This window comes from Bidens hawaiensis, unplaced genomic scaffold (genome assembly GCF_021521415.1).
Source record: "Bidens hawaiensis isolate Kalapana, Puna unplaced genomic scaffold, B.hawaiensis_p1.1 tig00025979_1, whole genome shotgun sequence".
NCBI lineage: Eukaryota > Viridiplantae > Streptophyta > Magnoliopsida > Asterales > Asteraceae > Bidens > Bidens hawaiensis.
The window spans coordinates 196,505-268,593 of NW_027494174.1; the positions used below are offsets into that span (position 1 = coordinate 196,505).

Below are 72,089 nucleotides of genomic sequence, written 5' to 3' on the forward strand. Positions count from 1 at the left end.
AAACAATATAACAATTTTAAACAAAGGACAAAAGAGGCATCTAAATTAAAAACCCGAACATAATGAAAACCCATTTCATAACATGATATGATATGGGAAGATGTTAAAAAATCTTAGAAGCTCATGGTCTAAGTCTGTATCAAGAAGAGGGCGCACATGTCTAATTTTAATAAAATGTCTTTCGAAAAACAAACACACTTTAAACCTAAATGTTTGCGAGTGGTCTGCGTGACGTGGACAAAAGAGGTCAAGAAGACCTTTCTTGAAAAAAACAAACACCCCTGGAATAGCTAATAACCGTGTGATAACTTATGTTAGTTAGAGATGAGAGTCGTTGTAACGATTCCGGCAAAATCAGGTATACCCTAACCGGTATATACTATTTATGTGTTATTTAATAATGAATATATGAATTATAATGCGTTTATACGAGTATTTATGATTCACAGTACGGATTATACTCGATTATACAGTTAATCGTATTGGAAATACGACTAACTGATTAACGGTTATTGAAACCCGAACGAATCAAGGATTACATTATAGACGAGATATATGATATTTAGTGATGTTTACGAAGTATTAAAGCTTCGGGATAAGTGAATTAAAGCACAGAAAAAGAATTTTCGATTTAATGGTACGTCGGTACGTTAAACGAAACCTTTAATACCAAACCGAGCAAGAGACGATCGATCAAGCCGAAAAAGATGTGCAATTATTAATAATATGATGTTTTAAGTTAATAAAAGTCATGGTTTAAGTTTTTTAAAGTTTTAAAATTGGTTTTATATAAATTTCATTTTTAAGCCGAAAACGACCGTTTTAGCCTCGTTTTAAGTTAAATTAAACATTTAACCGAAAAACGAACTGAACCAGATTATCCAAAACATTATCCGGATTTCCAAAATCTAAATGAGTGGCTAGAAATGGAAAGGTGGGTCCCACCCCACCTCCCCTCTTTGGTCCGATCGGCTTGGGGGTATAACCCCTAGCCTTTGTTATTTTTTTTTTGTAAACAACATTTCAACATTCATCAATCCTCTCCACATTATGAACTAAAAACCTGGATTTGAAGCAAGAAAAGCAAGGTAAAAATCGAGTCATTTATGTTTTCATCTTCTTTTCTTGAGTTTATTTGCAAGAAAATGAGGTTCCAAGTAAAAAAGGGTGAAAACCCGAGATGGAAACCGATTCTTGCATGATCAAGTGATGTATACAGGTTATACAAGGTATCTTGGTCCAAGAAAGGAGTTAAACGAACCGAAAACGAATTTTTACGGTTTAAATCTTTGTTTTTAAATCATAACCGAACCCATGAAAGAAATGGCTTGATTGTGGGTGTAACTTGCTTGGTGTGGTGTTATTGTGCTTGTAGGTGTTGTATCTAGTTGTTAACAAAGGCTAGAAAGCAAGATCCTTGCGATTTGAAGCTAAAAACACAAGGTAGTTCGGTTTTTGTATGGTGTATGTGTTTTGGACAGATTGTGGTACATTTAGAGTTAGGCTACGAAATTTCACAGAGATGATCTACACATGAAAATATGAGATCTGTGAAAATTTGGTAATTTTTGGACAAAGGATGCATATTTGGTGAATTTAATGCTCGGTTTTGGCTAAAAATGGTGAAAAATATTTAAATATCATGATAAATTCTGGAAAATTCCAGATAAGCTTTTTATATCATGTAAAAGTCACACACAAAATTTTAGGTCAGTTGGAGAAGTCTAAGTAGGCTTTTCGGTTAAACGAGTTCTAGGGTTTTTCAAACTCGGTTTTAGTTAAAATGACATGTAAAAAGAGATTTTGGTTCTGGAAAAATTACAGGGGACCATGTGGATGGCAGGGGTCATCCAGAAAAAATTTGGGATTTTTCTAAGGTCGTTTGGTATTTACGACATATTTAGTGTTTAAATGATGTTTAAAAATAGATAAATAAATTTTAAAAATAAAAATTAATTCTGGAAATATTTTTATAAAATTCTCCACTGTCAAAAAGTGGTTTGTGCAAAATTTCAAGATACGAGATTAAACGGATAATTATTTGTACTAAAAAGAAAATAAAAACAAACTTTTAAAGTTTAAAACGCGTAAACCAGTAAAGTTCGCCTAAACGAGCTGACTGGTGTATAAAAACCCTAAAAATGAACTGTTTTCATATAACTGAGTTAAACAGGCAAAAATAAATCATCCGAAAATAATTCGGATGATTTGAGTAATTTTATCCGATTTAACAGTTTCCGGTACACTAAAGACGGAAACGGGTCCCGCGGCCAATCAGGGCGTCTAAACCGAGCTCTAATTTCACAACTTTAATTAAAATTATCAGTCAACAACTATTTTCGGGTCGTGTATGACCAAACTCATTTTTGGAACGTAAAAACGGATAACCGTGCTAGGCACGCAAAACGGGGAAAACGAACTAATAGTAATTTTAACTTTTGAACTCTAAATGATATCACAATCTGAGTCCGGAGAAGTGTTTCTGGGTTAACATTGCCCCCGGAACGGGTACAGTACTGGGTTAACAGTGTCCCCAGATGTACCGGTTAACACGGTTAAAGTTATATTAATAGTGATTGTATAGTAACGAACTTAGGGATCGTATTACAGATCCGGATTAGTAGCTGCGTACTGTGTTACCTACTTGCTTGCGAAATGTGAGTTTCACGAGCCCCTTTTTCTGAATTATTTTTAAATATTTTCTCGGGGCGGGAAGCATGTTACTATTAAAATGTTTAAGCACATACTGAACGCATGGATTTGCGTGTATTTATATATATTTTATTGTACGGGAATCGTACGGAAATGTACTAAGATGGTAATTGTCTGAGTTGCTAACATTGTAAGGCCCCGTAACATGGTGATTAGCTAAAAGCCGGTAGAGTGTGAATAGTACTATTGGTCTGACAAACCCAACTGGTCCGGCATGGATTTGCTGATGTTTCCCAGCCAGTTGCACATGTCTATTTTGTTGTTATTTATTTTTGCTATGTAATGTTAGGCATAGCGGTTTGGGGCAGGTTCGTGGGCGGAGTATGCCACGAGGTTGTATGTGGATAGTCAGAGGTTTCACTTGTGGGCTCAGCATAATTACATCGCTAATATATGATATTTATAATGATTTGTCACTGTTTATTTAAATTAGTGAAACTCACCAACTATTCGTAGTTGACCCGTTTTCTTTACATGCTTTCTAGGTACCCCCAAACTGGATTAATTGCTACATGCCTGACGATGCGTGTTTTTTTTGTGGAAGCTTAATGATCTTTTTTGTATTAAATATGTTAATGTAATGTCGGTAAAACTTATGTGCTAACGCCTAGACGGTAACTAAACTCGGAACAATGTAATATGGTGTAAATTAATGTAGTGGTGTTTTCTTTATAAGCAATGCTGTTGATATCAGACGTGTCTGTTGCATCCCGTTTACGTTTCCACTGCGGTTACGGGGTGTTACAGTCGTCATGCCATATGAACTATGTATTTTGTAATAATTGAGATGTGATAGTTTAGAAGTAGGCCATCCGTCGTTATAATCGATATCGGTTACCGATCTCCTTTGGGTTGGTTGTGTTTGACAGCCGAATTTAAATTTGATGCTTTGTCATGGTGTTATGACAATATAAATGGAGTTCTCTGATTATGCGGAGGAGATCTTTTAGATTTTAAGTTGGCGCTTATTATTTTGGCATTGCTATAGTTATTTCTCTAAATTAAATCTTGTAAGCATAAAACCATAAACTTGAGCCAGTTATAGTTCATTTTGTTTATTATTTTGGTATTAATTCTTGCATACCCACCGTGAAGCGCATGCTTAATGAATATGTACATCATTTTAAAGAATATTACCCATTTTCCCCTTTATATTTACATATATCACATACGTATATATCTATGCACCTTCTATTACAAAACAAAAGGTTTACCAATAAACTTTACACATGCCTTGTGATCATTTTCTTTTCTTTTTTAAAACGAAAAACAATTTCTACCACTCGAAGACACTAACAGAAGATGATACTCGAATTTCTATTGGTTTAAGCTTCAATTTCATGCTCTTGAGAAAGAGCAGTTACCAAATATGATTAAGATGTTATGATCCATTTAATGATGAATTTTAAACGGAGAATGAGATAATAAAGTTCATATAGGAGAAAATATGAGTTTGGACTGAACTTACTAAACACGATTAAGAGGCGATGCATGATGTGCTTAAAGAGCTTGTCTTCTTTGATTTATGTTTATGAAATTTGTGTATCAAGTTTGTTGATTCGGGATCTTGTTTGTCAATCATATGTTCTAAGGCGTGGACGTAAAAACTTTATGGAGTGTCTTCAATTGTAACATACAACAACAATGGTTGAAATTTCATTATTTTTGCATTTAAAAGTGTTGGTTAAAAGTTTAAAACTCACTGTATGAGTTGAAACTCACAGTTACTACTAACTAAACACACTTTACTTGGAATTTGATTCAAACATCAATCTTTAAATTAGAGTTAAAGAAAATATACTTGTCCAATCAATTTCTTAATTTGACTGTTGACCAAAAAGTTACAAGAAATACTAACATCTGTAAATAAAAAAGACCTGTGACGAAGCGGTACCATAACAAATCAAACTGCTACCGACCAAACCTCTATTATAGCCCGCAGCAACGCGCGGGCACTTCTGCTAGTTTATTTAATAGATATGTGTGCAAAGTATCCTAATTGAAAATATTCAATAAAATTTGACAAAATTGAATATTCTAAAATAGAGAATCCAACTCCTTAACGTCCTGTTCTTGAGTTTTTTTAAAGGAGGGAAAGGAAAGGAAAACTAAGGATAGTTAAAAAATGGGTGTTCTTGAGTTTTTTTAGGATGAAAAGGAAAAGAGTAGGAGGAGTTAGGAGGGATTAAATTAATGTATTTTCTCAATAAGCTATCCTCTCAAAAATGAGATGATTACTAAGGATAACTATTTTTTAACATAGTTATCATTTCTTTTCCTCTAATTTCCTTCCAACTCAATAACACACCTAATTAAAAAAAAATTTCCTCCATTCCCTTCCATTGTTTATCCTTCCCTCTCATTTCCTTTTATTTCCTTGGTTTAAAAAACTCAAAAACAAGACGTAAGTGTCTAGTTGATATTAATGTCTATTAAGTTAGTTACCCAAATTATAGTTTCTGGATTTCTTTAGTTTCATATTTCATGAATAACTTAATTTTTATTTTTAATTTTTTATGTTTTTACCGCATAAGTAGCCCTTTTGAATTTCTGACTCAACCCTATCAGTTAGTCTATTACTTTCATGTGTTTTTATTGTTGTATAGTGTTTAAAGAATACCATTGATTATTTGTTTGTGCTTTAGAAATTTCAAGATACCTAAAATATTTTCTTGTTTTGTGCTTTAAAAAATTCAAGATTCCTAAAATACTTTCTACCTTGGCTCAATTTCTAAGACGAGTACAAATGTAGTCTATAGGAGATTTCGTAATGATTATTATAGATGTGGGGCTATGAATGCTATCATGTCAGGTAATAATTCAACATATACGTAATGTAAACAATTAATAACAATGGTCAGCTGTAATTATCTACTTACTACTTTGTATTCTAAATATTTTATTTCATGATTCATACTGATAACCAGATTTGCCCTTTAAATTACCTTAATCAGGTATCGAGCTATTAATATGGATTGAATTGATAACTATCCATATTTGGGGACATGGATTGTAGGATTATTACTAAATCACGAACTCACGATATATAGATCTTAGGCATATACAATATGCATTAGAATATATTACGTAATTTTTTTTTGTTTTTTTTTTTTGAAATTTATTATTTTATTTTCTTATATTATTTATTTATTTTTATGATAGAGTTCTAATTCTACCTTGTGTAAGTGCATATTCCTTCCAAGTGCATACTTCTTCCATCATAGTTTCTAGTTTCTGAAAGTTACACTCATATACTAAGCTTCCTAGAGTAATTCCAACTTTGGTTAAAACTCATGTTGGGTTTCATTTGCGTGGTTGGTATGCTGAACCACAAATTCATTTAAGCCAGGTATATTGTAGTTTTAAGTATATCAGCCTTCCTTTTGTCGTACGCTTAGCACTTCCCTTTACTTTTCCATTTTCTTTATTTATTTACCCTTTCTTTACAAATTGTTACTAAATTTATTTATTCGGTCATTCTACGAGCACATGTGGAGATCCCAACAAATGTTGTATTTCGCTTATACAACTAATTATTTGATGATCGCGGAGCCGATAAGAATAATTATAATTGTAAAATACCTAGAAAGATTTAATACAAAAATGCATATTATTCTATCTTATTTGTATTTATCAAATTCTAGACACGTTAAAGCCTAGGTACTTTTGTCAAATACCTAATTCGCTGAAACTGATAGCTCTGATACCACTTTGTCACACCCGACTTAGGGCCTAGGCGTGTGACCTATAATGGGTACATGTTTTGTAAATATATCAGAGTTTAACGAAAGTCTTTAATTTATAATATTAATATATTTTTGAAACAACAATTAATTTGAAAACTTTTATAAATAATAATAATATATTTAATTTATTGGGAAAGCTTCTCGGATAATAAATACCCGAGTGTTTAATTTATAAACCACGTTTGATTTTACAAATCATATTGTTTACAATATTTTAATAATTTAAAACTGAGTCATCTCTACCTTGCGAGCGTCTATCTTCTTGAATGGTTCTAATTCCTTGCTACTTGTACTAATTTTATCTCTTGAAATGTTGGGGGGGGGGGGGGAATACGTCAGCGATAAGCTGGTGAATTGTTGACTCTAAAAACATTTTATAAATCTTTCTTTGACTGACAAGATAGTTTTCTTGAACGCACTCAGCAGAAACGTCTCTTATTTATGGGATTGTGCCACTGCCATACACACACAATTACGGTTCTCCGGGAACTGACGCCTTTTGGAGAACTTTTATTATGATCTCTCGTCTGCGGTCACGTAGCCTTGATTGATAGACTAAATTAATTATGTTTGGATCCAGACACATGTGTACTCGGTCTGAGTTGCTTTTATTTTCTATCTTGTATTTTAATAGGGATAACGTAATCCCATAAATCTTTATTTGATTGTCTTTGTTAAGATAAACAACCCGTTTATCTTGACTGAAAAAGGTTTAACGTATTCACTTGTGATTGTCTGTTCTGAATGATGTGGTGATCTTGTTTGAAAACCTTTGTAAATGAATGAATGATTGACCTTATCTGGATACTTGGAGTTAAACGCCTAATATTGAACGAGCAACACTTCTACTCTACATTGCGAATCAGGGTCATACCGTCAGAACTTTGAGATACAACAATGACTCGGGATGTTGGAGAACGGGAAACGAGGTAAGATATGAAAAGGCGACGATCCTTCGGCCCACAATATAACATGGGCCCACAATATAACATGTCAACGGATATGCGTCAAAGTCTTGTCAGAATGTATAACTCTTTAGCCGCACAAATCATTAGCGGCACACCAACGAGCGGCACACTCGTTGGTCTCTGCTACCACGTTAGTTCTACCTTCACCATTAAAACTCTCGAGGGGTTATAGAAAATTGACTATTTTCTTTCATGTGGTGAACTATTAATTTGATTCATGATTGAAGAAAAGGTCTCCTTCATATATACATGGAGGGGTGGCAACATGTTGCGTGTCATATATTCAATTTATGACAGGGGCTTTCTTGACGTGCATTTATGTGTCATAAGTATTCTTTAATGACACGCAATGCATGTCAAAAAAGACCTTTTTTCTAGTAGTGACATGTATTAATAAGTCTCCTTTATATATACATGGAGGGGTGGCAACATGTATTAATTTGACAATATCAAGCATCAACCCTACGTGTCATCTAACAATATTTGAAAGTTTAACTATTAACTATACACCTATATATGCCTATATATAATTTGCAATTATCTCTTGAACTTAGATGTAATTTATCATGTAAAGATATGTGTGTACATATATTTTAGATGACCGCTATATATATACAAACTAATTTTATTGTAACTAAAATTATGTGACTGTTTATTTTCAAATGATTTGTTAAAACAAAACTTCAACTTACTTAAAGAAACTTCAATATATTGTATATACATATAATATAAATTTTAAACAAACTAATGTATATATATATGTTCACGAGAGTTAAAATTTTATATAGGTAACTGTTTATTTATATTTAGTTTTCTAGTTGATGTTTTATTATGTACTTAGCTTAGATACTTATATCTAGAACGATCGTTTCTTCCGCTAAACGCTCAAATAAGAATATTCCGAATATAAACTAAAATAGTTTATTTATATATGGTAAACGGACAAACCGTATGTTTACACCACCTATTTATGTTGGCTGATTGATATACATCTATTTATACATCTCGAATACCGTGTAAAGTTTTGTTTATTTAATGTTTTGAGTTCGGTTTAGTTTATGTTTCGTTTATCTTTTATTAATTTAGGTTTTGAGTCAAGTATTATATGTTTATTGTGTTTTAAATCATTTGGTGTCTTGCATGCTAAGCTTTAATTCTTTCTATCATTTCATGCGAAGCTTATGTTCGTTTTGTTCATCAACGGTTACATGATTACTTCACTAAGAGTTTTGATTTGTATGCATGTAGATGGTGGTTTGAAGGTCAAGGAAAAGAAGGTCTAGAAGATTCTATGCATTACTTGGAGTTCAAGAAAGATATCTAAGATGATTAAGCAACAAATTACAAGCAAAAACTTGGAATGCATTCTAGAAGCACGGCACGCCGCGCGGCGCCTAGGTCTACTGACCAGCCCGTCTTTGCAAATCCAAGCCCAGTTCGCGTTATATAAACATCTCTTTATAACCTAGCCGATTCTAATCAAGTGGGCAGCCGATTTCCAAGGGTTTAAGCTAAAATTGAAGGTGTTTTGGAGGCTAGGAAGAAGGAGGATCATCAAGCTATTAGACGGGTGTTCAAGGGTCAACTATGACGGGTTTTCTCGGTCATTTTCTTAATATATTTAGCCAATTGAATGTCAACCTTCCGTTCGTAGAAGTCCTTTAGCATATGCCTAAGTATGCCAAATTTTTGAAAGACCTTTTTAAAAGAAAGGATAAGTTGGAGGAGCTGTCGACTGTGCCCCTAAATGGAGAGTGTTCTGCAGTAGTTCTCAATAGAGTTCCGGAGAAATTACCCGACCCCGGTGTTTTTACCATTCCATGCCTTTTCGGAAGTGATACGACGTGTCAAGCATTAGCCGATCTAGGAGCTAGTATAAACCTTATGCCATATTCTTTGTATGAAAAGCTAGACCTAGGAGAGCTCACCCCCACTCGTATGTTGTTGTCTTTAGCCGATCGTTCCGTTAAATATCCGAGGGGTGTCGTAGAGAATTTGCTCGTTAAGGTAGATAATTTGGTTTTCCCCGCTGATTTTGTTGTTTTAGATATGGAGGCCGACGAGAGAGTTCCTATTATTTTAGGTCGTCCATTCTTACGTACTGCTAGGGCGGTCATTGACGTGTTTGAAGGTAAGATCACTCTTAGAGCCGGTGATGATAGTGACACCTATTTGGCTAAGTCCATGAGACATCCGAGTGGTCAAGACGGTCTCATTGATCCATGTCACCCAGTTTACTCGATAGAATCATTTATCTCGGGCATGGATCCTAGTCTTGATTGTTCCCGTTCTGTAAGTTTAAGTGTGGGGAAGGAGCGAGCGGTTTCGAGCTCTCGGGAAATGGTGAAGCATGTTGGAGAAAAAGGTGGTGGTAAGCGAAATATTGAGAAGGTTCGTGGTGTTAGAAGGAAGAAGACCAAGATTAATGAATGGTCGGATCGTGATTCGGTATCTTTAAGGGCATTGGAGTTCTTATATCTCTTGATTGTGTTCTTTAGATTTAGGGTTTATGTTTAATCATTACTTGGTGTTTTGATTATTGTGATTGAATGGGCCCATTAGATCATAGAAGCTTGTTGATAGTTAGTTAGGGTTTTGAATGTTCTGCTAAATTCCAATAGCTGTAAGGTGAAGAGTTGTTCATGTGTCTTGGTCAATCGCATGCTAGGATAGATTAGTGACAATATTCTTACTTATTGTGTTGATCCTTGTTCATGATGTCATGTTAGCTTATCAAGTTATCTAGGGCTTAGTGTTTCGTAACATTACTTGCTTTAGATACTATTAATTAACCCTATTTGAAAACCGTGAGGAAATCAATACAACTGGTTGCTTAATAATCTAATATTCATTCTTTTGGATTTTCCTTGATGCGATTGAGGGTCCTTTAGGGTTTGTTAGATTAATACGTTTAGAAATCAGTTTCCATATCATGTTATTTGTCCATTGCTTGATGATTGTTGATACATGGGCTGCTCAATTGAAATCCATCTTCACTCGTAGTGGTAGGGTTTTTGGTCCGGAGGTAGTTAGTAGATAAACTAGGAAAGATAAGGACGATCAGTTGATAGATGAGGAAATAGAGGTAGAGGCTCCAGGTAAGTCACATAATACAACACCAATCATAGAGCCACAAGTTAAGAAAAACACCGAGAAGAAGCCGGTTGGAGCCCAGCCACCACCACACACCATTGACCTAGCCTATGTCCCATATCCCGCTCGTCTAAAGAATCAAAAGTATACGAAAGATTACGGTCATTTTCTTAATATATTTAGCCAATTGAATGTCAACCTTCCGTTCGTAGAAGTCCTTTAGCATATGCCTAAGTACGCCAAATTTTTGAAAGACCTTTTTAAAAGAAAGGATAAGTTGGAGGAGCTGTCGACTGTGCCCCTAAGTGGAGAGTGTTCTGCAGTAGTTCTCAATAGAGTTCCGGAGAAATTACCCGACCCCGGTGTTTTTACCATTCCATGCCTTTTCGGAAGTGATACGGCGTGTCAAGCATTAGCCGATCTAGGAGCTAGTATAAACCTTATGCCATATTCTTTGTATGAAAAGCTAGACCTAGGAGAGCTCACCCCCACTCGTATGTTGTTGTCTTTAGCCGATCGTTCCGTTAAGTATCCGAGGGGTGTCGTAGAGAATTTGCTCGTTAAGGTAGATAATTTGGTTTTCCCCGCTGATTTTGTTGTTTTAGATATGGAGGCCGACAAGAGAGTTCCTATTATTTTAGGTCGTCCATTCTTACGTACTGCTAGGGCGGTCATTGACGTGTTTGAAGGTAAGATCACTCTTAGAGCCGGTGATGATAGTGACACCTATTTGGCTAAGTCCATGAGACATCCGAGTGGTCAAGACGGTCTCATTGATCCATGTCACCCAGTTTACTCGATAGAATCATTTATCTCGGGCATGGATCCTAGTCTTGATTGTTCCCGTTCTGTAAGTTTAAGTGTGGGGAAGGAGCGAGCGGTTTCGAGCTCTCGGGAAATGGTGAAGCATGTTGGAGAAAAAGGTGGTGGTAAGCGAAATATTGAGAAGGTTCGTGGTGTTAGAAAGAAGAAGACCAAGATTGATGAATGGTCGGATCGTGATTCGGTATCTTTAAGGGCATTGGAGTTCTTATATCTCTTGATTGTGTTCTTTAGATTTAGGGTTTATGTTTAATCATTACTTGGTGTTTTGATTATTGTGATTGAATGGGCCCATTAGATCATAGAAGCTTGTTGATAGTTAGTTAGGGTTTTGAATGTTCTGCTAAATTCCAATAGCTGTAAGGTGAAGAGTTGTTCATGTGTCTTGGTCAATCGCATGCTAGGATAGATTTGTGACAATATTCTTGCTTATTGTGTTGATCCTTGTTCATGATGTCGTGTTTAGCTTCTCAAGTTATCTAGGGCTTAGTGTTTCGTAACATTACTTGCTTTAGATACTATTAATTAACCCTATTTGAAAACCGTGAGGAAATCAATACAACTGATTTCTTAATAATCTAATATTCATTCTTTAGGATTTTACTTGATGCGATTGAGGGTCCTTTAGGGTTTGTTAGATTAATACGTTTAGAAATCAGTTTCCATATCATGTTATTTGTCCATTGCTTGATGATTGTTGATACATGGGATTCTTACATAGGTAGATTCCTTCTCTGATTGGTTTCGATCTTGTGTTTTATTGCTTATTTCTAGTTTAATTGTTTATTTACTTTCTTAGTTTAATCTTAGTTTAAAAATCCCCTTTAAACATTAATAATAAATAGTCGTGTCGTAAGTACAATTGACCGGTTCAATTGTCGGTGTTTTGTGTAGTTGAGTCTTAAGTCTAGTTTTTATTACTTGTTTAGTTTAGTTAATATTTAATTGACTGTTTTAAGCACATCACTGATACATATTGGTCTTGGAACTTTACAAAATTGACATTTTGGCACGAAATTTAGGCGAGTGTTACACAACCCGTATACCCGATATCTTAGCTTTGACCACCATTCTCGTCTTATACTTGGAAATTGAATCAAGGCCTTGTTAATCTTACCATAATCGGCCTAACCGACTTAACCAATTAATAAACAACAATTGTTTTTTTATATTTATTAACTATATTAACAAAGCCGTCTTATCTCGTAACCGATCTATTAACATCCTAATACAATTAAACATGCAGATTTAACCGTTATACGATCGCCATCTAAACCCACATCATTAACTTGATTATCATTGCTATTCATGCGTGTTCCTAGATCTCATTACTGCAGCCTACGTTTTCAACAAATTAGCTATCTATTGATCATCATTATAGGTATTTTGTTACTATATTAAGTTCGTTTTTGAGCTCCAAGCATTAACCCTATGGTTAATTGCACTAAAACAATCGGGATTAATCGATTGATCGATCTAGGGTTTCTTAATTATGTCACTGTCTGGTTATATATTATTAGTTCTGGGTTAGAATCAATTAAACCCCTAGCCCAGTTGTTGGCTAGGGGTGTGCGCGTAAGGGTTTCTTGGCTGAGGGAGCAGGTTCGAGCCACCCCCAACCCGAAATTTTAGTCTTTTATTTTTAATATATAATATAATCTTGTTAATTAACATATTAAAAATATATAAGTATTTTATAAAAGATCATAATTTATATAAATATTATTATTTATTAGTTATCCTTTATTATTTACAATATTCATTTAAAAAGAAATCTCTACTAATGGTGAATATATATATATATATATAAGTACCTTAAAAGTATTTTTAGTTTAAAATAATTATTTAAAACAAATATCTTTATATATTTTATTGAAAATTATAAGTATTTAGTTATTTAAGTATTTTGTTTATAATTATAACTTTATTTAAGATATGCTAATTATTATACAACTGATAAATAAAAGTAATAGAATTGATAATAAGTTTAAGTAATGTATGATCTCCATAATAATACACTCGATCATCAAATCCCCAACCTTTATCTAGTTCTCATTTCGTTATTCAATTCATATTTATTTTCCTCAATTATTGTTACTTAGGATTTCTCATGGGTATTTTCGCGAGAAGCTTGATCTACCTTTATATCTTAACGAATTATATCTCTTGCTTAATCGCTAAGGTGAGTATCTCACTCACCTCTTTTACTTATTTTATACTGTTTTGGGGACATTTGCGTAACTAGCTATTTTTATATTATGTAGTATTAAACCGCAACTGTTTATCCTTGTGTGTATATCAGTTTGCATAACTTGTTATTTGCCTACTTGCTTTATTTGAACGCATTTTGGAGAAGTTCCTCATTTATAGTATGATCATACGACTATCTTTGGCAACCGCTGTCTTTTTTATGGCAACGGTTTAGTCCTTGCTTGGTAACCAATGTCCATTTATATGAAATTGATTGAGTTTTTTCTTTATGATTTGATTAATTGTTTATGTGCTATGGCTTAACTGTTTAACTCACAGGAACAGTTTGCACTTTTATTATTATTATTATTATTATTATTATTATTATTATTATTATAGTATCTTAAATCTGGTGTTATACTCACTCAACCTAGTATTGATAAATTATTGTATTTTTATCGCATATGCAGGTTATAGTGTGATATGATTACCAAGTTGTTTGAAGATACTTAGGATTGCATGCTAGAGAGAAGAAACAAGAACTTAAATTTTGTTTTGTTCTTACTTGTTCAATTTATGGAATCATGTATTTTGAATTATTTAATTAAATTTAATAGATATGGTCACCTTTAATATTGCATGTTAGTATCCTGAGACCTGTGAATAAATAGCTCACGCCCCGGTATTTTCGCCTTAGGTTGGGGCGTGACATAGTTCATTACCATCTGAATCAGTATAACTAAATTGTCTTGTGTTTTATTTCTTGTCTTTAGTTAATTAGTTATTTTTATTAGTTTAATATTAATTAATTTAAAACACCCCTTTAACAATTATAAAATAAATAGTCATGTCGGACAGTTGATTCTAAGTAGTTAATATACGTAATTTAAAGACTCACGTGTGTTCGATATCCGGACTTACTTAGCTATACTAGAGTTGATCGGTTCACTTGTCGATCAGTAGTTTAGTCGAGTTTTAAGAAGTCTAGAGTATTACTTAGTGCCTAGTTTAACGAAATTTAGTTAATAAGTATTTAATTGCATTTAGCACATCATTATGTAATTGAGTTAAACATTAAAAGTGATTGTTTTTCTTTGAATAAAGAGTCTATCAAAACAAGCTAACCTATCTTGGAAAATTTGGATCGGTTTTTGGTTATTTAGATGTATATAGTTTCATTTTATTTGGTGGTGTATTGGTTACTGTTGATATATAGGTTTTTTTGTATTTAGAAACAGTGACTTTTTTTGTGTTAGGCCAACGCACTCTTCAATTTTAAAGAATCCCGTTAATTCATTCTAATTAGACTATGTTGTCTTAACCGAGTTCACATTTTCATGTCAATAAATTTATTATAGGGTAATAGTTAAATGATGATAGTACTATAGTTGTAGGGTAGGAGGTAAATAAGAGCACACTTAATTGGATTACAGGTAGCCCATGAAACCCAGCCGATCGGCTTAAACCAACCCTAGCTACGTAACCCTAATCTAATCTATCTTATTCTTTCTTGTTGTATGAAGGTATAATTCACACCGCCATTGCGTCTTCTTCCATCACCAGTTGTCTCATATCCATCAGAGTTTGTTATGGTTGATTTTCATATTTTTTTATTTGTGTTGGTTTTGAAATTCGGTTTATTGTGTGATGATGAAACATTTAATTTGTGGACTAGAGTTTCTGATATTGGGCTCTTCTTCCCAGTTTCTTTTGACGACAAACCCTTGGCTGTCTGAGCACATTTAATTTCTTTTTTTTTATTAGTTTTAGTTTTATTATTATTATTATGTTATCAATAGACGGGATTGTTTTCGGAATCTTAGCGGATTTCAGTGAGATTTATTTAATCAATGATCTGATGTTACACACACTGAGGCTCTCTTTTTTTATAAAACTGGAATGAAGAATTTGCTGTGATGAGGTAAAACACATGGGAGTGTGTTAAGGGGAAGTGGACAAGGCAACACAAGTTGTTTTGCCGTGATCCCATTTCAAAAACGACTTCTCCTTTCACTGAGCTTTTCCTTTTTATTAATATCATTCCCTTTACTACATCACATACATTATTGTTTCTGCGTCCATTTACCAATTCTGGAGGATGAATTAAGTTCCTCACGTTGTAATGGCTCGGACGCCAAATCAATAATTGTGGCTATCCTACTTGAATGATATTGCTTTTAATGGTATTGCTATTTCTGCCTACTTGAATGATATCTTTTATTTTGAGGCTAAACCTCGAAATGGTATTTATGAGATTGATGTTCAAATTAACAATAATGTATTTAATCTTTCTAAACATATCTGATCTGGCATCAATATATGTTTCTATGGCATTGCTGACTTGGCCACATAAGCAAGGCACTAGTTAAAAGACTCCAATCCGAAGGGATTCTTGAATTCACAGCACCAGACTCTTTTGACGACTGTGAGTCTTGTTTAGCTGGCAAACTCGCCAAGGACTCCTTCACTCATAAAAGCGAACAAGCAAAGGATCTGTTAGGACTCACACATACTAATGTATGCGGCCCTTTCAAAACCATGTCTAGAAACCATGAAAGATACTTCGTTTCCTTTATTGACGATTATAATCGATATGCTTATGTGTAACTTATAAAACACAAACATGAAACTTTTGAAAAGTTCAAAGAGTTTCAAAACGAAGTGGAAAACCAACTCAGTAAAACCATTAAAATGCTTCGATCAGATCGAGGTGGAGAGTATCTCAGCTCAGAGTTCATAAATCATCTAAAAGAGCGTGGAATTATTTCACAGCTCACTCCACCCGGCACACCCTAACATAATGGCGTGAGCGAGAGGAGAAATCGAACCTTGCTAAACATGGTCCTATCGATGATGTGTAGCACTAACTTGCCTCACTCCTTATGGATCTTTGCCCTTATGACCGTCGCCCGCATTGTTAATATGGCTCCAACTAAAAAGGTAAACAAAACCCCATATGAGATATGGCATGGGCATAAACCCAATTTGTCTTTCCTTAGAGTATGGGGATGCGATGCATATGTCACCAGTGATTCTGATGACAAACTCGATCCCCGCGACGTAAAAGTTGTTTTCGTCGGATACTATAACCAAAGCGGATATTATTTCGTTCACCCTGATACAAATTTGATTTCTATCAAAAGGAAGGGACACTTCCTCGAGAAAGAAATTCTCGATCGAGGAACTGGGAATAATATTGTCGATCTTGAAGAAATTCGAGAACCATAAACAACCGCTGAGGAAGTTGGAGCGTCTGATCAACAAGGTGTTGTTGCTGATACATCAGATATAAACACGAGCGTTCGCAGAAGTAGTAGGACTCCCATACCAAATCCTAGATACCTATAGCATTTGGATGGTCCTGAAGTCCTATTAGTAGCCGAGTCAAATGACGAACCTACTAACTACAAATATGCTATCTTAGATCCAGAATCTGAGAGATGGCAAGATGCCATGAACGCCGAGATGCAATCTATGTATGACAATCAAGTCTGGAACTTTGTTGAGCTACCCCCCGATGGTCGGGCAGTAGGGAGCAAGTGGATTTTCAAAAGAAAAACCGACATGCATGGAAATGTACAGACCTATAAAGCACGGCTAGTAGCGAAAGGTTTTACTCAAACTCAAGGAGTTGACTATGATGAAACCTTCTCGCTCGTTGTTATGACTAAGTCAATAAGGATATTACTTGCCATAGCCGCGTATTATGACTACGAGATATGGCAAATGGATGTCAAAACCGCTTTTCTTAATGGACACCTTTCAGAAGATGTCTATATGGTTCAGCCTGAAGGTTTTGTCGATCCTAAATATCCTAACAGGGTGTGCAAACTGAATAAGTCCATTTATGGGCTCAAACAAGCATCTCGCAGCTGAAATCTACATTTTGACGAGAAAATCAAAGAGTTTGGTTTTATCAAAAAAGAAGATGAGCCTTGTGTTTACAGAAAGACTAGTGGGAGCACTATATCATTCCTCATCTTATATGTGGATGATATACTGATCGTTGGAAACAACATTCTTATGCTTAAGGAAGTTAAGCACTGGTTGGGATCCTGTTTCGCAATGAAAGATCTTGGTGAAGCTGCTTATATTATGGGAATCAAGATCTACCGAGATAGGTCTAAACGGATTCTAGGGCTAAGTCAAAGTACATACATAGACAAGGTCATGACAAGCTTCTCAATGGACAACTACAAGAAAGGATATGTTCCCATTGCTAAAGGAGCCGTGTTAAACAAATCGCAATCTCCGGCAACGGACATTGAGATAAAGCACATGCAAGCAATTCTATATGCTTCAGTGATTGGCTCTATCATGTACGCTATGTTATGCACTAGACTTGACGTCTCGTATGATTTAAGCATGACTAGCCATTTTCAGCAAAGTCCTGGCGTTGCCCATTGGACTGCAGTAAAGAACATCTTGAGGTACCTGAAAAGGACCAAAGACATGTTCTTAGTGTTTGGAGGAGTGGAAGAAGAGCTCACTGTAAGGTGTTAAACTGATGCTAGCTTCCAGACTGACCGAGATGATTCTCGTTCACAATCAGGATTTGTATTCACTCTCATTGGAGGAGCTATTTACTGGAAAAGCTCCAAGCAGAGTGTGGTGGCAGATTCCACCACTGAGTCTGAATACATAGCTGCATCAGATGCTGCTAAGGAAGCTGCTTGGATGAAGAAATTCATTACTGACCTCGATGTGGTTCCGAGTATTCGTAAACCAATCGAGGTGTTCTGTGATAACACAGGTGCTATTGCTCAGGCCAAAGAGCCCAGATCTAATCACAGAGCCAAGCACATTCTAAGAAAGTTCCACCTCATACGGGAGAAATGGAACGAGGTGACATCATAATAAAGCAAGGTAGACACAGATCAAAACCTAGCAGACCCGTTCACTAAGCCGATGACTCAGGACAAGCATGACCAACACAGGGATGCTACCGGTCTTAGATTAGCTAGTAAATTGTTTTTATTTAGTATTTGGATGTATGAACATTTAAACAGTTATACTTTTTAGTTCACTTTTGATTTAAGGTTAAATGCAAACATTGAATATTATAACTGTGTTCATTTTAATACGTTTAATCCATGAATATTGTATTCTAAATCATCCGTAGTCGGTCATACTCGTGGGAACGATTCTGAATTAAGACTATTCTAACTTTGGACTCAAGGAGTTGACTTCCAAACTCACAAACCTCATTATGAATGATGTTGGATGTAACTCGCATCAAATCATCTTCATGGATCTTAGTCATAAGATGCATTTGATATTGGTATGCTCATTTAGTATCCTTAGACCTGAGATACATATCAGAACTCTCGTTTACCAAAGGTATTCTTTGATCACTGTCAACCGCTGTCGCGTAACTGCCAGTCATAAAGACATTGGTTGGGAATATTCTGAAGTTCAGTGGGAGTTGTATTTAATCAAGATGAGATTCTGTACTTTTACATGATATGTAACAATTAGACATCTCGGCGCCTTCGTTGATTCAAACTGGTAAAGAGTGAGGCCTCACCCAAACTTACCGTGTGTTTGATTGGACCACTTTGACTCGAGAACGAAAACGATAATGATTGAACATCATATGAGATTTATTTGATCCATGTCTCATTGTTCAATTGGTGTCTTATACAGAAATGATAGATGACAAAGATTACCATAATTTCATTATCTTGCAATAGTGTATTCCAAGATGTTTTTGGTTAATGAATTTAAAATGTCATAACTTGTTGGGGGCAGCCATGTATAGCTAGAGCACCGCTGGCTATTAGCGTTGAGCAACTTAACCAGAGACCGTCAAAGTGGGAGACTGTTGGAATTATGGACCGGTTCGGTTAAGTCAACGCGGCCGACAGGGTTTTGACCCGTAAGAGTTACACCTTGGGCAACGGACAATAAACTCGCTTAACTCGCTTAGCCGGTAATGGCGAACAACTAACGAGATTTATTATTTATACTAAATATAAGTAATATATGAATAACGTTTATTTATTACTTAGATAAACTGGTTCGAGCTTTGGACGAGAGTTGAATCAAGATGGACTTTGAGGCCCGGGTAATATTTATTTGAGATAACTATAATATTATCTATATATATATATACTAAATATATATAATATTATCTCTCTCTCTCTATATATATATACACACGTTGGGCGACGGACAATAAACCCGCTTAACTCGCTTAGCCGGTAATGGCGAACAACTAACGAGATTTATTATTTATACTAAATATAAGTAATATATGAATAACGTTTATTTACTAGTTAGATAAACTGGTTCGGGCTTTGGACGAGAGTTGAATCAAGATGGACTTTGAGGCCCTGGTAATATTTATTTGAGATAACTATAATATTATCTATATATATATATACATATTATTATGGGTTAATATAACCCTACGTATGCGAATTCTTGGAAACCAAGAAAAGGAAGTCTACCAAACAAAACTCACGGCCATCACATCTCTGCTCGATCTTCCATCCATTTTCGACATCGGCTTTCTGATGCTACAACATCGGAAGCCAATAGCCCCTGCCTGCGCCGCTGCCGTAGTGCACCGTCGCCGTCCCGTTTATTCGTGTCGTCAACTAGCACTTGTTCGTTGAACCTCGGTGTCTCAACCGGTTATTTATTAACCGAGGTAACTTAAATATATTGTCACTTTACAATTATATTTTTTTTTGTATCGTACTCGTATCGTATGTAACCGGATCCTGTACGATTCCTACAAGTGATGATTATTGGTTTTAATATTCCGCTGCGTAAAGAGCTCTTATTAATATGATTAATATCTATGAAACCTTTATAATTAAAACCGGGTTTAATTGTTAAACCGTTGACTGATCACCACTGGAACCCAACACTAAGACACATTTTTATAGTGTGAAGAAAGCTTGTCCTAGTCTTCTTGTCAGGGCCATTGAAGGCTTGAAGGTGTATCACACCCTTCCTTTTTCCGGGATCGCAGGGAGATCTTACTCTTTTGGGGAAGCGAGGGGCTTATTCGGGCTACTGGTTTAGATAAATATTTAATGCGTTCCCTGACTTGAGAAGTTATTTTTGGAGGAGAAACTTTTTGAAGCATTTAAATGGGTTGGTAACTTTTTGAAGCATTTAAGACTTTGAAGATAACGAGAGATCTTAATTGGTTAGCTTTGATGCTTTGCCTTTTGATGGGATCCACTTTTGAAGATAGAGATCTTATCTACCTTTTCAGGCTTCGGGATATCGGGTTTGTTGTTAGGCATGTTGTGTTGAAGTCGGAATCAGGAAAAATTGTTAAGCATGAGAAAACATGTGCCGAGAATCAACACGTCTTCATTCATATTGTTTTTGATACATTTGGTCCCTTGCCCCCGAAGCTATTGCATTTCTAAAAAGAGTTCAACGAGTCGTGCGCAATAACTTATCGACGCCAAAGAACTGTAATTTTGTTTTCAATAGGATCAGGTTTGTTATTCAAAAGGGGTGGCGGCGCAGTCTGTTGTCCGCTTACCCGTCTCTCTATTGTAATTGGATTCTTTTATTCAAATTAAAAAAATCTAAAAAAAATAATAAAATAAACTAACTTTTTCACTGAGCTATTACTTTCATTTTGTCTACTGTTGTTTTATTTTGTAAATATGTAGTTCGTTTTGATTATTAGCTGCACGTTTATTGAACTTTTTGAAACCAACCAAAATTAAATATTTTTATTATCTAACATTGATTTTCAAAAACTTCTTTCATTTCCAAAAGTAAAAGAGAAAGAACAAGATAAAAAATATAAAGGAAGATAGAAATGAAGAAGTGATGAGCAATTTTTCTTGTGTTCATGTAAATACTTATTTATTGAGCTGATTTACTAAGGGTGTTTGGGGTGGAGTTCGGCGGCTTCACCTCTGGAGTCGGCATAATCGGGTGGTGCAAATGGTTCGGTAACATAAATCGGGTATGTGAACCTGATGATAGAAACAATAGAAGAATGAGGTGGGTAGATGATCGGGTGCATTCGGGTACTTTTTTTATACTACCACCAATGAATTAAGTAGCTAGTCTTGATTGGGTTCAATAGGGTAGCTATGATTATGGTTATCACTATTGAGACGAAAATTGGTTATTTCTAAGGGTGTTTTACAAGCTGCACCCCAGGTAGACCTAGGACACCGCCCAACCGAGTAATGGAACTCGGAGTGTGTGGTAGAGGCGTGATCGTTTACCAACTAATTTAGTTAAAAGATATTTAATAACCCCCCCTCCCTCTTTCACATATAAAACACACATTTACATTTCACGATTTTTACAACTCCGCTTCCCATCTTCAAAATTATATTTCTACACTAAAGAGCAATTCAATACCATTACAAGTTTTTAAACGTATCAGCATACCCTTTTGGTCTAAGCAGTTCATACGGAAAAATATCGGATATCAGTCAATGTCCAATATTTGAGATATCGGTTATCGCATTACATTTAATAATTAATATCATACAAAAATTTATATATATAGCACTTTAACACTAACAATCTAGTATACTCACTCTCCTAATAAAACAAATTAGCTTTTTGCAACTTGCAAAACACTAACAATTGTAGCAAGTAGGAGGCGATTAAGACTCAAAACGCTAACATTAAACACCAAAACTTGAAAATTAAAACTCAAAACACTGATATAAGAAATATTGATTATATCGGTCAATATCGCCGATATTATCGGTACCGATATTCTGACTTGAAGACGCATAACCGAGATACCACCGATACTGACTGCATAGCCTTTGGTTAAAAAAACATCAAAAGCTAAACTATAAACTTTTCAAATGTTGGTGTTGCATGTATTATTTTTCTTACATATCACAATATTGAAGAATCATCTTATGTTAGAAAACCGATGACCGGTACCAATATCATTACTAACCCTACTTACCATTTCCCCAAAATCAAAGATACAAAAACCAAGTTTTACCAAACATTAAAAAAATAAGAAACAAGAACTCGATCCAATCGAATATCACATATATGATATGCTTTAGGTCAAACATGTCTATACATTATGATTGTTCAAGTTGAGTAGTTTTTCTTCTTCACCTGATATGTCTTGCATCTGAACATTTTGTTTTGAGATCATTTTGTTCCACTTGTTTTCCACCCGGAAAAAAGCCCATTGGAATCTGCGGAAAATCTCCAACGCGGTAATTGCAAAAACTGTCAAGTGATTGTGACGAAGATGGGCTGATAACTTGTATGTCCATGTGTACCTTACTTGTTATGTGCTTATTTGCTTTATGTGAACCGCATTCGGAGAGGTCCAGCATAATCTCATAATAGTTTGATCATACGAAAGTCGTAATAGCTTCGTGCTTTTCGACATCTCATTTATTTTTGTTCATTGGTTAAATTGTTTATCTCATTTGACTTGTTGCAATATTTATTTTTCTATTATATGTACATTAAAAACTGGTGTGTTGCTCACTCAACCTTGACGAAGATGGGCTGATAACTTGTATGTCCATGTGTACCTTACTTGTTATGTGCTTATTTGCTTTATGTGAACCGCATTCGGAGAGGTCCAGCATAATCTCATAATAGTTTGATCATACGAAAGTCGTAATAGCTTCGTGCTTTTCGACATCTCATATTTTTTTGTTCATTGGTTAAATTGCTTATCTCATTTGACTTGTTGCAATATTTATTTTTCTATTATATGTACATTAAAAACTGGTGTGTTGCTCACTCAACCTTGTGTTGACAAATCTACTTTATTTTTAACGAATATGCAGGTCATCGTGTGATATGAAGTTAGATCAAGTTTGGAAAAACACTTAAGAATAAAGATAGACAAATTAAACAAAACTTTTGTTTTTTATGATTTATGTTTGTTTGGTGAACTATCTGTCTTTTTGGATTTTGTATTGAATAATATGTCTTAATCGAATTTTATTAAATAGATATTGAAATTTCCAATATTGCATGATAGTACCTTGAGAGTAGTGAGCAATTAGTTCACGCCCCGGCATTTCCGCCGTTAGTTAGGGTGTGACATCTATCTAGTTCTAGTTTTGTTTTCAATCCATATCTATTTTCCTCAATAATTGTTACTTAGGATTTCTCGTCGGTATTTTCCCGAGAAGCTTGATCAACCTTTATATCTTAACGAATCATATCTCTTGCTTTATCGCTAAAGTGAGTATCTCACTCCCCTCTTTTACTTATTTTATCCTGTTTTGGGGACATTTGCGTAACTAGCTATTTTTATATTATGTAGTATTAAACCACAACTGTTTATCCTTGTGTGTATATCAGTTTGCATAACTTGTTATTTGCCTACTTGCTTTATTTGAACGCATTTTGGAGAAGTTCCTTATTTATAGTATGATCATACGACTATCTTTGGCAACCGATGTCCATTTTTATGGCAACGGTTTAGTCCTTGTTTGGTAACCAATGTCCATTTATATGGAATTGAGCCCTTTCTTTATAGTTTGATTAATTGTTTATGTGTTATGGCTTAACTGTTTACCTTATAGGAACAGTTTGCACTTTTATTATTATTATTATTAGTATTATAATTTATTATTATTTTTTAGTTTATTATAATAATAATAATAATAATTATAGTATCTTAAATCTGGTGTTATACTCACTCAACCTAGTGTTGACAAAATTATTGTATTTTTAACGCATATGTAGGTTACACTGTGATATGATTACCAAGTTGTTTGAAAATACTTAGGATTGCATGCTAGAGAGAAGAAACAATAACTTAAATATTGATTTGTCCTTACTTGTTCTATTTATGGAATCGTGTACTTTTAATTATTTAATTAAATTTAATAGATATGGTCACATTTAATATTGCATGTTTGTATTTTGAGAGCTGTGAACAATTAACTCACGCCCGACATTTCCGCCTTAGATTGGGGTGTGACATATATGGTTTTTCATTACCATCTGAATCAGTATAACTAAATTATCTTGTGTTTTATTTCTTGTCTTTAGTTAATTAGTTATTTTTGTTAGTTTAATATTAATTAATTTAAAACCCCCTTTAACAATTATAAAATAAATAGTCGTATCGGTCAATTGAGTCTAATTAGTTAATATACGTAATTTAAAGAGTCCCGTGGGTTCGATATCCAGACTTACTTAGCTATATTACAGTCTATCGGTTCACTTGCCGGTTAGTAGTTTAGTCGAGTATTAAGGAGTCTATAGTATTACTTAGTGTCTAGTTTAGCTTAATTTAGTTAATAAGTATTTGATTACTTTTAGCACATCATTATGTAATTGAGTTTAAACATTAAATATGCATATCGTTTTTTATAAAAATACATATACATTTATTTATATATAATAAATTCGGGCCTAGCGAGATGTCTAGTCAGAGACTGTCGACCACCCAGCCCCTAGATTCGGCCCCGCTAAACATATATTAAAAAAAAAGGTTCTACGTAAACATGCTATTTTAAATATTAAAAACACTAATATATATTTTTGTAATAGGCTAAAACATTGATATATTAATAGTTGCGCTGAAAACATTAATATATTTTTTTAAAGGCTTTCGGCGATTTACACATTTACTGTACGAGATATCATGGAATTATACAAGTATTTTGGTTTCACAAAAGGGAACGCAAAGACTTTCCATGTTGTCTGTTTGGCCAATGTAATGAGACACATAAAAACGATTGGTTTTCTTTGGATAAAGAGTCTATCAAAACAAGCTAACCTATCTTGGAAGATTTGGAGCGGTTTTTGGTTATGGTTATAAAAATGTATATAGTTTCATGTTATTTGGTGGTGTATTGGTTACTGTTGATATATATAAAAGTTAGGTTATTTTTTTTTGTAACAGTGACTTTCTTTTATGTTAGGCCAATGCACTCTCCAATTTTAAAAACCTCGTTAACTCATTCTGATTAGACTATGTTTTATTAACCGGGTTCACGTTTTCATGTCAATAAATTTATTATAGGGTAATAGTTAAATGATGATAGTACTATAGTTGTAGGGTAGGAGGTAAACTAGAGCACACTTAATTGGATTACAGGTAGCCCATGAAACCCAGCCGATCGGCTTAAACCAACCCTAGCTACGTAACCCTAATCTAATCTATCTTATTCTTTCTTGTTGTATGAGGCTATAAGTTCACACCGCCATTGCGTCGTCTTCCATCACCAGTCATCTCATATCCATCAGAGTTTGTTATGGTTGATTTTCTTAATATTTTTTATGTTGATTTTGGAATTTGGTTTATTGTGTGATGATGAAACAATAATTTGTGGACTAGAGTTTCTGATATTGGGCTCTTCTTCCCATTTTTTTTTACGACAAACTCTTGGCTGTCAGAGCACAATCACTCAACCGTTATTAGTTTATTAAGTGATATGTTTTCAAATGACGTGATTTATTTATATAATTATTAATTTAGGGCTTATGATGACAAATATAATTATCTTAGAGCATTCTCATCCAACCCGTTATAATATGTGAGTGGTGTTTTTATAATTTAGATAGTGATTTAGGGTGTTGTGAGTGAAGAGTTTTTATATTTTAGAAAAAGTAGTGATTTTTCTGTATATTTGAAAAGTTACTGTTCATCCCCTATAATTTTTTAATATATTTTGAAAGTGGTTGTGAGTGAAGGAAAGAGAAAATGTAATGATAAAAGGTATAAAAAGTATTATTTAATTGAAATGGAGAGAGAAAATAAAATGAGTTTTAGTGTAATTTTTGGTTTGGAGATAGTGAGTGGGATGAGAATGCTCTTAGAGGATTTCAGTGAGACTGAATATATTTCAGTCAATGATCTGATGTTACACACGCTGAGGCTCTCTTTTATTTTTGTGATGATTTTTTTTTATAAAATTGGAATGAAGAATTTGCTGTGATGAGATTAAACACATGGGAGTGTGTTAAGGGGAAGTGGACAAGGCAACGCAAGTTGTTTTGCCGTGATCCCATTTCAAAAACGACTTCTCCTTCCACTGAGGTTTTCTTTTATATCAATATCATTCCCCTTACTACGTCACGTACATTATTGTTTCTGCGTCCATTTACCAATTCTGGAGGATGAATTAAGTTCCTCACGGTGTAATGGCTCGGACGCCAAATCAATAATTGTGGCTATCCTGATAAATGGGTGCTCTGTACCATTTCATCTTGGAAACACCTCATACATTACGATTAATGTATTAACGCAAAACTGGTTTTTGTAGGTAGTTTTAGGATTGAACATTTGAACAATAATATAATGTGTCAATACAATGATGTATAATGGTTACTGACAATGAAATTTGAATAAACATATCTTGTTAAGACCATCGAAACAAATTTAAGTTTTTCAACGGAATCTATTCTTGTTTTGTTTGAGTCAAGAATAGACAATTTTGTAGCGTCTCTGGTTTTACCCATTTCTTTTAATAAACAGGTTGTCGGTTCGGACCTTGTTGCCAGCAATGGTCTTTATAAAATATTGTATTCAAAACTAGTTCTGAACCGGTTCAGCTTGACAAATCAGACCGGTCATACCACCGAATCACGTTTGAACCGGCCTGTCTGGTTTCAAAAACAAAGCCTTTTTTTATACATTTGACTATGTTATGGTGTCTTTAGCACACGCGGAAAGCAATCGTCTTTTTTTCACTTGTTGGGTAAAGAACTGAACTGGGCGATGAATGTGGGCCTGATATGGGAAAAGTGTACGGATTTTAAATTTGTATGTTATTGGATTGTGGGATCATGTTTGTGTTTAACTCGGGGTTTTTTGTTTATTCTTTAGGATAGTGGAGGTTTTGTTTGTTGTTAATGTCTTTCTTGTACGTTATTCATCAAATTTTATATAATATGCTGTTCAAATAAAGGAAAGACGTTATTCATCAAATTTTTAGTGATTATGTTTTTGTAATTTGGATTTCATATCTTGACTAATTCGATCCCATGACTAGTTTGTAGGCACATAAATTACGTTGTTGGAAAGTGTTTTTGTAATTTGGATTTCATGTTATATCTAACTTCTAATGTTAGTCAGAGTTAGTCGTAAAAGAGATGAGCAATGACCAAAGGATGCCATTTAGAAAGATAAGGTTTTAATAAACCATGATGGTTTATGACAGAATTTGTTAAACGGAATACTGACAAACGAGTAGCTGTTTTTGGAACATATTTTTTCAAGGCAGATTTACTCTGTTTGGTTGGAATCCAACTCCCAAGGAATCATATAAAGTTTCATGGTAGTGTGGCCGTTCTTGTTGTTCATAGTTGAAAATCTTTTGAACATATATTTTTTTAGTGTTTTGAAACCCGGGCCAGACTGGCCGGTCGGACCGGTTTGACTGGGACCAGGTAGAAAATCCAGTCTGGTTTGCTCACTAGAGGTCTATACCCGGTTTTTAATAACCGGGTCGGGTTTGGCTGTTCACGGTCCAACCGGAACCAGTGAACCGCCGGTCTAACCGGTAAAGCCTTTTTTTGATGAAATAAAAAACAATGCTGCTGCGAATCGAACCCTGGACAACAGCCGGCTCAAAGTGACTACTGATTTCCACCTCAACCACCCAACCAAACAATAATTATGCTTATCTGATTGTAATAAATATCTAATATATTAACTAAAACATAATAAATGAAAATAAAAATTGGCTATTATTATTTTATATATATATATATATATGATAATGTCATCCGGGTCCATGTCCGACCCGACCTTTCGGGGCAGTCCGACCTTTGACCCGGTAAAATGTCCGAATCGATTTCTAGGCCGGGTTTGAAAACACTGCTTTTTTGTCTTGATTTACAAGACAAGTGAACAATAATAGAGAAAATACAGAGTATAATAATTGACTATAGTAAAGGCGCCATACAGTCATAGTAGGACTAACCGGCAGTAAAAGGCTGATTGGTAAGAATAATGATAACCAGGAGGTAAAAAATGTGCGTCACGATAGTAGTTTTGTAAGTCAATCAAGGTGTTCATCGGGTCAACCCGATCGGGTTTCGGGTTTATCGAGTTGTGTTATTCGGGTTTTCCTTCAAAAATATCTAACCCGCAACCCAGGAGGTAAAAACGATGCGTCACGATAGTAGTTTTGTAAGTCAATCAAGGTGTTCATCGGGTCAACCCGATCGGGTTTCGGGTTAATCGTGTTGTGTTATTCGGGTTTTCCTTTAAAAATATCTAACCCGAAACCCGACCCTATTAAGGTTCGGGTTTGTCGGGTTGAGTTAGTCGGGTTAAGCATGTTACTTTATAGTTTTAAGTTGTTTTCTGTGTTTGTAACTTGTAAGTTGCAAAATTTCTCATTCCACTCAATTTTCAATTTCTTTTGCAAGTAATTATCTTATAATTAAATATATAAACCTGTAAACGAACCAAACGGACATAAACAAGGGCATGTCCGTGTTCTTTCATTTAACTTTTAACAAACACGAACATTTAATCGAACAGATATTGTGTTTACGTTCGATAGTTAAAAACTAAACATATTAAAATCTAAACGAAGAGTTAACGAACATAAATTAACGTAATTAAACAACGATAAACTAACATGAAGGAACATATATATGTACATACATAAACGAGCATAAATGAACGCATTTAAATAAACACAAATAAACAAATATAAAACATATTAGGGTGATATAATTATTAAATAGAAATATTATTTAATAATTTTATATTAATATGTAAAGGAACATGAACGAACATAAACAAAGATAAATGAACGATCATAAACGAACGTTCACATACATAAATGAACGAGTGAATCATGTGTTCATGTTCGTTCGTTTAATTAAATAAACATAACATAAATGAACTTTTCCGAACGGTTCTTGAACAAACAAAATAATTAACTCCTCTATAAATATTACATTATTGCATTTATAGTGATTATTTAACCCTTTAATTATTGTATTTAATGTTAAGTATCACCACTAATTGGGTTATTCGGGTTAACCCGAAACCCAATTTTTTTACAAAATGAACCCGACGCTATTAACAATTCGGATTATTCGGGTTAACCCGAATAACCCAACTAATACTTGTTGACCCTATTTAACCCGACCCGAATTTGCTTATTCGGGTTCGGTTCGGGTTAATCGGGTTCGGGTATATTGGACACCCCTAGTATGGAGTGTTTAATTGTAAACACTTGAAGGTGTGTTAAGGGTGTTAGACAAGACAATTTTGTTGCTACAAATAGTGGGACCAGGTATTGATATCTCAAAGTGGTTCAAGTCTCTCAAAGATTCTGTTATTAAACAAACTCAATCGTTTGCTTACAAGCGAGAGCCTTTTGAGAATAAGTTAAATGTTCTTATGCGAATAATCATATAATGAGTACGAGAGAGAGAGAGAGAGAGAGAGAGAGAGAGAGAGAGAGAGAGAGAGAGAGAGAGAGAATACGATGCAAACCTGATGTGCTAAGACAACTTTTTATAGTGTGGAGAAAGCTTGACCTAGTTTGCTTGTCGGGGCCATGGAAGGCTTGAAGGGGTATCACACCCTTCCTTTTTCTGGGATCGCAGGGAGATCTTATGCTTTTAATGAAGCTAGGGGCTTATCCACTAGACAATAAGTACCACTCTTTTCCACCGCGTGCTACTATAGTGTCTTGGCATACCGGTTTAGATAAATATTTAAGGCGTTTCCCGACCGGAGAAGTTATTTTTGGAGGAGAAACTATATGTTTTGGGATTTGCGTGCTCCTTGGTTAGAACCTCTAAATGATTAGCTTTGATGCTTTGACTTTTGATGGTATCCCATTTTGAAAATAATGAGAGATATTATCTACTGGAGTATCCCATTTTCGGGCTTAGGGATACCGGGTTTGCTGTTAGGGTGTTGAAGTCGGAATCAGTAAAAAATGTTAAGCATGAGAAAGCATGTGCCGAGAATCAACACATCTTCATTCCTTTTGTTTTTGATACATTTGGTCCCTTGCCCTCAAAGCTATTAAATTTCTGAAAAGAGTTCAACGAGTCGTGCATAGCAACTTATCGATGCTAAAGAACTATAATTTTGTTTTCAGTAGGATCGGGTTTGCCATTCAAAAGGGGGTGACAACGCAGCTTGTTGTCTGTTTACCCACCTCTAGATTGTAATTGGATCCTTTTGTTCAAACCTCTTATAAGGTGGGTAGAGTTGTAACATCCCGAAATTTCTATGAATAATATTTAATATATTATTTAATTATGGTGGAAAAGTTTACTTGAGTTAGTAGAGAAATAATAAAATAATAAAGATGGAATGATAAGTAGGCTAATTAGATGTGATTAGTTATGGACCAAAAAGGAAAGATGGGCCTAAAGTTCATGGGCTTAAAGGAGTATATATACCCCTTAAAATCCTAATCCTTTCCATTTTCACACATTTCTACACCATAGCCTACACAATCAAAAACACACTTCTCCAATTCCCGTTTTTGAGAAAACCACCCACAAAGACACAAAGATTCCCGGAGATCTAAAGGTCGAATCGGTCTCAAATTTTAACTGAGTGTTCATGGTATATAAATTAATATTCCCATAGATTAGATCTTCAATCAAAGGTCGGGAAGTCTGGTTTTAATCATCAAAACCGTAGCAGCTCAAGAGTGAAGATTCCGGCGACTGTTCAGCTGTTCCGGCGACTGTAGCGGCGGTTTCCGGAGAAGGGGAGCTGATGGGTTTGTAGATCGGGGCGAGATGGTTCCATGGATACTTGAATCACTCAAATCGGAGTTAGTTTGATATGGTTTTGGGCTTCTTGAGTGATTTCAGACAAAAACCTCAAAGGTACGTTTTTGTTAAAAAAAGCTTACCTTTCGTTCACGGATTTACATGAAACTTGGTAGGATGATCAATCGGGTCATGATTATTGATAAAGTAATGAACTTGATAGTAAATGGGTTATTTGATTCATTTCGGTAAAACGGGTAGTGTTCGGTTTGTGAAAAGAACGGGTAAACGAAGTCGGTTTTGCATGAAACTTAGTAGGATAGTAAATTGGACCTTATTATGTGATAAAAATGTAAACCTGATAATTAAAGTGGACTAAATGAACTCGTGAGTATATACGGTTCATTTAAAAACCCATATCAAGTTAAAATGGGTTTGTAATTAATAAAGGCTGGAACTTTGTTGATAAAAGATCTAGATCTTGGCCTAGAACGGAAAGAAAAACGTTTGGTAGGTTATATGGCACTTAACTATGCGTATGAATGGAGGGATTCGAATAGAAAGAAGGAAAAACAGAAAAGGAAAAAATACAAGGCAATATTCGAATATATGTAAATCGAATACATATTGTATTCGAATAACATATCTATTCGAATATATATTGTATTCGAATAACATGTCTATTCGAATACATGTTGAATTCGAATAACATGTCAATCCTAATACAAATGTATCTACCACTATCCAAGTACTATTCGAATACAAAAAGAAAGAAAGAAAGATCATACAAGTGTTGCATTCGAATATATGGTCCATTCGAATACAATGTATTCGAGTATAAACTCCATTCGAATACAATGTTTACAAAAAAAACCATTCGCGTAAAATGCTTTTCAAGGGCCATTCGAATACAATAAAGGCCATTCGAATACACTGTTTTACAAAGGCCTATCCGAATACATTAGTGTTTAAACCTAAATTGTATTCTAGCCGTGGTCATTCGAATACATACAAGGGAATCGAATACAATTGTATTCTAACATCAAGTCATAAATTGTATTCTAACATACTGTCATTCGAATACAAATGTATTCGAATACATTGATGTTTGAAGGTAATTTGTATTCTAACTTAAGGTATTCGAATACAAGGCTACACATATGGATACATGCCTTACAAGGCCATTAGAATAGACCAGACTTAGCCATTTTGCTAAAACCTAAGAAATGTAATTAGGGCAAGTATTGATACACGTAATTAATGTACAGTTAGCTGAGCTCAGTTAAAGAAAGGAATAACCGTTAACGGCGAACGAAACAGGATCCATGTGAGCTTCTTGCCCCATTCCCTGTTATGTTTTCGGGGCTGTGTGCATACTCGATGTGATTAGTTAATACACTTACCTTAAGTGGTAAGTGTATGCCTTGTATGATTATTGTATGAATGAATGCTTGATGGTGCGTGAACGATCTTCAGATATTGCATGTACCACCAGGTGGTAGTTGATGATATAATTGTTACACATGATGAATGAATGATGTTTGTATGAATGAATTTATATTTATGAATATATAGAAAGGTATGGATGGTTGTACGGAAGAAAGGGAGACCGGACCCTAATAATATACAAGGATGGAGGGTACCAGACCCTAATAATATCCGAGGATGGAGGGCACCGGACCCTAATAATATCCGAGGAAGAAGGGAGACCGGACCCTATTAATTTCCGAGGATGGAGGGTACCACACCCTAATAATATCCGAGGTATGTAGGGCGAAATGCTCTTTATAATGTAAGGATAGTTATGAATGCATTGTGTAAGTTAAAGAAAGAGAATACGAAAGAATGATAGCATGTATATGAAAGAAATGTGAACATGTTAAGTATGAATGGTGTATATATACCTTCGGGCATGTATACATGTATGTGAACTAATTGTGTGATTAACTAGAAGTCACTCAGCGTAGCTGACTTTTAGTATGCACGCAGGTGAGTAGAATGAGGCAGTTCGCTTGACGTGGACACATGGTATGGACTTGAAGACATTGGCATCTCAAGGAAGAAAAATGTTATGTTGACTTAAAGACTTATGTTTTATTTTAAAAGACAATGAATGTTTATTTAAGCAAAGATTTGAATGTTATGTAATATATATGTGGTTTAAGCTTTATGTTCCGCGAAAGTTTTAATTAACTATGATATTTGGGACTGTGTTTATGAGTAAATCCAACGTCAATTTAGGGCACCGTGAACGAGGCCTTACAAGTTGGTATCAGAGTATAAGTTCGAGAGATTTAAGCATCCTACATGCTTAGACTCGGACAGAGAATGAGACTTAAGTAAGAAAGAAAAGAAGATGCCAGTTCAAGAAAGCCATGTGTCACTCAAGCAAGCTTGATAAAGGTAAAGTAAGTGATTAATTTCATGTATAATATAAGAATGTGTAAGGAAGTTAGCTTAATTGCTATAGAAAGAATGTTTGTATGGTAGCTTAATTTCTTGGAAAAGAATGCGTGTATGCTAGCTTAATTGCTAGGGATAAGAATGTAGGTTATATGTGTGAGAAGTAGGAACTAGCACAAGTGAAATCATAAAGGGGAGTATGTAGAACCTAAGGAGTAATGTAAAGAGTTAATTACACTTGGCCACTATCATTAACTACTTACCTTACGAATCATGTACTAAATAATTTCTAGATTGATAACGTTTTGTTTCCTTAGAGATAAGATAGATGACCGATACAAAGGAGGTCATACTAGACGTTGTGTTAAGACACGTTCCAACTAGACACCCTTTTTGAAGAAGGTAACAAAGCGATATACAAAAGCAGCCAGACTTCAAATTTAGGAAGTAATGAAGAAGGATCACACTTGGAGCTTGTAGTCAAATATTAATGGAGTTGCTAAATTGTTTCGCACTACAATGCCAACAATGTTCGCTGAAGCATCAAAGGTAGCCCGAACTGGGAATTCCAAGTGGAAGCAACATGAAAGAAACGGAGATAAGCCAACTAGAATGAGTCAAGAAATGTAGTATGTCTGCGATGGTTAACTCCATAACGGAACTTGATGGGATCGTGAGTAACAAAGAGAATGATGATAAGAGCATAGATGATCAAGAGGGACGGGTTAATGTCGAGGCATCCTAATTGAAAAGTAATGAAAGGACGAGACTACATAGTTTAGCGGATATGAAAGAAGATGCTGAGAAGAATATAGATGTGTATTTGAGACTTTATGGAAGAGACCACTAGCGATACTTTCGTTAAAGTATGAGACTGGTTAAGAATTGTAAGGTAGAACTAGAGGGACGTGAGTTCCTTTCTACTCTTTATGTTCAAACTTAAGAGAGTTCGATGTCGTTTGGGAATAGATTTTCTGTTTGAGCCTAAGGCTCATATAACATGTAAGAGCAAGTTGATAAGGTTTATGTCTTTGGATGGCGGTACAATGACGATTTATAGTATTAAGGAAAGTTTAGGGCTTAAAGTCATTCGAAAATAAAAGTTGAAGGTTTGTTAAGACGAAGGTGCAGTGCCTACCCGACATATGTTGTCAAAGCTATGGCCGAGACGAAAGAAGTGAAAGATGTTCCTATAGTGTGTAACTATCTATAAGTGTTTCTAGAGGACCTTCCGAGGTTACCACTGGAACGAGAGGTAGAATTCCAGATAGAGTTAATACAAGGAGCACAACCCGTAGCGAAAGCACATTACTTCCTGGCGTCGTTCAAGATGAAATAGTTAATGTCCAAACTGCAAGAACTCCTCGACAAAGGTGTTTTAATTCCGAGTGTTTTCCTACGGGGCGTACCAGTGATGTTCATGAAGAAGAAAGACAGAAGTATAAGAATGTTCACAGATTACGCAAGTTGAACGAGCTTACAGTGAAGAATATATATATGTTCCACGGATTGATGATTTGTTCAATCGGCAAGGTGCTAATTGGTTCTCGCGAATAGACCTCAGAGCATGCTATCATCCGTTGAAAGTGAAAGAGGCAGACATCCCTAAGACAACGTTTCAGACACGATATGGACACTAGAGTTCTCGTGATATCGTTTGGATTGAAGAATGCTCCTAAAGCATATATGGTTATGATGAATATGGTATGTCATCGGATGTTGGACAAATCTGTTATTGCCTTTATTGATGATAGTTTTGATTTATTCAAGGGATAAGTCCAACCACGCTGAACACTTGAGAGAAGTGTTGGAAACGCTGAAGAAAGAGTAACTGTATGATAGGTTTTCAAGGTGTACCATTGATACAGGTTATAAGAGTTTGGATATCTCATAAAGCAGAAAGAACGAAATATGAGACAAGAAGATGGTTAAGGATGATAAAGGGATTATGATTGTGAAATCGAGTATTATCCTAGTGAGGCTAATGTGGTCGCTGACACACTAGGCCGTAAATGTGAAGAGGTTATCTTGACAATTAAGTTGTATTAAGTAGATAGCACTTCGGATTTCTTGAGTGAGATCCGCGAGGCGAAGTAGGAGTTATAAAGGATCATAGCAAGATGAAAACAAAATAAATAAAAAATAAATTTTTGGGTTACACCGAGATTTGAAAGAGAATACTTATGATTTAAAAATCAGATTTGGTCGCCTGAGGATTCCACGTCATGGAGCTCTTCGAGTCCAATTCCTAGATGATGCTCATAAGTCTAGATGTTTGGTTTACATCAAGGTTTTGAAAGGAAAGACGTTGATTATAATGAAGGTAGATACTGATGAATGTGAAACCATTATATAGAAGTCAAATGAAGATGAGTTCATGGTATGTGACAGCTATGGATAGACATGATACTTTGCCTACACGGATAAGAACAACCACAAGTGTTACGAATGTGGAGCCGAAAGTCACACCGCAAGGGGATGCTAGAAACCAAGGTCAAAAGATGGAAAGACATGCAAGGAAAGCGTAGATATGGTTTAGACTTATGTCTACTTGAATTGAGTCATGACACAAATGATTAGTGTGTAACTGATAATCATGTCATCATGGACGGGAAGTCCTCTAGAACGATAAAGACATAATGGTATTATAAATGTCCATATGAAGGTCAAAACATGCCTTGAAGGAAAGATGATTAGGATAAATAGTTATGATATATCGGGCAACGTGATACACAACAATAGACAACAATATTCAGAGGACAAGATTTGATTTGATTAGTCAAGAGAATAAAGATGTATCAGCACGGACTTCATGGACAAGCTACCTAAGACAGCTAAAACTAATGAGCATCACTTGATGATTGTGAGACAAAGGATAAACTGGTAAGTTAGGAAGCTAAGCTCGTTCAAGAAAGGATGTGAATACAAGAAGTGTTCCTTTTACAAGGACTAAGCAGGTTTCGAGGATGAAACCTCTTATAAGGTGGGTAGACTTGTAACATCTCGAAATTTCTAAGAATAATATTTAATATATTATTTAATTATGCTGGAAAAGTTTACTTGAGTTAGTAGAGAAATAATAAAATAATAAAGATGGAATGATAAGTAGGCTAATTAGATGTGATTAGTTATGGACCAAAAAGGAATGATGGGCCTAAGTTCCATGGGCTTAAGGGAGTATAAATACCTCTTAAAACCCTAATCCTTTCCATTTTCACACATTTCTACACTATAGCCTACACCATAAAAAACATACACTTCTCCAATTCCCGTTTTTGATAAAACCACCCATAAAGACACAAAGATACCCGGAGATCTAAACGTCGGATCGGTCTCAAATTTTAACTGAGTGTTCATGGTATATAAATGAATATTCCCACAGATTAGATCTTTGATCAAAGGTCGGGAAGTCCAGTTTTTATCAGCAAAACCGTAGCTGCTCAAGAGTGAAGATTATGGCGACTGTTCAGCTGTTCCGGCGACTGTAGCGGCGGTTTCTGTCACACCCCAACCTACGGCGGAAATGCCGGGGCGCGAACTGATTGCTCACAGCTTTTCAAAAGTTACTATCATGCAATATTTAAATGCCAATATCTATTAATTAAATTCAATTATCAAATAATTCAGATACAAACAAGTACATAATTCATACAACAATACAAATTTTATATTTCTTGATTAAAATATTCTTCTAACTAAATTGTTCACTAAGTCTTCACCAACCTGCTTTAAATTTCTCGATAACCTGCATATGCATTTAAAATAAAATATTTGTCAAAAACACATGTTGAGTGAGTAAAATACCTGTTTAAGACACAAAAATAATAATATATAGTAAATAAAGAAAGATGCAAACTGTTCCTGTGAGAATAAGCAGTTAAGCCATATCACATAAACAATCAATCAAACATAAAGAAAGCAAACCATAAAGAAAGGGCTCAACCAATACATATAAATGGACATTGGCTACCAAGCAAGGACTAAACCGTTGCCATAAAAAAATGACATCGGTTGCCGAAGTAAGAAAATAATGTTCAAATAAAGCAAGTAAACAAATAGCAAGTTAGGCATAAACCGATATACACACAAGGATTAACAGTTCCGCTTTTTAATACTAGATAATAGTTAAATATATAAGATACGCACATGTCCCCAAAGGTTTAAAAATAAGTAAAATACGGGAGTGAAATACTCACCTTAGCGATAAGCAAGACATAAACGAATGCGGTAAGAATGGTAGTAAACAAGAGTCACGCTCTTCGAATGTTATCGACGAAAAATCCTAAGTAACAATAGTTGTGGAATAAATATGAATTGAATAAAAAGTCTAAAACTAAAATAGAGGTTCGGGATTTGATGATGATTCGGTATTCTTAGAAAGGTTATTTATTTCATTATTTTATTATAAATTTCATTATCATAAATAACAAGATTTAATTATATAAAATTACTTGAATAATATTTATAAAATCTCTGGATAAATTATATAAAAAGATTGTTTATTTAAATCTATAAATATGTTAAATGTATATATATATTGTTAATAAAAAGTTATTTTAGATAAAAATAAATAATATATAATAACTAATAATATTTATGTAAATTATAATATTTTTATAAAACACTGGGATTTAAAAAATATGTCAAATAACGGGACATCCTAAATATATATATTAAAAACCTTTATTATATAAACTTTAACAATTTAACAACTAATACATATATATACATGATTTAACCAAAGTTCGGAAAACAACTCGTTATAGTGTCGGTTTACGGATTAAATAGTATATTTATATCTTTATAATGTATTTTAAAGGTATAAAGGTAATTAAATTATTAATTTAAAGTAATCTCCAAAATAATACCAAACAGAATGCAGCCGTCGGAACTCGAACCTGAGGGGATGGCCGGCACACTCTAACAACACCACCCTAGCCAACTGGGCTAGGGTGCTAGTTAGATATAACATGAATCCAAATTAAAATAAAAAGACAGTTAACTACGTAGATCAAGCTACAAGCCCTAGGATCATCAATTCGTTAATTTGTTACATGTCGATTCAGTTAACCTTAGGGTTAATATAGTATGAAGAAGGAAGAATAAGGATTTGTAATAAATTACCTATCTTGATGATCTGTTGATGGTTAATTGAGTCGCGAAACTGACGACACAAAAGTGATGAAGAACATATACGCGAAGGCTACAAAAATTCCATTAGTATTGGGGATTAGATAGGCGCTGCAACAAGGATTGTTTCTGCCAAATTAATTGAATGATAGTGTTCGATATAGGTGTATTCCCTAAAGGGTTAAAGGCGACTTTGCTATTAGTTAATACGTATCAATATGATTTCGTTTTCCTAATTAAAGACGTCGGTGAGTTCGCAATACACGTAACAACGATCTGTAATGAATAAATTCCATGTTTAATACGTAGATTATTGTTCAAGAAACACAAACGGGTCAAGGGTTACGGGTTTATGGGTTTGGGTTATTGGGTTAAAGGATCATAATATTCATAAGTTTCATTTTAGTCCCTAGATTATAAGGATGGAAACATAATAGGTTTAAAGTATTAGTTTGGGTAATTTTTGCGAAATATGAAAGTTTTAATTATATTTTTATATAATTAGTTAAACCATAAGATATTAATAATTAATTTACTTGATAACACAATAATTTTATTGATAAAATTTCTCGAATATATTCGGGTTGGGTAAACAGATAAAATATCATAGGGAAAATTCGAGTTGTTACAGTCTCCCCGACTTTAGGGAATTTCGTCCCGAAATTAAAGAATATTACATGAGAACCATTAAATTTTAAGGTAAATAAAATTTTAAAATTTATTATAATACAGAACTTAGAATAGTTAAAACAACGCTCCAAATGCAAATCCGATAAGGGCACTTATATATAGGATGTACCAGCGGCGTATCTACAATGTCTTTATCAATTTTACATTTGTACTGTTATCCCAACCACTTTCAATTCTATATTATGACACACAATCTTAAGCATCATGAATTCCATGCGAGGACTTCGATAATTATGTTCCGGACCATAATTATTTTTATCGTCGGATGGTTCACATGATTTGTCTCATCGTGTGGATTTATAAAACGTTTGAAAATAAAACTTTTAAGAATAGAAATCATTTAGATAAAGGAGTTATAAGTGAGACGTCTTTTAAATAGAAAAAAAGTTTTTAGTTCAGTTATTTAAAATGGGGAATTTTATAAAACTACCCTTCGATAATTTTAAACCTTACTCGAGGGGCATAATAATAGAAAATCTTAATTTAATAATTTATAAAAACGTTAATCCAGCTTTATTAAAGAGTCGGTACGAAACAGGAATCAGATTAAATAAGATAGAATACTACGAGCGGCAAGGTCTTCCGGTAGCTTGAATCTTCAGTCGCGCGTGACTTGAAACTTTGAATCTTGAGCATCTCGAGTGATTTGATCCATAAGAGGTTGGGCAGTCGAGGTAGATTGATTTGGCACGGAAATTCTGAGGGCACATATCACGAGAAGGATTAGAGTCTCCTGAATGATAGCAAGCACAAGTGGTAAAGACATCAGGTTGAGCACGAGGGGTAGACTATCGCGGAAAAACATGTGCATTAGGCTGTGTAGGGAAAGTATACGCAAGGATGATTGACGCGATTAAACGGGTTGCAGAAATGACATGAGGATTGAGTCGAATGATGGAAGTTACTAGTGGGGCATAACAAGTGAATACCGATGGAGAGTTTCTTGTTCGGAATACTTTGATTTTGTCGAGGTTGATAATTGATTCGATTAACTACATAGCTTTTATAATTAGACTTGCGCTTGTTGTTGTCGTTGTTGTCTCGAGGATGAGTAGGGGTAAATGAATTAAGATTTAAATCAAGGAAGTTAATGAACAAGTTTGAATTGATGGTATTAATGTTTTGAATTTGAGTTTATATTTTAGATGTTGCAGCAGTTAACTCATTGGATATACACGCGTTGATCAAGAGAACGAGACGACTGATGTCGAGGACGACGGTGATTTCTTAGATGAGACATTCTATGAGGACCAAAAATAAAGACTTATAAGATGAAGGATGAGTTGAGGAAATCATTTAAATAATACAAGTTTAATTGTTTTTTAAGAAATTGGTGATTCGTGTCGTATCATGAGGAATAAAGATAAAAGTTTATAAGGTAAGGGGTATATAGCGTAAATTGTTTTTATAGATGATGTAGTCAATATGATTAAAGTGTGATGACTACACGAGGAGATAAGTCAGTTTAAAATTTTAGATTTTTATTTAATTAAGTTTACAATAAACTAAGGAAATATAAATTGTGGATGTTGGCCTCCCATAGCTTTCCATGGCAATTTGAATGGCCCAACGAACTAACGAATAAAATAACTGAGTTGGACAGCCCATGAGTGTTACATGGCAATTTGATTGTCCCAACTAATTAACGAATTAACAATACAATATAGTTTGTCGGCCCAATGAGCGTTACATGGCGTTTTAACCGATCAAACTAAATAACGAACAAACGAGAGAAATATGAGTAGTTGGAGCATCCCGTGAACCACCACGTATGATGAACTCCAACAAAACATAAAACAAACTGAGTAATGGATAGTAGTAGTGTCCATGGGTTCCATGGATTTTTCACCCAACTAACCATTTAAATAACAAAACACAATAATCGGAAAAAACGAGTTTAGCCACGACCCACCGTGAATTCGGTTTAAAATAAACCTAAGGTGTCGGTCGTATGACAGCTGTGTCCCTTTTTGACCGAGAGGAACTTGTCATGCTACCTAGCCTTAAAATGAAGGAGTAAAAAAAAGTAGGGAATTCTTAAGGAATTTCCATTAACAAAAAGATAATCTACTTTGATTTAAAATATTTACGAAAAATTTTCTTTGAAGGTTGAGGCATAGCCTCGGAGTTGTGTGTGTGTGTGTGTGCATAACAATATAATAATAAGAATAATCATTATTTAAACAGTTAAATAAGTACTTAATCTAGCAATCAATTACGTAAGCTGTAAACAATCAAATAGAACACATCATGTAAAAAAATAAGTACGTATGGGGCTCCTAAGCATGTTACTAGGGCACCGCTAACGACCCATCTTAAACCTTCGGCTCTGATACCAATCTGTCACACCCCAACCTGAGGCTGAAATGCCGGGGCACGAACTGATTGCTCACAACTTTTCAAAGGTTACTATCATGCAATATTTAAATGACAATATCTATTAATTAAATTCAATTATCAAATAAATCAGATACAAACAAGTACATAATTCATACAACAATACAAATTTTATATTTCTTCTAACTAAATTGTTCACTAAGTCTTAACCAACCTGCGTTAAATTTCTATGATAACCTGCATATACGTACAAAATAAAATCTTTTTCAACAACATATGTTAAGTGAGTAAAACACCAGTTTAAGACACAAAAATAATAATATATAGTAAATAAAGAAAGATGCAAACTGTTCCTGTGAGAATAAACAGTTAAGCCATATCACATAAACAATCAATCAAACCATAAAGAAAGCAAACCATAAAGAAAGGGCTCAACCAATCCACATAAATGGACATTGGCTACCAAGCAAGGACTAAACCGTTGCCATAAAAATTGACATCGGTTGCCGAAGTAAGCAAACAGTGTTCAAATAAAGCAAGTAAACAAATAGCAAGTTAGGCATTAACCGATATACACACAAGGACTAACAGTTGCGGTTTTGAATACTAGATAATAGTTAAATATATAAGATACGCACATTTCCCCAAAAAGGTTTAAAAATAAGTAAAATAGGGGAGTGAAATACTCACCTTAGCGATAAGCAAGAGATAAACGAATACGGTAAGAACAGTAGTAAACAAGAGTCACGCTCTTCGAAAGTTATCGACGAAAAATCCTAAGTAACAATAGTTGTGGAATAAATATGAATTGAATAAAAAGTCTAAAACTAAAATAGAGGTTCGGGATATGATGATGATCCGGTATTCTTACAAAGGTTATTTATTTCATTATTTTATTATAAATTTCATTATCATAAATAACATGATTTAATTATATAAAAATTACTTGAATAATATTTATAAAATCTCTGGATAAATTATATAAAAAGATTGTTTATTTAAATCTATAAATATGTTAAATGTATTTTATATATATATATATATATATATTTATATATATATATATTGTTAATAAAAATTTATTTTAGATAAAATAAATAATATATAATAACTAATAATATTTATGTAAATTATAATCTTTTTTATAAAACACTGGGATTTATACAATATGTCAAATAACGGGATATCCTAAATATATATATTAAAAACCTTTATTATATAAACTTTTACAATTTAACAACTAATACGTATATATACATGATTTAACCAAAGTTCGGAAAACAACCCGTCAAAGTGTCGGCATACGGATTAAATATTATATTTATATCGTTATAATGTATTTTAAAGGTTTAAAGGTAATTAAATTATTAATTAAAAGTAATCTGCCAAAATAATACCAAAAAGAATGCAGCCGCCGAAACTCGAACCTAAGGGGATGGCCAGCACACTCTAACAACACCACCCTAGCCAACTGGGCTAGGGTGCTAGTTAGATATAACATGAATCCAAATAAAAATAAACAGAAAGTTAACTACGTAGATCAATGGCTAGGGTGCTAGTTAGATATAACATGAATCCAAATAAAAATAAACAGAAAGTTAACTACGTAGATCAAGCTACAAGCCCTAGGATCATCAATTCGTTAATTCGTTACATGTCGATTCAATTAACCTTAGGGTTAATATAGTATGAAGAAGGACGAGTAAGGATGTGTAATCAATTACCTATCTTGATGATCTGTTGATGGTTAATTGAGTCGCGAAACTGACGACCCAAAAGTGATGAAGAACATATACGTGAAGGCTACAAAAATTCCATTAGTATTGGGGATTAGATAGGCGCTGCAACAAGGATTGTTTCTGCCAAATTAATTGAATGATAGTGTTCGATATAGGTGTATTCCCTAAAGGGTTAAAGGCGACTTTGCTATTAGTTAATACGTATCAATATGATTTCGTTTTCCTAATTAAAGACGTCGGTGAGTTCGCAATACACGTAACAACGATCTGTAATGAATAAATTCCATGTTTAATACGTAGATTATTGTTCAAGAAACACAAACGGGTCAAGGGTTACGGGTTTATGGGTTTGGGTTATTGGGTTAAAGGATCATAATATTCATAAGTTTCATTTTAGTCCCTAGATTATAAGGATGGAAACATAATAGGTTTAAAGTATTAGTTTGGGTAATTTTTGCCAAATATGAAAGTTTTAATTATATTTTTATATAATTAGTTAAACCATAAGATATTAATAATTAATTTACTTAATAACACAATAATTTTATTGATAAAATTTCCCGAATATATTCGGGTCGTGTAAACAGATAAAATATCATAGGGAAAATCCGAGTTGTTACAGTTTCCGGAAAAGGAGAGCTGATGGATTTGTAGATCGGGGCGAGACAGTTCCATGCCCGCTTGAATCACTCAAATCGGAGTTTGTTTGATATGGTTTTGGGCTTCTCGAGTGGTTTCAGGCAAAAACCTCAAAGGTACGTTTTTGTTAAAAAAAAAAGCTTACTTTTTGTGCACGGATTTGCATGAAACTTGGTAGGATAATAGATCGGGTCATGATTATTGATAAAGTGATGAACTTGATAGTAAATGGGTTATTTGGTTCGTTTCGGGTGTGACAATCGTCAATTTCAGGTTAACCTCGTTAACTCAACTCCGTCAACTCAAACTTTAAGATCGTTGAATCTATAACGCATACTTCATTACATTTAAACTAGGGTTTAAATGACGCTTAACACTTACTACATGTGTAGTCTTTCGGGATTTGCACCGAAATGCAAACGAGTTGACGCAAGCGATTGATAAATAAACGACAAACGTCAAAACACTAATTATGTGATTATTATGTGTTAGGTATATGTGTGTTACTTGATTGTTATGTGGAATGTTAAACAAGAAACAAGAACTAATTAGTTTAGGCTAGAGATGTAACACTTGAAAGATTAGGGACTAGAATGTAACTTGATTATCTATAAATATAACCTTAACACTAAACCCTAACTTATTATTATAAACCTACAACCCCAATCGGCCTCCCCTTGCTCTCTCTTGGCTGCCGTCCACAAACACACACACATACACCATCAATTCAAGCCTTTGATTGAAGAACTAAGTGCTAGGAAGAACGCTAGAGAGTTTTCTACGACGCGCATCACTTGGTGATCTAGATCGGATATTCTTCGCAAACAGTGAGTTCACTTACCCCACTCTTAAACTGCTTTCAAACGTTTTTCACTTGGGGGAGATAACATACTCCGATAAACATATTTTCTGAGATAAACGCATATGAAAGATTTTGTTATAAATTATATATCACTTGTAAAGGCTAAGCGGTATACGTAACATTTGAAGTCCCACACATCGGACCGGTTAATATTTGGAATAGCGAGTCACTGTTGAGTAGTACTACTGGGTTTGACAAACCCCACCCGACGCTAAGCTCAACTGGAGGTTGAGTGGGTGTAATTTTGGCTAACACTTACCATGGTCTGGAGGACCTGGTGACGGGCACTTGATAAACAGTCAGCTTCGGTCGCGAACCACTTAGCGATACTTGTTGTATAGATTAGCTACCTATCGATATATAATTTGACATAACACTATCTGGTAATGCAAAACACTTAAACGCTGTAACGTGGTTACACACTCAAACGTCGTAACGGGGTTACGCAACACTTAAACGCTGTAACGTGGTTACACACTCAAACGTCGTAACGGGGTTACGCAACACTTAAACGCTGTAACGTGGTTACACACTCAAACGTCGTAACGGGGTTACGCAACATTTAAACGTCGTAACGAGGTTACGCAAAACGCTAAACGATTTATCTTATTTTACTTATGAACTCACCAACCTTGTGTTGACACTTTTAGTATGTTATTCTCAGGTAGCCGAGGCGGACGCGCGGTTTAGGAGCATGCATTAATTGAAAACATCTTTACTCTGCAAACTTAATTTTAACAGTTACATTTGGTTTTAAGTCGTCCTGCGTGATGCAACTTTTGAATTAAGGTTTTACGCTTCCGCACTTACTTTCATTTAAACGTTCTTTTTCTTTGGTTTGGTTATAACTAATGATTCCGATCCTGCCAGTTCACACCCTCTGACGGTAAAACTCCGTTAGTGGATTTTGAGGGTGTGACAGATTGGTATCAGAGCCATTGGTTATAGCGAACTAGAAGCTGCATGCATACTAGACTATAACCGCGACGACCCATTAGTTATAATGATACGCACTGCATAGGTTTGTGTAGTCTTGAAATCTTGTTTCTTTACCTCCTTCACTCATACGCGCGCATATACACGGTTTACCTGTAGAAATGTCGACGCCACCCTCATCATCATCCGATTCGATGACGCATGCCCACGGGAAGGAACCGCAGTTACCTACTGCCTCGCCACCCCGTGTAGTCCCGGAACTCGAAGCTCCGGCACCGAAGAGGTACCGCCTATCCGGAGGCCTGTACGAAAACGACGTTAGCTGGGATTGGTACCCTAACATGATCAGACGTATGGTCTACCGTGAACAAGTTCCCCCATTGCCTCACCCGAACCACCCTGCTTACCCTAACACTCTACCACCCATAACCGAACCTGTGGAGCGAGTTCTCGCAGCGGTCGTTTCTTGTTTGGAGCGCGATGTGGGTTACATGCGCTACACTAGAGAAAATGTTGCCAGACTGTTTAAAGATGGAACCGAGACTCAGGAGGAGATTGCCCGCATGGCAGCGGCAATGAAAGAAATGCAAGAGACTAGTGAGCAACAAACCAAGGTTATGATGAAGATGCAAGCCGAGATGATAGACTTACAAGAGCAACTCCAAGAAGCAAGGACCCGAACCGAAATAGCGTTAGAACGTTGCGATATCCTACAAATGCAACTTGCTCAGAACGCAGCAGAACCTGAGGCAGAGCCTTAGGCCGAGCCCGAGGCAGAGCCTGAAGTAGAACCTGAAGAAGATCCCGAAGAGGAGCCTGAGGAGGATCCCGAGGAAGATCCCGAGGAGGAACCCGAAGAAGAACTGGAGGAAGAACCGACTTAGGGAGCTATAAGCTTCCTGCGTTGGGCTGAGAAGGCCGAGTCGGCTTTTGAGATGTGTAACTGTCCCCCTGCCAGTAGGGTCAAATTCGCTGCTGGGACACTTGAGGATTCCGCCTTCACTTGGTGAAATTCGAACGTCCAGATCCTTGGATTGGAACTGGCTAACGCGATGAACTGGGAGGAGTTCAAAAACATGATGCGAGAGGAGTACTGTCCGAGGGAAGAAATTTCGAAGTTAGAGTCGGAGTTTTGGTCGTTGAAGATGGTGGGTTCGGAGATTGAAGCCTACACTACTCGTTCGCACGAGTTGGCAGTGATGTGTCCGCGGATGGTGGATCCGCCGAGCAAGAGAATAGAGATGTACATTGATGGGTTAGCACCACAGATTCAGGGTATGGTGACGTCTTCCAGACCAGCCACGATCCAACAAGCGATCCGTTTGGCTCACAAACTGACGGATCAGGCTGTGACCCAGGGTGCGTTACCACCGAGGGGCTCGACCGTTAAAGCCCGTGACAACCCGAGTAATGACCACGTCAGCAACAGTAACAACAACAGCAACCCGAACAGCGGGAAGAGAAAGTTTGACAACACCAGATCTTCATCCTCAAACCTCCCACCGCAACACCACTACCGTAAGCCCGAATTTACTCGGAGTTTCAACACTCAGAATCACAACAACAACAACAACAACGGTAGCGGGCAGGTTTCGAGCGGATATGCTGGGAAATATCCAAAGTGCAACAGGTGCAACTATCATCATGTTGGCCGGTGTGACCGTGTCAAGTGTCAAAGATGCGAAAAGATAGGTCACCAAGCGAAGGAATGTAGAGGAGACCTTGCGGCGAAGGGTGCTCCTAAGCCACCGATGACGACGAAGGGATGTTTTGAATATGGACAGGAAGGTCATTTCCGGAAGGATTGCCCCAAGCTGAAACAGAATGACAATAATGGGGGTAATGGAAGTGGCAGTAATGGTGGAGGAAATGGCAAAGGAAGAGCGTTTGTGATTGGATCGGGTCAAGCCCGCAGAGATCCGCATGTGGTGTCTGGTAAGTTCCCTGCAAACGATTGTTTTGCTTCTGTTTTGTTTGACACTGGAGCTGATAGGAGTTTTGTGTCAAAGGCCTTTAGCCAACTTTTAAACCTTACTCCAACCCCGTTAGACGCTAAGTTTCCTGTTGAATTAGCTAACGGTAAAACTGTAATAACAACTCATATACTGGCGGGATGTAAGTTGAAACTGTCAGGTCATGTCTTTGACATCGACCTTATTCCTTTTACGCTTAGTAGTTTCGATGTCGTTGTCGGCATGGACTGGTTATCCGAGAACCGAGTGGAGATTATATGCCATGATAAGATAGTCCATATTACCACCCCTTCCGGCGAGATCATTTCGGTCCGAGGCGAGAGAAGCGGCATGACCACCAGCGTCATTACCCTTATGAAGGCACAGAAGTATTTACGAAAGGGTCATCCGGCAATTTTGGCGCAGATTGTTGAGAAACCCGCGGAGGAGAAACGAATTGAAGACATACCGGTTGTGCGTGACTTCCCGGAAGTTTTCCCGGAGGATTTGCCTGGACTCCCTCCTATTCGTCAAGTCGAATTCCAAATCGATTTGACACCCGGTGCAGCACCCATAGCACGAGCCCCGTATCGGCTCGCACCGGCGGAACTTCAGGAGTTGTCCACCCAGTTGCAAGATTTGTTGGATAAAGGTTTTATCCGACCTAGCTCATCGCCATGGGGAGCCCCTGTCTTGTTTGTCCGAAAGAAAGACGGGACTTTCCGAATGTGCATCGACTACCGGGAGTTGAACAAGGTGACGGTCAAGAACCGTTATCCTTTACCCCGAATTGATGATTTGTTTGACCAGCTTCAGGGATCGAGTTACTACTCGAAGATAGATCTACGATCCGGTTATCACCAGCTGAGAGTGCGCGAAGAAGATATTTCAAAGACGGCTTTCAGAACACGGTATGGTCACTACGAGTTTTCGGTTATGCCTTTTGGCCTAACCAACGCACCAGCCGTATTTATGGATCTCATGAATCGAGTATGCAAGGCGTACCTCGACAAGTTCGTGATTGTTTTCATTGATGATATTCTCGTCTACTCCAAGAACGAGACTGACCACGAAGAGCACTTAAGGATAATTCTGGAACTGCTGAAGAAGGAACAACTGTATGCTAAACTCTCGAAATGTGAATTTTGGCTTCGCGAGGTTCACTTTTTTAGGACATGTGATCAACGAGAATGGTATCCATGTCGATCCCGGTAAGGTAGAGGCCATCAAAAACTGGGAAGCACCTAAGACTCCGACTGAGGTGCGACAATTCCTAGGACTGGCCGGCTACTACCGGCGTTTCATCGAGGGATTTTCAAAGATTGCTCAACCCCTCACCGCTTTGACTCACAAGGGCACTAAGTACAATTGGGGTGACGCGCAAGAATCCGCTTTTCAACTGTTGAAAACCAAGCTTTGTAGCGCCCCAATTTTAGCCCTCCCCGAGGGAACGGAAAATTTTGAGGTACACTGTGACGCATCTATACAAGGTCTCGGTTGTGTGCTGATGCAACTCGAGAATGTTATAGCCTACGCCTCTAGACAACTACGGGTTCACGAGAAGAACTACACGACCCACGATTTGGAACTCGGAGCTGTGGTGTTTGCTCTTAAGATATGGAGGCATTACTTGTACGGTACCAAGTTTACCATTTACACCGACCACAAGAGTCTCCAACATATCTACGATCAGAAGGAGCTGAACATGCGACAGCGTCGTTGGGTCGAGCTGCTTAAAGATTACGATTGTGCCATCAAGTACCACCCTGGCAAGGCCAATGTGGTGGCCGACGCCCTCAGCAGAAAAGAAACAGATAAACCCAGACGGGTGAGAGCATTGCAACTCACGATTCATGCCAGCTTACCCGATCAGATTCGCGATGCGCAACTGGAAGCTTTGAAAGATGATAATCTTCCATCGGAACTCATGCGGGGCATGAGCAAGCAACTTGAAACCAGATCGGACGGGGTCCGATATTTTGAGAACCGGATTTGGGTTCCACGATACGGAGAGTTGAGAACTCTAGTGATGGACGAAGCTCACAAGTCCCGATATTCTATCCACCCTGGCTCAGATAAAATGTATCATGATTTAAAGGCACTTTACTGGTGGCCGAATATGAAGGCCGACATTGCCACCTACGTGAGCAAATGTTTGACTTGTGCCAGAGTCAAGATAGAATACCAGAAACCATCTGGTCTACTGCAACAACCGGAACTCCCAATGTGGAAATGGGAACAAATCTCAATGGACTTTATTACGGGTTTGCCTAAGACACCGACGGGATGCGATACCATCTGGGTGATCGTTGACCGGTTGACTAAATCGGCGCACTTCCTAGCGATTAAGGAAACAGACAAAATGGAAAGACTGACTCGTGTCTACATGAAGGAAGTAGTGTCGAGACACGGAGTGCCTGTCTCGATCATTTCCGATCGAGATTCTCGTTTTACCTCACACTTTTGGAAGTCGCTGCAAAGCGCACTGGGCACACGTCTCGATATGAGTACAGCATACCATCCTCAGACGGATGGGCAAAGTGAACGGACTATTCAGACCCTAGAGGATATGTTGCGTGCATGCGTTTTAGATTTCGGAAAAAGTTGGGAACCCCACTTACCCTTGGTAGAGTTTTCGTATAATAACAGCTACCACGCAAGTATTAAGGCAGCGCCGTTTGAAGCGCTGTACGGACGGAAGTGTCGATCACCACTCTGCTGGGCAGAGGTGGGTGATAGCCAAATCACTGGCCCGGAACTGGTACTCGAAACCTCGGAAAAGATTGTTCAAATCCGAAATCGCATGGCAGCAGCACGAGATCGCCAAAAGAGTTACGCCGACAAGCGCAGAAAACCTCTCGAATTTCAAGTGAACGATCGGGTGTTACTCAAAGTCTCACCTTGGAAAGGTGTGGTTCGCTTTGGTAAGCGAAACAAACTCAACTCACGATATGTTGGTCCGTACCGGATAACTGAGCGCATTGGTCCGGTGGCGTACCGACTGGACCTACCAACAGAACTCAGTGGCGTACACGATGTATTCAACGTATCAAATTTGAAGAAATGCCTATCTGATGAAACCCAAGTAGTCCCTTTGGAGGAACTACAAGTTGATGAACAGTTACGTTTCATCGAGGAACCAGTCGAGGTTTTGGATTGGGAAACCAAAACGCTCAAACACAGCAAAATTCCAATCGTTAAGGTTCGTTGGAACTCGAGACGTGGACCGGAGTTCACGTGGGAACGCGAGGATCACATGATGAAAAAGTATCCTCACCTTTTTGAAGGGCTAACCAAACACCGAAAACCGCGAAACCCGGCAAACCGTCAAACATCACCGGAGGTATGAACTAAATTTCGGGACGAAATTTCTTTCTACTAAGGGATGATATGACAAACTAAAAATTTTTCTTACTTTTTCAGACTCTCATCACGACTTGACTCAAATTTTCGGGACGAAAATTCTTTAACATGGGAATGATGTGACAATCGTCAATTTCAGGTTAACCTCGTTAACTCAACTCCGTCAACTCAAACTTTAAGATCGTTGAATCTATAACGCATACTTCATTACATTTAAACTAGGGTTTAAATGACGCTTAACACTTACTACATGTGTAGTCTTTCGGGATTTGCACCGAAATGCAAACGAGTTGACGCAAGCGATTGATAAATAAACGACAAACGTCAAAACACTAATTATGTGATTATTATGTGTTAGGTATATGTGTGTTACTTGATTGTTATGTGGAATGTTAAACAAGAAACAAGAACTAATTAGTTTAGGCTAGAGATGTAACACTTGAAAGATTAGGGACTAGAATGTAACTTGATTATCTATAAATATAACCTTAACACTAAACCCTAACTTATTATTATAAACCTACAACCCAATCGGCCTCCCCTTGCTCTCTCTTGGCTGCCGTCCACAAACACACACACATACACCATCAATTCAAGCCTTTGATTGAAGAACTAAGTGCTAGGAAGAACGCTAGAGAGTTTTCTACGACGCGCATCACTTGGTGATCTAGATCGGATATTCTTCGCAAACAGTGAGTTCACTTACCCCACTCTTAAACTGCTTTCAAACGTTTTTCACTTGGGGGAGATAACATACTCCGATAAACATATTTTCTGAGATAAACGCATATGAAAGATTTTGTTATAAATTATATATCACTTGTAAAGGCTAAGCGGTATACGTAACATTTGAAGTCCCACACATCGGACCGGTTAATATTTGGAATAGCGAGTCACTGTTGAGTAGTACTACTGGGTTTGACAAACCCCACCCGACGCTAAGCTCAACTGGAGGTTGAGTGGGTGTAATTTTGGCTAACACTTACCATGGTCTGGAGGACCTGGTGACGGGCACTTGATAAACAGTCAGCTTCGGTCGCGAACCACTTAGCGATACTTGTTGTATAGATTAGCTACCTATCGATATATAATTTGACATAACACTATCTGGTAATGCAAAACACTTAAACGCTGTAACGTGGTTACACACTCAAACGTCGTAACGGGGTTACGCAACACTTAAACGCTGTAACGTGGTTACACACTCAAACGTCGTAACGGGGTTACGCAACACTTAAACGCTGTAACGTGGTTACACACTCAAACGTCGTAACGGGGTTACGCAACATTTAAACGTCGTAACGAGGTTACGCAAAACGCTAAACGATTTATCTTATTTTACTTATGAACTCACCAACCTTGTGTTGACACTTTTAGTATGTTATTCTCAGGTAGCCGAGGCGGACGCGCGGTTTAGGAGCATGCATTAATTGAAAACATCTTTACTCTGCAAACTTAATTTTAACAGTTACATTTGGTTTTAAGTCGTCCTGCGTGATGCAACTTTTGAATTAAGGTTTTACGCTTCCGCACTTACTTTCATTTAAACGTTCTTTTTCTTTGGTTTGGTTATAACTAATGATTCCGATCCTGCCAGTTCACACCCTCTGACGGTAAAACTCCGTTAGTGGATTTTGAGGGTGTGACATCGGGTAAAACGAGCAGTGTTCGGTTTGTGAAAAGAATGGGTAAACGAAGTCAGTTTTGCATGAAACTTAGTGGGATAGTAAATCGGACCTTATTATTTGATAAAAATGTAAACTTGATGATTAAAGTGGACTAAATGAACTCGTGAGTATATACGGTTCACTTAAAAACCCTAGATCAAGTTAAAACGGGTTTGTAATCAATAAAGTTTGGAACTTTGTTGATAAACGATCTAAATCTTGGCCTAGAACGAAAAGGAAATTGTTTGGTAGGTTATATGGCACTTAACTATGCGAATGAATGGAGGGATTCGAATAGAAAGAAGGAAAAATAGAAAAGGAAAGAATACAAGGCAGTATTCGAATACATGTAAATCGAATACATATTGTATTCGAATAACATGTCAATTCGAATACATATTGTATTCGAATAACATGTCAATCCGAATACAAATGTACTCTATCACTATCCAAGTACTATTCAAATACAAAAAGAAAGAAAGAAAGATCATACAAGTGTTGCATTCGAATATATGGTCCATTCGAATACAATGTATTCGAGAGTATAAACTCCATTCGAATACAATGTTTACAAAAAAGCCATTCGCATACAATGCTTTTCAAAGGGCAATTCGAATACAATAAAGGCCATTCGAATACACTGTTTTACAAAGGCCTATCCGAATACATTAGTGTTTAAACCTAAATTGTATTCTAGCCGTGCTTATTCGAATACATACAAGGGAATCGAATACAATTGTATTCTAACATCAAGTCATAAATTGTATTCTAACATACTGTCATTCGAATACAAATGTATTCGAATACATTGATGTTTGAAGGTAATTTGTATTCTAACTTAAGGTATTTGAATACAAGGCTATACATATGGATACATGCCTTACAAGGCCATTAGAATAGACCAGACTTAGCCATTTTGCTAAAACCTAAGGAATGTAATTAAGGCAAGTATTGATACACCTAATTAATGTACAGTTATACGAGCTCAGTTAAAGAAAAGAATATATGTAAACGACGAACGAAACAGGATCCAGGTGAGTTTCTAGCCCCATTCCTTGTTATGTTTTCGGGGCTGTATGCATACTCGATGTTATTAGTTAATACACTTACCTTAAGTGATAAGTGTATGTAACGATTCCGACGAAACCAGGTATACCTTAACCGGTAGACAATAGTTACGTTATATTTAATGTCGGGTACATGAATTACCATAGTAATTATACGAGAATACATGGTTCACTGAATTGATTGTACGTGAATATATAATTCATCGTATTGAATATGCGATTAATCGATCGATAGTTATTGAAACCCGAACGAATCGAGGGTTCAATTATAGACGATATCTATAATATTTAGTGATTTTACGAAGCATTAATGCTTCGGGTAAGTAAAGTACGGCACAGAAAAAGAATTTCGATTTATTGGTACGTCGGTACGTTAAACGAAATCTTTAATACCAAACCGAGCAAGAGACGATCGATCAAGCCGAAAAAGATGCGCAATAATTAATAATATGATGTTTTAAGTTAATAAATGTCATGGTCTAAGTTTTTAAAGTTTTTAAATCGGTTTTATATAAATTTCAATTTTAAGCCGAAAACGACCGTTTTAGCCTCGTTTTAAGCCGAATTAAACATTTAACCGAAAAACGAACTGAACCAGATTATCCAAAACATTATCCGGATTCTCAATATCCAAATATGTGGCTAAGAATGAAAAGGCGGGTCCCACCCCACCCCCTCATAATCCCGATCGGAACAAGGGTATATCCCCTAGCCCTTTATTTTTTTTTAAAACAACATTCAACATCCATCTTCTCCTCTCCACTTCATGAACTAAAAACCGAGATTTTAGCAAGAAAACCGAGGTAAAAAGTCGAGTTATTTACGTTTCCATCTTCGTTTCTTGAGTTTATTTGCAAGAAAATGAGGTTTCAAAGATGAAAACCGATTCTTGCATGATCAAGTGATGTATACGGGTTATACAAGGGATCTTGGTTCAAGAAAGGAGTTAAACGAACCAAAAACGAATTTTTACGGTTTAAACTTTAGTTTTGAAACAATAACCGAAACTATAGTGTAAGAGGCTTGATCGTGAGTGTAACTTGCTTGGTATTGTGGTATGTTGGTTGTAGGTTCTGTATTTAGTGGTAGATAAGGCGGAAAGACGAGTTTGTAGCTTGTAGTGGCGGAAAAAAAAGGTATATTCGGTTTATGTTCGGTTATGGATTTTTGGACAGATTGTGTATGGTTTAGAGTTAGGTCATGAAATTTTACAGAGGTGTTAAATACATGAAAATAAGAGTTCTGTGAAATTTTGGAAATTTTTGGATAAAGGATGAATATTTGGTGAATTTAATGCCCGGTTTTGGCTAAAAATGGTGAAAAATAGATAAATATCATGAAAAATTCTTTAAAATTCCAGATAAGCATTTTATAACATGTATAAGTCACACACAAAGTTTTAGGTCAGTTGGAGAAGTCTAAGTAGGCTTTTCGGTTAAACGAGTTCTAGGGTTTTCTAGCTCGGTTTTAGTGAAAATGGCATGTAAAAAGAGATTTTTGGTTCTAGAAAAATTACAAGGGACTAGGTGGATGGCAGGGGTCATCCAGGAAAAATTTGGGATTTTTCTGAGGTCGTTTGGTATTTACGACATATTTAGTGTTTAAATGGCGTTTAAAAAAAGATAAATAAATTTTAAATATAAAAATTAATTCTGGAAATATTTTTATAAAATTCCCAACTGTCAAAAAGTGATTTGTGCAAAATTTCAAGATCCGAGACAAAACTTTGTGCTAAAAATAAAATAAAAACAAACTTTTAAGGTTTAAAACGCGTAAACCGGTAAAGTTCGCCTAAACGAGCTGACCGGTGTATAAAAACCCTAAAAATGAACTATTTTCATATAATTGAGTTAAACAAGTAAAAATAAATCATCCGAAAATAATTTGGATGATTTGAGTGATTATGTCTGATTTAACAGTTTCCGGTGCACTAAAGACGGAAACGGGTCCCGCGGCCAATCGGGGCGTCTAAACCGAGCTCTAATGTCACAACTTTAATTAAATTATCAGTCAACAGCTATTTTTGGGTCGTGTGTGACCAAACTCATTTCTTGAAACGTAAAAACGGATAACCGTGCTAGGCACGCAAAACGGGGAAAACAAACTAATAGTAATTTGACTACTGAACTCTAAACGATATCACAATCTAAGTCCGGAGAAGTGTTTCTGGGTTAACATTGCCCCCGGAATGGGTACAGTACTGGGTTAACAGTGTCCCCAAATGTCCCTAGAAGTGTTTTTAGGTTAACATTGCCCCCGGAACGGGTACAGTACTGGGTTAACAGTGTCCCCAGATGTCCCTAGAAGTGTTTCTGGGTTAACATTGCCCCCGAAACGGGTACAGTACTGGGTTAACAGTGTCCCCAGATGTACCGGTTAACACGGTTAAAGTTATATTAATAGTAATTGTGTAGTAACGATCATAGGGATCATATTACAGATTGGACGTGTTAACTGATAATGACTGTTGTTACCTGCTTGCATGTGCTAAGGTGAGTTTCACGAGCCCCTTTTTCTGAATTGTTTTTAAATATTTTCCCGGGGCGGAAGCATGTTACTACCGAAATGTTTAAGTACATACTGAACGCATGGATTTGCGTGTATTTACATATATTTTATTGTACGGGAATCGTACGGAAATGTACTAAGATGGTAATTGTCTGAGTTGCTAACATTCTAAGGCCCCGGAACACGAGTGATTAACTGAAAGCCGGTAGAGTGTGAATAGTACTATTGGTCTGACAAACCCAACTGGTCCAGCATGGATTTGCTGATGTTTCCCAGCCAGTTGCACATGTCTATTTTGTTGTTATATATATTTTGCTATGTAATGTTAGACATAGCGGTTTGGGGCAGGTTCGTGGGCGGAGTATGCCACGGGGTTGTATGTGGATAGTCAGAGGTTTCACTTGTGGGCTCAGCATAATTACATCGATAATATTATATTTTGATAATGATTTATCATGGTTTACTCGAATTGTGATACTCACCAACTATTTGTAGTTGACCCGTTTTCTCACATGCTTTTCAGGTACGATTAAGATGAAGTGATTGCTTACGTGCTAAGTGCTTGTTGTGTGTAAGATTTGCGTGCGGAATGTTATGATACATTATAATAGATAGAATTATGTATTGTATTGTATGATGTGTGTATCACCTAGACGGTAATGAAATATGAAATAATGTAAATTGAAGTATATTAATGTATTCAGTTTTCTTTATAAACAATGTGGTTGATATCAGAGGTGTCTGTGGCGCCCCGGTTACGTTTCCGCTGCGGTTACGGGGTGTTACAGAAGTTGGTATCAGAGCCATTGGTTATAAAGAATTAGGATGTCTTTAAAAGATACCTAAAATATAACCAGTAGCTCAAGTATTATAGGATCTGAATATCAACTAATAATTTATAGTGACGAGATCTGGGTGAACTTGGATGGACAAGTGAATTATTATTGTCCGGAACATAATAACAGACTTGTCCGCACGAGGGAATTCAGGGGAAGTCACGGGGAACATTAATAGGTAAAAATGGCAACATATGTGTAAAGTATATAATATTATTTATGCGTGCTAATGTGTATATATATATATGCATATCTTGTGGGTACATGTATTGAGAAATAAGACCCGGATAAGGAACCGGGGGATGAAATAATAAAAGTACCAAGGATGCTGAAATTTCTAGAGCATCGGTTGATGATAAGTCTGAATTATCGGGTCATAGTTATGATAGCACCAAGTTAGATCTCCTGTTTGACATTAACCAGAAATATCTAGTAACCGTCACTCCCAACCAAAATTGATAAATCCCTTACCCTACCAACACCGGTACCGTATATCTTAATAACCCCTATGTTCACCCGAACCGCCGACCCTCACGTACGAACGGACCTGTACCTGAACCCATTCTTATTCCATTAAGGTAAAAAAAAATAAAATAAAATAAAATAAAATAAAAAAAAAATAATAATAATATTAATAATAAATTTGATAATAAATGAGCAGATAAAAATAATATATAGAAATATATATGTGTATTTCACACTCTCAAACATATGAGACATACCACCTCCAGATCGAGAATTACCGATTTTAGCGAACCTAGAACGCCGGAGGACAATGACTGAGCAAGTGATAGAGTTTCCCATAATAGTAATTGATAATATTTGAGGGCAACATGGGTTGCGTGATTACCTCGAACCTTGCAACTCACTATGTTATCCTTACATCCGTTAGATGCCTATACCTATGTATACTCGAATAGAATGATTACCCATACACAAAGAGGTGTTGGAATCATTATAGCATAGTTGGTTGTTCGTTCGTAGGTGGTATACCGTGTATGCCGGGTATACAAATAGACACGGATATTATAACTCCGTGGTACGTAATCGTTTGGTGCTCACGATGAGCATGTATCGGTTATGCTGACATGCAGAAGGATATTGAAATCAAGCATATTAAACATTAATCTTTGTTGAGAAAGATCGATATGTCAGTTGGTGACAAGGGTTATGAAACATATTTAAATGTTAACCGACGTCAGGTTAAGTCCATATGTTATTATATTTGTGGGACATATATACTAGATACTGGTATGTGTAATATGTATGATAATATTTGGTGTGTATGTGTACCTGCTGTTATGATTGAGCTGGTAACGAGTTATATGGTGAGATTAGTATTGATTACTGCGTACGAGATGGGTACGGCAGAATGACATAAAAAGAATAACTCCAATGATGGAGATTGATATGATTCAGTTGATTGCTCAAAGATAGCAGATGATGATACCGGATGTCGTATCACAGATCACTGCTAGTGTTGATGCAAATGTGATCGCAGAATTATAGATCGAGCAATCACATGAATATGAATATTTCAATTCTTAGTGGTATTACTAAGAGTGATAATGTCCCGCCGAATACTATTATGACTACAAGTATTAGTTATAAACTAAACATGAATAGTAGTCGTAATGAATTAGATCCGGTATGAAGGATATGTTTGTTGGTTGTGTTAAGGAAATTATTAATAGTTTACTAAGGGTAAAGGGAGGAATAGATTAGCGAGTGGATAGAAAAGATCAAAATGGTTAAGGATATTGGTAAGAGCCTAGAACATTGTGTAGTGAAATACGCTACAGATATGTTGGTAGATTATGTTGTATCGTGATGGAACACGATGGTACAAAATTATAGTTAGAAAATTATTACTCAGATGATATGGTCAGAATTTAAAATTCTTGTGCTAGAGCACTTTTATTCGAGTAATTAAGTTCAGAGATTGGAAACTGAGCTATGGAAGATAGAAATGTTGTGTGCTGATCACTTAGAACACGCTAATCGTTGGAAGGAATTGTCGTGTTTGGCAACATGGCTAATTACTCCTGAAACTAAGAGAAGTGAGCGCTATATTGGGGACTAACTCCATCGATAAGGAGTATAGTCAATCCTGTAAAATATACAACCTTTGGAAGGGTTGTGTCACAAGCCAGCATTGATATATTTGACTCTATGGGAAGCGGACTGGAAGGACGTTAGGTGAGACGTCGAGTGTCAAAGAAGAGAAATGATAAAGGAATAGTGCAAGATAGGCCTTCGAAAAGGTAGGTATGTCCTACAACCCAGAATTATACTAAGACTAGTTCTGGTGTGAAAACATGAACCGCATGAAGGGTCCTTCCCTAAATGTGGAAAATATGGTTATCGGCAGGAAGAAGAATGTCGAGTGATAGTAGGCCACATGTGTGGTAAAGATGGACGTAATGCCCCAATTGTAGAACCAATTATAGCCATGTGAACAGGCAACCCCAACCCATTCGTGTACAACCACTCCGAACCCAACAGCTTCAATAACAATACATCCAAAGAAACCAAATTATGCCAAACAGTTGTACTTGCTATGAATGTGGCAGTACAGAACGTTTCAAGAGAAATTGCCCGAAGTTGAACCAAGGTGTCGTGGGAAGACGAACCTCATGACAAGCATCAACCTCTGATCAAGCAAGGAGCCGTGCCTTTGTGAGTAATTCGAATAAAGCACGTCATGATTCAAAGGTGGTATTAAATATGTTGTAGTTTTAAATCAATAGGCTTCAGTGATATTTTTACGGTCGCCGATAGAAGTTAGTTCTTGTTAACCTCCTACCATTTGGAAAGATAACGATTAGTGAAACTATAGAACCCTATACTGTAGAATCGCTAACGGTAAATCCCTAATGGTTAACTAAATTGTTCGGAATTGTCCTATTATTCTGAACGATTAACCTTTCCTTATTGATCTACGACCAGTAAAGTTAAGAAGTTTTGACGTAATAGTTAACATGGGTTGGCTAACTCAACATGAAGCTGAAATCAAATATGAAAAGAAGATGATTAGAAGCTCTCTTTCGGACGATGAAGCGATTAGATACAGAGAAAAGTATTTAAAAGAAAACATATAGAAGATGTTTCGGTGATACGTAAATATCCAGAAGTTTTCCCAGAAGAACTTCCTGGATTACCGCCAACCCGACAGGTCGAATTCAGAATCGATTTAATACCTCAAGCTAGCCCTGTTGCTAAAGCATCTTACCGACTTGCACCAACTGAAATGCAAGAATTATTGGATAAGGTTTTATACGACCTAGTTAGTCACCATGGGGTGCACCAGTGTTATTTGGGAAATGAAGGGCGGAAGTGTTAGGATATGTATTGATTAGGGAGGATTGAATAAAGTGACGATCAAGAATAGGTATTCACTTCTTCGAAGTAAATGATCTGTTTAACCAACTGCAAGGGGCGATTTATTTTTAGAAAATTGATCTTAGATATAGTTATCACCAAATGAAAAAAATCCAAGAGGAAGACGTTGCAACAACAGCGTTTCGGACTCGTTACGGCCATTATGAATTCTTATTTATGCCGTTCGGGCTAACAAATGCGCAGGCAGTGTTCATGGAACTCATGAGCCGAGTCTGTAAACTTTATTTTGACAAACTTGTCATAGCATTCATTGATGATATTTTGATATATTTGCAACGTAAAGAAGAGCACGAACGACGGTTAAGGAAAATTGTGGAAGTGTTGAAGCAAGAGGAGTTGTACGCGAAGTTTTCGAAATGTGATTTTGAATACAGAAAGCATAATCCCTTGGTCATGTTGTAAAGCAACAAGGATTTCACATAGATCCAAATAAGATAGAAACCATTAAAATTGGCAGTCACCCAAGGCGCCAAAGGAAATGCGCCAATTTTTAGGACTAGCCGGAGACTATCAGCGGTTTATTGAAGAATTTTTTAGCATTACCCAACTCATAATCCTTTGTACGACGCAAATGTACAAATTTTATAGATGATAAGAGACCGCAGTCTCATATTCAACGAAGATGGGTCGAGTTGTTAAGCGATTATGACTGTGACATCCGTTATCACCCCGGCAAGGCTAACGTCGTAGCCGATGCCTTGAGTAGGAAGATCGGGTTAAGCCATTGCGAGTGCGAGCGCTGGGGATGATAGTCCAGTCGAACCCTTCGGACCTGATTCGAGTCGCTCAACGTGAGGCGTTGAAAGAGGAACAATTGGAAAAGGAGGGACTTTACGGCAATGAGAAGAATTTCGAACAGCGCGTTGACGAAATTCTCTATTTCAAAAATCGGGTTTGGATCCCGACCCTCCATGACCTTCGTGAATTAATCATGGACGAAGCGCATAGATCGAAATATTCCATACATCCGGGATCGGATAAGATGTACAAGGATGTGAAGGAGTTCTACTGGTGGCCGGGTATGAAAAAGGATATAGCAACGTATGTCGGTAAGTGTAAGACTTGTGCGAGAGTTAAGGCGGAGCACCAGAAACCCTCGGGGATGCTACAACAACCGGAAATTCCCGAATGGAAGTGGGAGCAAATCACGATGGATTTTGTGACACATCTCCCTAAGACGTCCCGAGGGCATGATGCAATTTGGGTAATCACGGATCGATTAACCAATCCTCGCATTTCATCCCAATCCATGATGATTACCACAATGAATTCTCACCCAAATTCATGATGGTGGAATGGCATCTCGTCGTGGAGTACCATTTTCAATTATCTCATATCGAAATAATCATCCTACTTCCATTATTGGAAGGCGGGGAAGGAAGCATCGAGAGCTTGAAGCTTTCTATGGGTGAAGTAATTATCACCAATTTGTTAAATTGAAAATGGGCGTCACTCAAGCCATAAGATTTGAATTGATTCGAGAAACAACCAATCGGATTTATAATATTTAAGATAAGTTGGAAAGCAGCGCGAGATTGGCAAAGGATTTATGCCAACATTCAAAGGAAACCATTGTCGCTGGAAAGAGGTGACAAGGTATTTTTAAGGCATCACCTTAGAGAGGTGATATGAGGTTTGGCAAAACCGAAAATAACTCCTTAATATATTGGACCTCATGAGACTGTCTCCAGGATTGGTCATTTAGTTTATCGATTAAAGTACACCAGGGGCTAAGTACTATACACGATGTTTTGCTATGTATACGGATTGAAAAGTACCCAGGCAATGAGGCAACGAAAGTACCAGTAATGGAGGTACTCATAGAAGACATGCCTGATATCATAAAAAATTCCGTAGAGATAGTTGACGGGAAAACTAAACAGTTTGGACACACCAAGCTTTATTGATTAAGTTTAAGTGGAATTCACAGCGAGGACCAGGTTATACCTGGTAACGCGAGGGTGAATTCTGAAGGAAAAACCCCCACCTTTCTCTCGGAAGGGGATAGTGGGCGTGTAAAATTTCGAGGACGAAATTTCTTAACGGGGGGAGAATGTAACGATTCCGACGAAACCAGGTATACCTTAACCGGTAGACAATAGTTACGTTATATTTAATGTCGGGTACATGAATTACCATAGTAATTATACGAGAATACATGGTTCACTGAATTGATTGTACGTGAATATATAATTCATCGTATTGAATATGCGATTAATCGATCGATAGTTATTGAAACCCGAACGAATCGAGGGTTCAATTATAGACGATATCTATAATATTTAGTGATTTTACGAAGCATTAATGCTTCGGGATAAGTAAAGTACGGCACAGAAAAAGAATTTCGATTTATTGGTACGTCGGTACGTTAAACGAAATCTTTAATACCAAACCGAGCAAGAGACGATCGATCAAGCCGAAAAAGATGCGCAATAATTAATAATATGATGTTTTAAGTTAATAAATGTCATGGTCTAAGTTTTTAAAGTTTTTAAATCGGTTTTATATAAATTTCATTTTTAAGCCGAAAACGACCGTTTTAGCCTCGTTTTAAGCCGAATTAAACATTTAACCGAAAAACGAACTGAACCAGATTATCCAAAACATTATCCGGATTCTCAATATCCAAATATGTGGCTAAGAATGAAAAGGGGGGTCCCACCACACCCCCTCATAATCCCGATCGGAACAAGGGTATATCCCCTAGCCCTTTATTTTTTTTTAAAACAACATTCAACATCCATCTTCTCCTCTCCACTTCATGAACTAAAAATCGAGATTTTAGCAAGAAAACCGAGGTAAAAAGTCGAGTTATTTACGTTTCCATCTTCGTTTCTTGAGTTTATTTGCAAGAAAATGAGGTTTCAAAGATGAAAACCGATTCTTGCATGATCAAGTGATGTATACGGGCTATACAAGGGATCTTGGTCCAAGAAAGGAGTTAAACGAACCAAAAACGAATTTTTACGGTTTAAACTTTAGTTTTGAAACAATAACCGAAACTATAGTGTAAGAGGCTTGATCGTGAGTGTAACTTGCTTGGTATTGTGGTATGTTGGTTGTAAGTTCTGTATTTAGTGGTAGATAAGGCGGAAAGACGAGTTTGTAGCTTGTAGTGGCGGAAAACAAAAGGTATATTCGGTTTATGTTCGGTTATGGATTTTTGGACAGATTGTGGATGGTTTAGAGTTAGGTCATGCAATTTTACAGAGGTGTTAAATACATGAAAATAAGAGTTCTGTGAAATTTTGGTAATATTTGAATAAAGGATGAATATTTGGTGAATTTAATGCTCGGTTTCGTCTAAAAATGGTGAAAAATAGTTAGATATCTTTAAAAATTCTGGAAAATTCCAGATAAGCAGTTTATAACATGTATAAGTCACACACAAAATTTTAGGTCAGTTGGAGAAGTCTAAGTAGGCTTTTCGGTTAAACGAGTTCTAGGGTTTTCTAGCTCGGTTTTAGTGAAAATGGCATGTAAAAAGAGATTTTGGTTCTGGAAAAATTACAGGGGACTAGGTGGATGGCAGGGGTCATCCAGAAAAAATTTGGGATTTTTCTGAGGTCGTTTGGTATTTACGACATATTTAGTGTTCAAATGGCGTTTAAAAATAGATAAATAAATTTAAAATATAAAAATTAATTCTGGAAATATTTTTATAAAATTCCCCACTGTCAAAAAGTGATTTGTGCAAAATTTCAAGATCCGAGACAAAACGGATAATTATTTGTGCTAAAAAGAAAATAAAAACAAACTTTTAAGGTTTAAAACGCGTAAACTGATAAAGTTCGCCTAAACTAGCTGACCGGTGTATAAAAACCCTAAAAATGAACTATTTTCATATAATTGAGTTAAACAAGTAAAAATAAATTATCCGAAAATAATTAGGATGATTTGAGTGATTATGTCCGATTTAACAGTTTCCGGTGCACTAAAGACGGAAACGAGTCCCGCGGCCAATCGGGGCGTCTAAACCGAGCTCTAATGTCGCAACTTTAATTAAATTATCAGTCAACAGCTATTTTTGGGTCGTGTGTGACCAAACTCATTTCTTGAAACGTAAAAACGGATAATCGTGCTAGGCACGCAAAACGGGGAAAACAAACTAATAGTAATTTGACTACTGAACTCTAAACGATATCACAATCTGAGTCCGGAGAAGTGTTTCTGGGTTAACATTGCTCCCGGAATGGGTACAGTACTGGGTTAACAGTGTCCCCAGATGTCCCTAGAAGTGTTTTTAGGTTAACATTGCCCCCGGAACGGGTACAGTACTGGGTTAACAGTGTCCCCAGATGTACCGGTTAACACGGTTAAAGTTATATTAATAGTAATTGTATAGTAACGATCATAGGGATCATATTACAGATTGGACGTGTTAACTGATAATGACTGTTGTTACCTGCTTGCATGTGCTAAGGTGAGTTTCACGAGCCCCTTTTTCTGAATTGTTTTTAAATATTTTCCCGGGGCGGAAGCATGTTACTACCGAAATGTTTAAGTACATACTGAACGCATGGATTTGCGTGTACTTACATATATTTTATTGTACGGGAATCGTATGGAAATGTACTAAGATGGTAATTATCTGAGTTGCTAACATTCTAAGGCCCCGGAACACGAGTGATTAACCGAAAGCCGGTAGAGTGTGAATAGTACTATTGGTCTGACAAACCCAACTGATCCGGCATGGATTTGCTGATGTTTCCCAGCCAGTTACACATGTCTATTTTGTTGTTATATATATTTTGCTATGTAATGTTAGACATAGCGGTTTGGGGCAGGTTTGTGGGCGGAGTATGCCACGAGGTTGTATGTGGATAGTCAGAGGTTTCACTTGTGGGCTCAGCATAATTACATCGATAATTTTATATTTTGATAATGATTTATCATGGTTTACTCGAATTGTGAAACTCACCAACTATTCGTAGTTGACCCGTTTTCTCACATGCTTTTCAGGTACGATTAAGATGAAGTGATTGCTTACGTGCTAAGTGCTTGTTGTGTGTAAGATTTGCGTGCGGAATGTTATGATACATTATAATAGATAGAATTATGTATTGTATTGTATGATGTGTGTATCACCTAGACGGTAATGAAATATGAAATAATGTAAATTGAAGTATATTAATGTATTCAGTTTTCTTTATAAACAATGTGGTTGATATCAGAGGTGTCTGTGGCGCCCCGGTTACGTTTCCACTGCAGTTACGGGGTGTTACAGTGTATGCCTTGCATGATTATTGTATGAATAAATGCTTGACGGTGCGTAAACGATCTTCGCATATTGCATGTACCGCCAGGTGGTAGTTGATGATATAGTTGTTGTACATGATGAATGAATGATGTTTGTATGTATGAATTTATAATTATGAATATATAGAAAGGTATAGATTGTTGTACGGAAGTAAGGGAGAGCAGACCCTAATAATATCCGAGGATGGAGGGCACCGGACCCTAATAATATCCGAGGATGGAGGGTACCGAACCCTAAAAATATCCGAGGTATGTTGGGCGAAATGCTCTTTATAATGTAAGGTTAGTTATGAATGTATTGTGTAAGTTAAAGAAAGAGAATACAAAAGAATGAAAGTATGTATATGAATGAAATGTGAACATGTTAAGTATGAAGGGTGTATATATACCTTCGGGCATGTATACATGTATGCGAACTAATTGTGTGATTAACTAGAACTCACTCAGCGTAGTTGACTTTTAGTATACACGCAGGTGAGTAGAATGAGGCCGTTCGCTTGACGTGGACACATGGTATGGAATTGAAGACACTGGAATCTCAAGGAAGAAAAATGTTATGTTGACTTAAAAGACTTACGTTTACTTTTAAAAGACAAGGAATGTTTATTTAAGCCATGATTTGAATGTTATGCAATATATATATATATATATATATATATATATATATATGGTTGAAGCTTTATATTCCGCGAAAGTTTTAATTAACTCTGATATTTGGTACTGTGTTTATGAGTAAATCCAACGTCAATGTAGGGCACCGGGTACGAGGTCTTACATTAAAAAAGAAAGAACAAGATAAAAAATATAAAAGAAGAAGAAAATGAAGGGTGATGAGCAATTTTTTTTTGTGTTCATGTAAATACTTATTTATTGAGATGATTTACTAAGGGTGTTTAGGGTGGAGTTCGGCGGCTTAACCTCGGGTAGAGTCAACACAATGGGGTGGTGCAAATGGTTTGGTAACATAAATCGGGTATGTGAACCTGATGATAGAAACAGTAGAAGAATGAGGTAGGTAGATGATCGGGTGCATTCAGATACCTTTTTTTATACTGCCACCAATGAATTATGCATCTGTTTGTTTTTTAAAGGTAAAATGTCTGCAGTTTGCAGACCACATCTGCAGGCATCTGTAGCAGAAGAGGTGGACCAAACCTCTGCAGTCTGTAAGAAGAAGACTATTTGTTTTTTAACGTCTGCAGACTGCTTAAATAAAGCAGACATATTTAAATAAGCTGAAATTTAAATAAAACCGTCTTTCAACATCGAAATTTAAATAATAGTGAAACAACAATGAAATTATACTCATGAAACCACAATAACATGTTTGTTTGATAATTTGTTCCGTACTTGGCATTAATTGCTTAGTAATTTCATCTCATAAGTGTGATATTCGTCAATTTCAAGTTCTATTTGTATTTGTTTGTGTAACATTTTGATTTTTCGAGTTTTATTTTAATAAATTGTACTCCGAACCCGTATTGTATTGTAAACCCAACCCGGTAATTTTACTAATCATTTAAGTCGATCATTAATTTTTTCATTTACTTAGTTCATCAAAATCTGTCATGTTGGTGTGTAATAATCATTGTTCATTTAACACAAAAATTAATTTATAAATTGTAAGGGGGTAATTCTTGCCATTTTTGAATCTATATTAACATTTCTTAAGTTTAATACCCTTTCGTATAATATCTAGAACTTGGAGGGCCTTTCTTTAAATAACTAAAATATATACATATATATAACTCTAACTAAAACCCTAACCCTAACAAAATCAACTCAGCCGCCACCCCCTCCCCCCTCGGCCGTTTTCCGGCAAACACGAGGTTTTCCGGCGACCTCGAAATTCCGGCAACTCCGGCCACCTGTCTTCCGCTTCATCATTTTTCCGGCGAGCCACTTTCTCCGTCAACCCCTGGTCCGTAATACCGACGTCACCACCACTCGCCTTCTATCCCTCGGCTTCTCCGGTGACCGGAAAACCGCCCCCCGGTGCTCTGTCTCTCTCTCTCTCTCTCTCCGCCTCTCTTCTCTCTCTCTCTCTCTCTCCGCCTCTCCCTCTCCCTCTCTCTCTCTCTCTCTTCTCTCTCTCTGGTTCGTTTTTCCGGCCGCCGGAACGATTTCCGACGACCCCTGCTCGGCTCCGACAATTGTTCTCGGCCAAACATCATTTATAGGTAATGAGATTTAGAGTTTTATTTGTCTTTGTATCTAACTTATAATCGGTAATCGTGCTTGATAATCATAACCGTTTGTAACGAAAATAGATCTGGGTATAAGGTTTGGGAGGTCACAAGTTCGATTCCCCCTTGAACCGACTTTGGAGAGTATTTTGGCATCATTATTATTAATATCATAACTTATTATAAAACTCTTTATTATTATTATTATTATTATTATTATCATTATTAATATTATTATTATTACTATTACTATTATCATTAACAAGATAGTTATTATTATTATTATTATTATTATTGTTGTTGTTGTTGTTATTATTATCATTAACAAAACAAATATTATTATCATTATTTTCATAATTAATAGATTATTATTATTATGATTATTATTATTATCATTTTTATTATGATTATTAAGTAATATTATTAATATCTATTGTTGTTAATATTATCCACTTGTTTTATTGAACTGAAACCCATGTCGGGGCTAGTTACCATTTAACGTCATCGTTACTCGAGTTATATATTTTTTATCACTAACACTATTATTATTAAGATGTTATAAGTATTGGTTATTGTCATTAATATGGCACATATAATTATTATTAATAAAATTTATAAATCTATTAATAATGTATTCAACAACAAAAGTAGTTATTATTATATTTGTTATTATTATTAATATTATTAGTTTTTCAACAATTCTCGAGTGGTAGTATATTTATATATTATTATCATCATTATCTTATATATATATATATATATACATATAACATATTTTAAAACTATGATTATCAATAATATCTTTATCATTAATAATATTATTATAAGCTTTATTATCAATTCATTTTTATAAAACCGAACCTTCTCGTTCAATGTTTCAAATGTAGTTTCAACTAAAGTTCAAGTTCATTAATATATTATTTATTCTGTAACATCCCGAAATTTCTAAAATAATATTTAATATATTAATTGCGTCGGGTGAAATAATTGAGTTAGTGGATTACATAATAAATATAAAAGGATAAGTAGGCTAACTTAAGGGAATTAATTATAGACCAAAAAGGAAAGATGGGTTTTGAGTCTATGGGCTTAAGGGAGTATAAATACCCCTTAAACCCTAATCCTTTCCATTTCCATCCATATTTTCCATCTTATTCTCTCTACACCTTAAAAACACACACCTAAACATCTTCATACGGCCGCGAGCTAGAGGAAGGCATTCAAGACCGAAATCAAGCTAAATATAAATAAGATCTCCATATACAAGATAGATACAAGATCATAGTTCATAAAATAGCTAACCTGAAGCCTAAATACGCTTAAAGGTATGTGCTTTAACCTTAAAGGTTACGTTTTTATGAACGGTTTGCCATGAAACTTAACCCTAGAGTAAATCGGGTCTAGATGTTTCATAAAAATGCAAACTTGATGATTTAAAATGAACCTAATGAACTTATGACAACATACGGCTCACAAATGAACCCTAGATCTAGCCTAGAACGTTTTAAATGTATAAAGGTCCAAGATTTATGCCTAAAACGAATTAGATCTAGATAATGGAATAGTAGTGCAGGTAAAACGGTTATGAATGATGATAATAAAGGATTAAAAATTCATGATTTAAATCATAGACCAAGTTAGTTGGGCTAGGTGGGAGCATAAGATGGAAAAATAAGTTGTGTTGGGGGTTCTTGGCCAAATCTGAGAATCCTTGGTCAAACCTATGATTTTCGGTTAAACAGACAGCCAACAAGAGTTCTCGGCCAGGAAAGTCATGTGTTCTCGGTCAAGAACACATGTTCTCGGCAACCTTGTGTTCTCGGTTAGAGTTCTCGACCGAAAACACGGGTTCTCGGTTAAGGATGGATCTCGGCCAAGTAGGAGAGTTCTTGGTCAACATAAGAGTCCTCTATCTTGGGTTCTCGGCCACACAGTTCTCTGTTGGGCCTTGGGCCTGAGTCCAGTTGGGCCTGAATTAACTAAATCCATAAATGATAAGCCCATATCTGATTTAAGATAAACTAGCCCATTATCTTGAGCTTAACTAGACAAGCCCAACATAGAAAATGATTTAAAATGTTAATGAAAATGTGTTAAGGCAGTTAATGATAAGCCCATATCTGTTAATGAAATCTTGAGCTTAACCCAGCCAGGGGCTCTGCCCCTTGGACCCCGCTAGGAGCTACCGCCCCTAGAACCCCGCTGCCAAGGGCGCTGCCTCCGGACCCCGTTCGTTGTGGGTTATATAAAGATAGAAATACGATATGAGTAGTAATAGTTATTTGACACATGTAAATATTATACAGTTAGCCGTGCACAGCTCAAGAAGGGAATAACTATTAACGGTGAACGTAACCGCATTCAGGTGAGTTTCTTGCCCCATTCCTTGTTATGTTTTTTTCGGGGCTGTGTGCATACTCGATGTGATTAGTTAATACACTTACCTTAAGTGGTAAGTGTATGCTATATATATTTGATATGTGATAGATATGAATGATTGTTTGTCGGTACGCGAACGATCTTCGGATATTGCGCGTACTGTTAGGTTAATAATAAAGATATGAATATTGTATGTAATGTAAGGATGATTTCTTGTCGATACGTGAACGATCTTCGGATATTGTACGTATTGCCAAGAATAGTGATGATCGTCTCCTTATATGGAAATTAAATGAAAACTTATATATAGAGTTCCCTCTACGGATAATATATAGAGTGTTCCTTTGATGGAAAGCATAGTGTTCCTTTGATGGAAAGCCTAGTGTTCCTTTAATGGAAAGCCCAGTGTTCCTTTGATGGAAAGCATAATGTTCCTTTAATGGAAAGCATAATGTTCCTTCTATGGAAGTATATAGGATGTTCCTTCTATGGAAAATATATATATAGAGTGTCCTTCTATGGAGAATATAAATAGAAGGGGTAATAGTAATAGTTCTTTTAATAGATGTTATGTGACGTTCCTCTTATGGATAATTATACAAGGTTATGATATGTATGTATGTAAGATATGTGTTTGTATTGTATGTCGCCTGATTAACTAGAACTCACTCAGCGTAGCTAACTTTTAGTATGCACGCAGGTGAATATGATTAAAGAGCTAGCATGAGGTTGGCACATGACATGGGTCGAACGGCTGGTATTTGAAGATGGAAGAAATGATGTTTTAATTTGATGATTTATGTTATGGTTTTAAAGAAAAGATTAAATGTTTTGTAACAAACGGTTAAAGTTTTAAATTCCGCGGAAGTTTTAATAAACTCTTATTTGTAGAACTGTGTTTATGAGTAAATCCAACGTCTAAATGTGAGGCACCGGTAACAGGGCCTTACATATTCGTTTTCAATTAGCTTTCAAGTCGGATTCGTTCGTTTTGTCGCAAGCTTTCTATATTTCGATCATTTATTATTTCTCGATTCGTCAGTCGAGGTGAGTACTTTCATACCACGTTTTCCATCTTTTGTTTTGGGGTGGCATTTCATACTTATCAAACTAAATGATTTATTTACTTGAATCTTAAACCATAAACGTGCTTGTATACTTTACTTAAATAATTGCTCGATTTGGTGTTCTATGCTTATATGCCTATGTGTTTATCGCTTTTGGATGGTGGAACTATAAATCCTAGACCATTTTGCAACCCCTTATGGAAAGGTGTCGTTAACGTAATGCAATTAACGATAACTATAAAATCCTAGACTATTTGGCATCCCCTTATAGCTAGGTGTCGCTAACTTGTTTAGCGATAACTATTTTATCCAAGTTCATAGCTTTTATTTATCGTTTTGTATACAAGTTTTGTGGCATTTTCTTTACTATATATCATATGCTCAAACTTATGAATTTCTCACCAACCTTTGGTTTGACAAACTTTATTTTATGAAATGTTACAGGTTTGACTTTTGTTGACTCGAGGACTTGACGAAAAAC

At 36.1% G+C, this 72,089-nt stretch overlaps 7 non-coding genes across 7 annotated transcripts; all 7 read left to right on the top strand.

Moving 5' to 3' along the window:
• The first annotated feature begins 15,169 nt into the window (after positions 1-15,169).
• Positions 15,170-15,275, top strand: LOC143572608 (small nucleolar RNA Z157/R69/R10). The gene has a single exon (XR_013142293.1). It is a non-coding gene; the product is annotated as a small nucleolar RNA Z157/R69/R10 (small nucleolar RNA).
• A 57-nt stretch (positions 15,276-15,332) lies between these two features.
• LOC143572612 (small nucleolar RNA R11/Z151) lies at positions 15,333-15,410 on the top strand. Its single transcript, XR_013142297.1, has one exon. It is a non-coding gene; the product is annotated as a small nucleolar RNA R11/Z151 (small nucleolar RNA).
• Positions 15,411-15,438: 28 nt separating this feature from the next.
• Positions 15,439-15,553, top strand: LOC143572613 (small nucleolar RNA Z152/R70/R12). Its single transcript, XR_013142298.1, has one exon. It is a non-coding gene; the product is annotated as a small nucleolar RNA Z152/R70/R12 (small nucleolar RNA).
• Positions 15,554-15,615: 62 nt separating this feature from the next.
• On the top strand, positions 15,616-15,732 carry LOC143572610 (small nucleolar RNA snoR80). The gene has a single exon (XR_013142295.1). It is a non-coding gene; the product is annotated as a small nucleolar RNA snoR80 (small nucleolar RNA).
• A 10,049-nt stretch (positions 15,733-25,781) lies between these two features.
• Positions 25,782-25,885, top strand: LOC143572611 (small nucleolar RNA Z157/R69/R10). The gene has a single exon (XR_013142296.1). It is a non-coding gene; the product is annotated as a small nucleolar RNA Z157/R69/R10 (small nucleolar RNA).
• A 526-nt stretch (positions 25,886-26,411) lies between these two features.
• LOC143572614 (small nucleolar RNA Z152/R70/R12) lies at positions 26,412-26,523 on the top strand. Its single transcript, XR_013142299.1, has one exon. It is a non-coding gene; the product is annotated as a small nucleolar RNA Z152/R70/R12 (small nucleolar RNA).
• A 62-nt stretch (positions 26,524-26,585) lies between these two features.
• LOC143572609 (small nucleolar RNA snoR80) lies at positions 26,586-26,710 on the top strand. Its single transcript, XR_013142294.1, has one exon. It is a non-coding gene; the product is annotated as a small nucleolar RNA snoR80 (small nucleolar RNA).
• Positions 26,711-72,089: the final 45,379 nt, after the last annotated feature.